This window comes from Mya arenaria, chromosome 16, assembly GCF_026914265.1.
Source record: "Mya arenaria isolate MELC-2E11 chromosome 16, ASM2691426v1".
In the NCBI taxonomy this organism is placed as follows: Eukaryota; Metazoa; Mollusca; class Bivalvia; order Myida; family Myidae; genus Mya; species Mya arenaria.
In genome coordinates this window covers 47,393,432-47,451,403 of record NC_069137.1, presented here as the reverse complement: position 1 = coordinate 47,451,403, position 57,972 = coordinate 47,393,432, and the positions used below count along the sequence as shown (strand labels likewise).

Here is a 57,972-nt window from a genome sequence, read left to right as displayed (position 1 = left end):
AATTCCTCAAACTCACATAAAACCATCAGGCCAACAAGTTTTTTAGGCCTAGCTACCGCCCCTGTTATTTCGTTACTTTATAAAACTTCCGAAAACGTACATATATAGGGATCTAAATATACGGAGAAGTTAGTTAAAACAAACAATTATCATCATCAAAATAAATTAAATTTTATTTCAAACCTTCAGTTATACATATTTTAATATTTGCCTACTTTTAAAGCTGCACTCTCACAGATTGAACGTTTTGACTTGTTTTTTTTTTGTTTTTTTAAATTGTCTTGGAACGAGCCAATTTTTGCGAACAACCATGGAAACTATTCAAATAAGACTGATGACATAAATTAAGATCGCAGATTTTTACATTTAAGTTCAAAAATTGATGTTTTATACATTTTTCTCAAAACGTAAGTAACGGTTTAAGCCATGAAACATTAATTTTCGAACGGAAATATGAATATCTACGATCTGAATTTTTGTCAGCAAAAATTGTTGTAAAAATGGTATATATGTGAAAGTGCAGCTTTAAATTTGAAAGCGCTGTAAGCGATGAAGGCCGCTGCGGTTGCTTTCGAACTTGAATTATTGATATGCGTACAGTGATGTTCAGTCTATATCCTATATATTCTTGTTGTATTTTAATAAATAGGGGTAATTATTAAAGGACACTTTTCGGGTGACCTGGTGTGAAAACACGAATCCGTCGAAATTTTGAGTGATAAACCTTTTTACCAAATAATGCAATTATGGAAAATATTAATAACTGGTAACAAAATTGTAACCTTGTATGTAATAGCTGAAAACGCAAAAGTATTAAATGATTGGTGATTGTTAAAAGATTTACTTTGATGTACTATATAGTCTCATAAAGTAGAATACCATGTTTTTTTGCACTATTTTCTCAAATAAACCTCGGAACCCTTCATAAGAACCATTGTTTTAGACAAGTGTTCATCCTTTTTGATAAATTAAAACAATTGTATTAATTGTGGTAAATCGTATTTGGGAGTAAGAGTGCATCTTTAAGGGAAATATAACGGAACATCTTACAATGTGAACAAAATGTCAAAAAGTGAAAACATGTATATTTGTCATTATATAAACTTCTTTGGCCTGATTTTGTAGTTTCCCCAAAGTCGATTTTCCCCAATTTGACAGGCACATGCGGTGAAAATAATTCCATAAAAAATCACTCTACGAATTCACAAATAGGTTTAGGATACAATGTTATACCTTAGTGGTTACAAAAATTATGAGGGTAAAAATCAGCTATTTGGAACGCGTGTCTTAAGGTATTTCAGAATTAAGATATCAAAAAAAGACTGGTACGCGTACATAAGTAGATGTCATAAATCCCACTCGAAGAGTTGAGACGATATCCGCACTTTCACCGCGTTCACGAAATGCATACTTTAAAAAACCATTTTGACACATATATTTCATTAAAAAACGTTGTTTAAAAGATACAATGGATAAATAATTATGAAATGAAATAATATTTTAACCCGTTTAAATACGCCATGTGATTAGGAACATGGGATACATATGCGTCCGGACTAGAAAACTAAGTAACCTGTACCCCAAAGGGAAGTAACCGCTGCTTTTAGTCTGGTGACAATAGTGTTGTATAACCCGATTACATCATACCGCTGAAGAGCCAATGGAAAGAGTGCGCGCAAAAACACAATCATCGTCTGCACCGGATTTGGTAAAGCAGGAGGTTATTGTTTTGTTTATTTTGTAGGAATATAGTATTTTAATAATGCCAATGTCATTTATGCAAATGATATCAAGTGTTATGTGTTTCTATGAATACTCGCTTGATTTGTGATATCGTTTAGCCTAACGTTTTATTTAATTCTTTCCTCAGTGATTCTTTCATCCATTCGACTACAAGATCAAGTTGTGTTGTACAATTCATCTGCAAGTTTCACAGTATGGCATCTAGAGCACCACTCACGGTGGTAAGAAATTTGATACAACATATTTCACGGGAAGGGACCTGTTGCCTCTGTGGCAGTATTTCGACAGGGAGTTTAATAACTGCCTGCTGATTATTGCAAATTCCATTTCTTTGACACTACGGCAAGTTACGGTGCTTACCAATAAATTTCCATCAAGCTTTTTTTTAAATTGTCACCTTGTGAAAAACACCACACAATTCAAAATTTGGTGTCCATAGAAATGAGTGTGGAAATTAACCTTTTTATTCTGGTAGCCTATGGGGCTTTTGAGATTTCTGAAGCCAAAGCCAGATTTCTGTAGCCAAGCAGTTTTTAGAAAGCACAGGGAATCTTAATGAGAGTGCTTTGTCACGGACCTATAAACCCTAAGGTCCAGTAACCTTGTTAAAGGCAAGGGATGATATGAAAACTGTACAATATCTTATTGTGTTAATTTATGCACCAGTCACAGGGCTCTCGCGAGGGGGCGACTTGGGCGAAGTGGTCGCCTAAAATTCCCAGACTTCGCCCATTTGTATCATCAAAGCGACATTGACTTCGCCGAAAAAATTAGCACATTGTAAATCTGTCAATCAGCGAGTATTTTACCACTGTCACATTAGTGAAAACACCGCAATTAGCCATTCATAAAATTAGGTAATCTCCTAATCCGATAATTGTCAAGCATAAAAGAAGTTAAAAAGTAATTGATATATGTATTGAACAAACAATGCAAGACATTTTAAACATTTTGTTTTTGAAGCAGACGGTCATAAGCCATCGCGGGCCATCGGCAAGGTGGCGCTAAGAAAATCAATAACATGAAGTATCAACAAATATTTGATTGGTTTTAGTGAAATGTTCATGATAAAATTAAATGATAGAAAATTATTTGTAAACACAAAAATATCTTCTTTTTTTGCTTTATGTAGTGTTTACTTACATTTTTTTTCTCCTGTTTATGACTTTAAAAAATCGGCGAAACAATTTTCCGAGTAAATTTCTCAACCTCCCATCATGTATTGGTAAAAATTTCATCAAGAACAGTTGAGTGATTTAAAAGTCATTTGGTTCTTAAATGTCAGCATATTGAAAATTATTTAGCCAGAGACAAGTATATAACAGCATAGCTGAATGTGACATTCGTACCCATCCCGAACGTACCAAAATAAGATTCATCCCCCTACTATATTGACAGTTCATTTATAAGGTCATTTTGATTGTTTCAAATCCTTAACTGTCTTGGTTTTTGATTCATTTTAGATGCTGTTTTGAGATAAACTATGTGACATTGACAAATACACTTTTGCTGAGCCAAGAATGATACATTATTTGTGAACATTTTATATAGTTATAAGCAATTAATTTGAATGTGAATATAAACTTAGGTGTGTGGTATGGCATAGTTTTTGTATCAGGTGTTACGAAAAGTATCACTTCTCCCTAAAGTCTCCCAACTTCTCCCTAAATTGACTGAAGGGAGAAGTCACTTCTCCCAAAAATTTCAGCCTAGTGAGAGCCCTGAGTCAATTGTAATCACGCCCCCCCCACCCCGCCCCCGCCCCGTCCAGGGAATAGAGGGGTATGACTTTCGGTCCAGCCAAGCCCGGGTAAAATCCCCACCCTGTGGGTACAAACTGATAATAAAATCCCCGCCAAATGCCCCCTCCCCCACAGGGACCCTAGGCGAGTCCCATTCCCCGCTATATTTTGCGGGAAGACAAAACCACCGCATTCCCCCGGCACTGCAGGGCCACCTGGAAGGTTAAAACAGGTTACAATTGATTAGTGCAAGTTGGGTTGTGGGGTTGGTCCTGTTTATGCACCAATCCACTATAACTACGCCCCCTCCAGTCCAGGATTGGACGTAAGAGGGGGGGCTTACTTAGGGTAAGTTCACTACAACATTGTTCACTTTGACAGTTGGGCGGTAATAATAAAAGGTTGATGGGGTTTACATATAGTGTGCGAAAACTCTAAATTTAACCAATGATTGAGGTAGGTGATTAAGTCACTTGTATTCACTTTGTACTGGGCACACCTCGGAGCATCCTGGAAATATTTGAGATGATGCACTGCCTTTTCCGTATTTGTTCTATTTTTGAAAACTTACTAGAGCGTGACTCCGTACTGTCTTATCTATACTGGTACAGTAACAAGCCACTTATAGGCTGTTTACACTTGACTACGTAGCGGAGTTAAGTTCATGTTTATTCTACTTTCCTTTTAACATTTTGTGGTCTAGAAAAAGCCACTCGCAGAATTATGCGAGCTTGAATAAAAGTCACTTGCAATTTGCAAATGTCGCTCGTATTTTGCGAGTATGCAAGTCTAAATTCGAACCCTGTTAGGGGTGTTGCTTTTTGACTTGCACCCCTCACTCAGAACTAAATTATTTAGGTTTAAAGTGTTGGTAGTCCGAGACTCCTAAAAATCGGCTTGGACTACCGGATTTTCTGTCTAGGCAGTCTGTTGGACTCCTTCATTTCAAAATCCAATTGTACACAAATCGTATTTGAAGGTAAAACGTATCCGAAAGCATGTAATAATTTTGCGACTCGTCAAATCGTTATCATTTAGACGATCTTTAAAGTAGTAAGGGACGTCATAGACTGGTATTCATGTACTTTATAATGTTTGTAATATAGTAAATAAATTGATAAATGTCTGTTTCCTGTAACATGCTGAAAAAAAGATGGGTCGGTAGGTAGGTTTTTTTTTGTTTTTTTTTAGCATTGTCAGTATGTTCACCAGGGAAGCAGTTCATCTTTACACTTTGCAAATATAACCCTGTAAAAAAGTGAATCAAATAACATTTAGACAATTTATTTTTGGCAAATGTTTTAAACAAAACTTTCAAAATGCATACATTTTAACCAGGTTTTCAACGAAAACCGGGTTATTAGAATGAGGTTGTCGTTGGGCGGGCGGACGGGCGGGCGGGCGTCAAACATTGGTTTCTGTTCAATAACTTTAGTTAGCATTGATAGATATTGATGAAACTTGGTGTGTAGGTAATTATGGGAAGAGCTTGCTTGTGATTGCTTTTGAGGGGGGTGGGGCTAAGGTCAAGGTCACTGTTACTAAAATAGAAAAATGGTTTCTGCCCAATAACTTTAGTTAGCATTTATAGATATTGACGAATCTTGGTGTGTAAGTTGTTTATGTGAAGAGCTAGCTTGGGATTGCTTTTGAGTGGAGAGGGGCTAAGGTCAAGGTCACTATTACTTAAAATAGAAAAATGGTCAAGGTCACTGTTACTTAAAATAGAAAAATGGTTTCTGCCCAATAACTTTAGTCAGCATTGACAGATATTGATGAAACTTGGTGTGTAGGTAGCTTATGTGAAGAGCTAGCTTGGGATTGCTTTTAAAGGGGGTGGGGCTAAGGTCAAGGTCGCCTGTTACTAAAAATAGAAAAATGGTTTCTGCCCAATAACTTTAGTTAGGATTGATAGATATTGATGAAAGTTGGTGTGTAGGTAGCTTATGTGAAGAGCTAGTTTGGGATTGCTATTGAGGGGGGAGGGGCTAAGGTCAAGGTCACTGTTACTTAAAATAGAAAAATGGTTTCTGCCCAATAACTTTAGTTAGCATTGACCGATATTGATGAAACTTGGTGTGTAAGTTGCTTAGGCCAAAAAAAAAAATGTCTTGTTTCTGGTCACATGCCTCAAAAAAAACAGGGTCGGTAGGTAGGTGGTTTTTTTTTTTTTTTTTTTTTTTTTTTTTTATTCAAACCTTTGGAATGAAATAGTATAGCTTTTGAAAAATGATGAAATATTGTCTGCCAATACAACATCATCAAATATGGCTTAAAGGAAACTTGACACAAGGTTTATAACCATATTTATGTATTTATTAGTTTAACAGAACAACAACAGCACTATTACATGACAAGAAGCAACAAGTCCAAGACTAGAATTTGAAATAATCTCAAGAAACAATTGTCATTCTTTGTCAGAAAACAAATATAAACATGGATGGAAGAAACCGTAATACTGGGTATTTAAACATCACAGAGACAAAATATCATTTGATTAGATTCAGTGATTTATGCAATGCATAAAACTATGTCTGTGATAACCTTTAGCTGTATATTTTTTTATGTTTAATATGAAAATTTTGAGTCAGATATTTATCTAAATATTTTTTTCACAGGTTTTATAAAAAATGATGTCTTTGTTCTGATCATATTTACACACACACACACACACACACACATATATATGAAAATAATAATAAAATGACATGTGTTTATATGAATAAATCTATAAACATTTTCACCTGTTCATTATTCATTCAAGACTTCCCCATGTCCCAACCCCATAGACCAATTTATCAAGGTATATATATATATATATGCATTCATAGCCAAAACAGTGAAAACTTAGATCATACTATGTTAAGCAAACAGATTTGACCCTGATCAGACAGCTCATTGAGATGTCTTATCAGGGTCTACTCTGTGTGCAAAGGCATGCCAAAGGGTTTCTGAGGTAAAGGGTAAAGTTTACTACTTAGTATGCACGGTTAAGTATTGAGTTCTACTGTAAACACGTCATTACTTTTTGGCACCAAATGGACGGGCATGAATTGGTTCGAGTCCCTTCTCAATGCAAGTTTCACAGGTAGGCAGCACAGTTTTGAATCGCTTTTTCAACTCTGCATCAACTTTTGCATTATCTGATGCACAAAAGCAACACAGATCAGCCTTGGCAAAATCTGATCTGTAGAATGCAAGCTCTACTGAAGTCTCACATGTAATACCAAGCCTGACATGGACTTTGTTGTGTAGAGAGCTATTGGGCACAGTAATGAATGAGCCACATGTATATTTATCCTCTGAAAGCAAAGTAATAAGCTGCATTTGCTGCCTTTCCGTGAGCTTGCTTTTAGCATATAGAACTCTAGGCTTTGTACACTCTACACACTCTACAGAGTACCTTGCATTTTGTGCTGTGAATATCGAGGCATCGACATCCGTCTTTGAGAAAGCTGTGGCTGAATTCTTTTTAAGAGCTGTAACCCCTACAACGTTACACTTACCTTTAGCTGTGGGTGCGGTATAACTTGGCCTGTCATGGTCGTTTGTATCCTGCCCCTTTACTTCGGCATATGACTTGTAATGTTCCTTACTTTCATCTCGAAAAACAGGATCTGGTAGCCATTCAAGAAGTTCCTGAGGTGTACTTACTGCTGTACAACAGGCAGGATCCCCACACTTTCGAATTTGGAAAGAGTATTGTCTTTGTCGAGTGTGTTGGTCAAGCCATGTTTGAAAGGATTCTACTGACTGGGTGTGTTTTTTCTGAAGTTTGCTCAAATCAAGATCAGGGAACATACCTGCTAGATGTCTCTTGAACAAGTCAATGTCATCATCACTTACGGGATCCTCTACTTTAAATGAGTTGCCCTTCAGTGACAGTCTTGAGAATCTATTTTGTACAACCCTTTGAATAGGCTCGACTGAAGAGACCCATTTGTCTTTGAGTTCTGGCTTTTTACCTACCAACTCTCTTATGCTGTTCATGCTGCTACAGCTTTTGAACACCCCGTCATCATCAGCTCGCTCCAGGGCACAGTTTTGCAAACCCAAGTTGAGAATGCTCATTATGCGTTCTGCTGGGTTGCACCAGCTGTTGCCTGGTGCACACCTGGCCAATATCAACATGTCCAGATCCAGCTTGCTGAAAAGACCAATGTTGGCACACTGAACACTTACCAAATTGTTCCTTTGGTCAGTGCCACCGTCTGTGTATCTCAAAAGCACCTTAGGCGTTGGACCTTGTGACAGTACTTTTGTCAACAATGCAGAATGACGAAAAGCACTAGATGTCTGGAAAACTGAATCATTGACTACTACATGCACAGTGCCAGACACAAACGACTTGTCAGTACTGTCAGGAACATCATTGACTAAATACACGGATGGTGTTAGACTACTGCAGTGCATATCATGATCAGCGGCTACATTTTCCATTGATGCAGGGGTAATGGTTTGTTTGCCTCTCACACCGGTGGAAATGGGTAATCCAGGATTGCCAACAGGCACCTTGGCCTTGTCATCTGAACAAACAAGCATGCCATACTTACCAAGCTCTATGGCTTTACTTTTCATGTACTTGTACATTGCAGCACAAAAGTGCTGGTCCTGGTGAGCTAATCTTAACTGCCTCCTTTGGATTTTGTACTGAACAGGTATTTTACTAGTGAAGTTCAGTGCTGCATGTGCATATGGATTTCGTGGCTGGAACTGTAACCTTACCAGACTTTTTGAAGGGACAAGCATTCCCTCAGGACACTTGTCGGCTGCCTCAACAATCATCTCTTCCAGATTGATCCACTGACTAAGGTGAAGGCCACTGTGCCGGCGATCATCAACTGCAGTGTATGACTCAACTACTTCATTTAGAACAGTAAAAAAATCATCAAACTTATCTGATGGTCTGCCAAAATTCATATCCCTGAGGTCTGCAATCAGTCCCGTTTCACCAAGGGCAATAAGCCGCAGCCTCTGTTCCATTTCTGGGTTACTTACCTGACTTGCATCAAGGGCCAACTCTTTATATATGAAGTCAACCACACTTGGTTTGAGAGTTGCTATATTGCTCAATTTCTGTTTGAAATATTTTTTTTGATATCTTGTGTGAAACTCTGGGAGCTTATTTTGGACTTGTGACACTACTCGAATAGGGTCTACTAAAGACTCTTCAGAAGAACGATTTTTGATTGTTTTAGCAACAAACACTACAGACACAGAACTCCCCCCGGGACAATACTTGTACAAATCAATTTCGACAGACAGGGACATTTCTGCAAAGAATCTAGCTCTCTGTTGGTTCTTTTGAAACGGTGTTGACAAGTGTGTTTTTTCATCAAAGAAAATGGGAACATTAGTATCTGGGCACTGGGCAACAGCTTGATCAAATACAAGATATTTTTCCTTAACAAATACAGATTTGGCACGATGTTCGATTGAAATATCAGACCCTACTGTTCTAGGAGGGTGGTCAGCAGACTGCCTTTCAGATTGAGAAGTCAGCTGTTTCTGAAGATATTCCTTGTATCTACAAAGACAAGTAGCTAACGCTTCTACAACAGCCTTAAACTCAAACCAGCTACTTGAAAATATTGGTCTGTTTAAGAGGCTAAACAAAGCTTCTGAATGTGAGTGTAGACCATCTTGGGTCAATGGTTGGGCTTTCAACTTCTTTCTCTTGAATTCGTTGTAACCTTGGAACTTCTCAAATGGCTCGGGCACAGGAACAACATCTTTGAAGCGTAATGACGTATCATTTATGGTCTAATGCTGGTTGGTGATATACCATAAAGCGTTGGTCAATACCTGCAATAGAGCATAGATAATGATTAACCTTTTACCTTTTTCATATCATTTATTTAAGAACTCCGCCCACTATGAACATTTACTCTGGGCATTTTTTTATAGCCAGGCATCTCAATATTACAAATAGCAAGGAGTTAGGACTGATATCTATACTAAATATTCTTTAAATAAGCCAACAGTTTTAAAGTCCTGATCAGATGGGTCCTATGGCTTTATCTGATTTGGGTCTTCTCTGTTTGCAAAGACATATTTATGAGATCAAATAATGGGTGAGCCCAAGGGTAGGTACAATGTGATCCTGAAATAAACTATTTGCTTTAAATGTATTACAAATTAACAAAGAGTTGCAGATCATGATTTGACAGACCATGCATGTATGAATATATTTAGATGTGTTGACACTTAGTAAGTACAAAATAAAATTTGATGATTTACCTGGATGATGTATGAGCCTTCATCTTTGACAGCGCTTTTGTGTAGTTTAAGGTCTCTTGACACACACATCTCTACAACGTCATTGTAAAGTTCATCTTTTCTGTTGTGACTGTACAAATAAATAAATAGGTTTGCAAATCTTATATATAAATTTCAAAATTCAAGGGATTAAACTGCAAAACTAATGCATTTTTATTGTTGTTTTTTAGTGTTGAAACACTTTTATAATATCGCCCTTTTATATATAAATCAGTTTTCTAAAGTCATTATTTCTGAGAATAAAATCAGGGACCTCATATTTAAACATTTTGCATTCACAGCTTATTGACCGATTAATATATATTAGTTCAGAATGTGCACAAGTCTGACTGGCAATATACTAGAGCTTACTTTAATTGTTGAGATATTAGGCCTTAATTTTAACCACAGATTCACAACATTTCATTTGTACTTTTTTACATATATATTTAAAAAGTTTTAATACCAGATTTTCTTAACAGGATGAACCTTCGTGCCAGCCAGAAGAATATTGAAGGCATTCAAAGTGGTGGCTATTGGTACCCCTTTGGTACTGCTCGTTTCATCTGGTGTTGCAGTTACACATTGCAGTTTCAGTGATTTGACAGGATAGAACCCCTTTAGGTCACCAATTGTTAGTTCTGGATCAATCTCGAATAATTCAGAATCTGGCCGTACATCGGTCTGTAAAAAAATAAATATATGCAGAGCTTCACATAAATCTCTTTTATATTTATCCAGCAAACCCTATCTTCTATGTGAGCAGGACTAGTATTGCCTCAAAAAGCTGGGTGTTACAAGATAGGATTTGATGGATACACAAAGAAAATATTTATCATGAAAACACAAAATATGTTTTATATCTGGAGCTCTTTTTATCTAAATGACCACAGTTCCTACTTTATTTATTAAAAGCAAACTGATCAAATAACCCAGATAAGAGATCGCCCCTTCATTCTTCTATCTGCTTTAATTATAGTATCGGGCACCTAACTAAGTGTAATGTCAATGGTTCTTCATACAGAAAATTAATTTTAATCCTTTAAAACATTAAAAACGAAGGTCCAAAAATGAAACGTTTTAATATGACGTTCGGTATTTGAGAGAGACGAAGTATTTAAATCCATTCACTCAGCATAATGATTCACGCTTCGTCGGCATTATTTTGCCTTAATTCGTCTGATTCAAATAAACCTTGTATATGTGTATAGATAGTCTTTTGAATTACGAAAATGTCGGTGCCAAAACTGTCATTCTCGGTCGAGGCATTATTTGTTTTACGATGGCCCTTTTACGATATCTAAACAACCATACAACTTACCGAACATTTAGCTTCAAGTCGGACATTTTCTCGCTCGCCATGTAAATCGATGAAAAGACTTTTTATTGTTGTTTGCGAATGGACAACTTTAATGACACTACAACCGTCGAAGTGCGAACATTTGTCTATTTTTATGGCTATCAAATGCGTAACAGACGTCGTCTGCGCAGGGCCAGCCATCTTCGACACGGCCGTATAAAAAACACATCACGAATAGCGCGGTTTACTCTTCGGCGCCGGGACCGGGAATCCCGGCTCACTTTACGCTAATTATAAAAAACGGTCTTTACGCTATAAAAAAAAAACGGTCGGGGGGTAAAAAGTAGGGTCGGTCGGGTGACCAGAAACAAGACATTTTTTTTATTTGGCCTTATGTGAAGAGCTAGCTTGGGATTGCTTTTGAGTGGGGAGGGGCTAAGGTCAAGGTCACTATTACTTAAAATAGAAAAATGGTCAAGGTCACTGTTACTTAAAATAGAAAAATGGTTTCTGCCCAATAACTTTAGTTAGCATTGACCGATATTGAAGAATTTCATTGCTTTTTTATTCATAAACGTAATCTGCGTTTGTAAAATTGGGAAAAAATTATAAAATTTTTGGAAAAATGGACAGTTTTTCGCAAGGGGAAACAGCCCTTAGAAGGCAGTATATTGCACCAAAAAAATCATTGCTTTAAATTGTCTTTGGTATAGTTATGCTTAATATGTTGATGTTTTAGAATAAAATGAGAATAAAAATCACTGCCCTTGCTTAAAGAAACACTTATACAGCATAAAACATTTTATAAAATAACTCCGAATATCGTTCCGACAAAATGGCGGTTTTGGCGAATTTTGACATGATCGTAGAAGTGATTGGTAAACGCGACATAAAGCATCAAAAATATTTTTTAGGGGTTACAAAGAAATGTTCATCATGAACATTTTACAAATACTTTTTAAAACATTTACTGATAAATTGATGTATTTGATTGTTAGCGCCAGCTTTCCAATGTCAGCAAATTGGCAGTGACCATCTGCTTCAAATCAACAATATTTAAAATAGCAGGTATTGTCTTTACAATACAATTATCAAATAATTTATAAATAATTATAATAATAAATTAATAATAAGGTTTGATTGTGTTTGACAACATTTTTCACCATCCCTTCGCATTTTCTATAGTGTTTTACAAACTTTCATCTTTGAATGAACGAGTTCTCATTTGATATTCTGATTGGCTGACATTCAATAGCTCCGCCTCTTGGTAATGTTTTACTTATTGGCTCTTCCGATTGATCGGATTAGAAAAAGGCCGTTTATGAATACACAGGTCGTCTGCTAATTACACACAATAAGCTGTCATAAATTATGACACGTAAGAGGCATATGGGAAGATGAAAGGGCAGTAAGGCATAATTTAAGCAGTCGATGGTGCACAGCATATGAAAACGTCTGGTCTCATTAAAAGAGGCGTACAACTTCACTGGCTATTATAAGGAATTTTCAAAACACCCGGGGTCAAATTCTGGGACGTTTTTGGCGATTTTCAGGACGTATAATACTTCATGTCCGCTTATTGAAACCCCTGAACATTATGCGCACAGGCAGGTACTCGTTACTATGTAGCAGGCACTCGTTACTATGTATTTTTGTTGACTAATTTTTCATTTCCTTTTTTGGCGGTGGTATTTAGCGATAATCATATCGAGACACAGTCTGTATAATGATGAAAAGCAAAAAGATTTTTTTATGCTTGTTGAATTTAATTTGAATTTAATCGCCGACAGCTGATGGCAATGAACCAGTTCCAAATAAAGAAGCCAAAATGAAATAATCCTTCCGTTAAAACTGTTTCGATGTGGAAGAGGGAGACATAATATTGACCCTCAACACAGATGACGAAAGGAACGTTTTCAAAATATTTTGCACATTCCAATACTGGCCTTCCTCAGTACATTATGTCAGTGTTACATATATGATGATATTGTTTAATGTACAATTACATGACCATTCATTAAAACAATTACACTAAATACCTTAAACCATTGTTTTTCATACAATTTATACTTTTTCTTTGCAAACACAAAGGTTTGCCTTAAACAAATACAAGCGAGTGACTGGTTTTGCAAGTTGAACTTTTTTTGCGAGGATCAAAAAAAGTTAAATTCGAACCCTGTTTAATCAATTATCAAACATCTTAAAAGTAAGAATAAATTATTTTGTTTAACAGAAAATCACGTTTTTATCGATGATACTGTTAAATAACTATTTCTTTACAAATCCGTTGTTGTTTTCCGGTATTGTAGATGTTGGAATGCGTACCGCACTTAGTCAAACACCATGCAGCATTTTCAGCAGTCTTCCGGTAATTCCACCAACCACAGTCAATGCGAAAACTTTTTCTGGCTCATAGGACATTGCGACAGACAAAGACCAAATTTTAACCTGTCGCAACAACTTGCAACATTTTTAACCTATTGCAACATTTTTCATCCGGTCCAACAACTTCTACCCATTACAATTAATTCTTACAATACTGAATGCATTGCTTAAATAGCAGTTACAGTGACAAAGACTAATAGACTATTCAAAAGTTATTTCATTTATTTCCTATACACATAATTTCAAATGTCCCGACAAAGAAACTCAATGTTCCTAAGATTTTCTTCAACACTTTGCAGTCTTCCCGAAATTGTAAAAATACTGCCTGTCCACCGGACAGGCAAGTTGGAAGTTTTTGCCTGTTCGAAAAAATATTTGCCTGTCCGCATAAATATGTCATAGTATACATAAAGAGTAAAAAAAAATGAACTGTTTTTAATGCTTTCCTGATTTAGTTCACAAAAAAAAACAACAACATATAAACACTACATTGACATGTCGTTTAGTAAAATTAAACACACTTGGTCTCGCAAAAAAATATTTAAACACCGCTGCCATTAAGGTGCTTTCTGGTTTTTCGGTCGTCCGGTAATTCCACAGACCGCCGCCATTTTGACTGCAGACGAAGTAAATTGAGTGCCAACGATTTTGATTGTACTTTGTTGCAAAACAAAAACCAATCAAAACTGTTGTAATAAAATGCCTTTACTGATGAATCGTATTTACTCGTTTATCCCCGGGAATCAACATAATGATGAAGCATATCGGAAATCCGAAATGGCCTACTTTTGACGATGTTATGTGACGTCAATATCAGTATGGGATCGAATAACTACTGCAAAGGCAAATAATCAGCGAAAGTTTTTATAGACATTTCGCTTTCAAATACCTTTTCGCTATTTAGTCGTCTCAAAATATGTCGGTCATACGGACCGTCATTTTCGGAAGATCTGCCGGACCCGTACAAAATTTGCCGTACATGTCCAGCAGACAGGCACATTTCGGGAAGACTGACTTTGATAGTCCGACAAAAACAGAAATTTCAGCCGGTCATCACCAAAAATCACCGAACATGACTGACTGTCCGACGGACATTCGCATTGACTGCAACCGCCGCCATTTTGACTGCAGACAAAGCATATTGTGTGCTAACGATTTTTATTGTACCTTGTTGCAGACCAAGAACCAATCAAACCAGTTGTAATAAAATGCCGTTACTGATGAATCATATTTACTCGTTTATCCCCGGCAATCAACACATCATGATTGCATATTGGAAATGGCCGACTTTTGGCAAGTTTTTATCCAATGGTTATCAACCTTGGTCAAACTACAGTTGAACACCGTTAATCCGAAGTTGTAGGGACCCAACAAATTACTTCTGAATAGCAGTGTTTCGGATTAACAATTTTTCGCAAATGACAGCGTTTGCGAATGATAGATGACGTGAAATACTATGTCGTGAAAATTGAAATGTCGGTTAAACTTTACCAATACGATACAATCGGTTTGAGTTATATTTCGTATATAAAAATATTTGGTAATTTATTGTTTAATAATTGGAAAATAATTCGTTATTATACTTCTGTATTAAAACAACATAAAACATTTAAAACAAAATTGACAGCACATGTATGAATCTGATGACATATTCGAATGATATTCAGACTGTGTTACGTTACCAGCAATTATATACTACATCACCGAAATGAATCGCTCATTTTCTGATTTCGATGTTTGTAACATACGCGTACTCAATGTCATTCTTTAACAAGCGCTAATTGTGCTCCATTGTCACCTCAAGCCTCAGAGTGCATTCACAGTAAGGTGTGAAAAACTATGACATGATCAGGTTCGTATTAAGAATTGATAAATAGGTGTGAAATACCAAATCGGGACAGTAAATTTTACCTTGGAACAGCGATTATTTCGAAATAGCGATTTCGGATTAAAGTCACCAAAAATTTAGTTAGACAAAGAAGGAGTAAAATCGGGACCGAAAAATAAATTCGAAATAGCGATAATTTCGGATAAACGTTGTTAGGAATAGCGGTGTTCAACTGTATTTGTCAGCATGTTATCTTGAATATATATGAATGTGGGTCATCTTGGGTCAAAAACTAGGTCTCTAGGTTAAATCTTTAGAAGAAATATTTCACGGTAATAAATTAAACAATTTTTATCAGATCTTGATGAAACATTGTCAAAATGCTTGTCTGCATTATATCTTGCATATTTTTTAATATGGGTCAACCCGGGTCAAAATCTAGGTCACTAGATGATCAAGTCTTAGGAAAAATATTTCCACGTCATAAATTCAGCATTTTTTTCATATCTTGATGAAACTTTATCAGAATATTTGTCTGTATAATATCTTGACAGTTCTTTAATATGGGTCATCCCCAGTCAAAATCTAGGTCACAAGGTCAAATTTAGGAGAAAGAATTCCGCGGTCATAAAAAATCATTAATTTTTGTCAAAATTTTATGAAACTTGGTCAGAATATTTGTCTACATGTTGTCCTAACTATTTGTGAATATGGGTCACCTCAGATCAAACACTACGTCTTTGTTTTCCCGATGTCAAAGAAAAATTCTGTGCTTACCAACCAAATCAATTTCAATCAACAACTAAATTCAGTTGCACATCCCAGTCATGAATTTTGTTATTTATCCATATTTTTCAAAAATTTAAATTTTAATTAACTTTAAAAATATTTGTGTACATGAAATCTTAGACGATAAAGTGTGTCATCTAGGGTCAAAAACTAGGTCTCTGGGACAGATCTTATTGGAAAAACGTATGTATTTATAAAATGTTCATTTCACCTCACACATAATGGAATAGTTTCTGTTGATCAGGTAATATTTGTATGAACGATATCTCCGATAAGTATAAATATGCGACTTTTTGGTTATAAATACTAGATCACTTTACCAAATCCTAGGCAAAATTGCATCTTCAAATAAAAAATCTGGCTCTAATGCAGCGTTGTTGCACTGGCGTCTTGTTTTACATCAAAATCTGTGTATTATAACCAGTCATTTACGGTACATATATTTTTGAATCATGCTGTGTTGCTCATTGTTTAAAAAGCTCTTGTTATTTTCCCATCTAGGAGGGCCTGAGCAAGTTGAGTCTAAACCACTTCCTTGACAAGGATGTGGACCTCGGGAAGTTCTACAGCCGGGAGGAGCTCACCAGGATGTCCTTTGCAGAGCAGCAGCGACTGAAAAACATCTCACAAAACTACGAGATTATGCTTTACATGGGTACATATAAACCCTTGTTAATACTGACTTTTATTGTTTTATACAGTTAAAGTGAGTCATTTTGTAATCCACTTAAATGTGAAATCAAATAACTCTAAACCATGGGTCCATAGCAAAACATTGAGTCAGAGTGTCCAAAGCCAGTGTTTTCTTCTGACCTATTTTTGTGTTGAACTTTGACCGTTCTCCGACCCATTTAAAGAAAATAGTTCTATAAATGCAGTGATTTTTTTGGTGCAATTAACTGCCTTCTAACTGTTTTCCTTGTGAAAAAATGTCCAGTTTTCCTCCAAAAATCCCAATTTTGTATATGCAGACTATATGTAATGAATAAAAAAGCAATGAATTTCTCAAAAAATCAACAAAATCAGAACAAGATTTACACTTTTAGAACCAATTCAGCAGGATGCATTAGTAGAAGGTATAAACCTGTATATTTGCCATTATATTACCATTTTGACCTGAATTTGTATTTTCCTCAAAGTCATTTTTTTCCCAATTTACAAGGCATAGGTGGTAAAAATAATTCCAAAAATATACACTGGAATGAATTGCTGTCCAGGTTTTGTACACATAATTCTTTTAAATATGCATCCTGACACCATTTACTGACTTAAGTTAGTGGATTATAGGTAAGTGGATTATTATTGTTCATAATGACATATTTCTTAATGCAAACTTTCCCAAAACATCTAGGGTCTTTTCCCCAAAATGGGCAGGAAAAGGCCTGTTTCTGACAGGACCACCACCTCCATCCCCCAACACCCACCTCTACTCCCTAACTAGAACGCAGGTTGCCAGAAAGAGACCATGCACCAAACCACCAACACAGCCAATCCTCTGGGATATGAGGTTAAGAAAAAACAACAACTGTGAATCCAGTAATCTGACCAACCATTTCTCTGGCCGACACTAATCATTTTTTGGTTTAAAAGGAAAAAATATATACATTGTTGTTAGTTTTCGAGTTTCGGTGTAGCTGGTAACACAAAGATGCAGCACTAACTTATGTATCTCTCCGCCAGGCCTGCCTGCTACAAACCAAATTTTATGAAGGAAGGGTCTACCTGACCAGTGCTAACTCATATTTCTCTCTGCCAGGCCTGCCTGCTATCAAGCCCAATTTCATGAAGGGAATGTTTTACTTGACCAGCGCTAACTTGTATTTCTCTCTGCCAGTCCTGCACACTTTCAAGCCAGATTTCATGAAGGGAAACATGTCTTACCTGACCAGCACTTACTTATATATCTGTCCGCCAGGCCTGCCTGCTATCATGCCAGATTTCATGAAGGGAATGTCTTACGTGACCAGCAATTATTACCTTCCACATTCATTCAAAGAATCTGTATTTATTTGAAAAGTAAAACACTTTTGCAAGGAGAAACAGCCTTCAGGGGCAGTTAGTTGCACCAAAAATTTAAAACAAATTCATGAAGAGAGACTTCATGAAGGGATTGCAAGTTACAGGGTCGGAACTAACTATTATTCCTCTCCAACAAGCCTGCCTGAAAGCTAGCTTTAGTACTCTCCACAGATGGGCATGCTGACAGAGCCACCCTAACTGTTTTTTTCTTCTGCTTGCCTCCCATTAGTCCTGACTTCATAAAGGTATTGACTAATCAGGCTAAGACCAACTGTGATATTTTTCCCCCAGGCCTCACTTCACAAACTGGTCGCCTAGCCGTGTGATAACCTATGCAATGGACTTTAGCAATGAAACAGCGGATAAACTTATTTTCTGCACTTTTATGTCTAAGGTTTATTTGGCAGTTCTTTGAACAGCTGACAACCATTCTCCCCTAGGACAGCCTGCCATCAAGCCAGACTTCTTCCGTTATACATTTTTCCCTTAGGCCTGCCTGCAATCAAGCCAGATTTCATGAAGGGTGGGACAAACCGTTCACGCAAAGCTAAGGAGACAATAATGCCAGAGAAGTGTGACTTTGATGCCGTGGTGGACTTTGCCAAGTCTGACTCTGACAGCGATGAAGAATGGACCCCTGATATGGAGAGGAAGAAAAGAGCCAAGGGTTGGTTATCTCTTGATACAATAAACTTTCACTAATGTGAAATTTTAATAATAAATTGTTTCTGTGTATAATTATACCCCCGACAAAAGAAGTTTGAAGGGGGTATATTGGAGTCACCCTGTGGTCAGTCGGTCGATCGGTTTGTCCGTCAGTCCGTTGCAATTTACCTTGTTCGGAGCATAACTTAAAAACTACTGGATGGAATTCGATTAAACTTCAGACAATGGTAGAGCATAATGAGAGGAAGTGCAGTGTACAAATAACCATAACTCTATTCTTGCTTATTACTGAGTTATTGCCCTTTGTTAATTTTTTTTTGTCCTGAGTATAATTTATTATGCAATATCTATAATTCCGTACGATAATTTAACATACCAGAATTGTATAATGGTGGAGAATAAACCCATTAAAAATTTAATCAAAGAACTCATGTCCTCTGTTATATGTAATGTTGTCAAATAATTTTTAAAACACTCAGCCTCTGAGCTTGCATTTTTAATGAGCAAATTGTCTCTGACACATTGTTACTTTACGAATTTCCAGAAGCAGCGGAGAAGGGGCGAGTTCCACGTTTCATGAGACCAGCGAAGAGGAAGATGGATGAGAGTGGGGATGCTAGGGAGCCTTTGGGGGAAAAGGTGGGCATGAAATGTTCAAACACAGAATCACTTTAGGTGCACAGTACATTGTTCAAAAAAAGAAGGACAAACACATCCTGTCCCTAGCTATCACTAAAAAATACACATTTGTTTTGTTTTCACAAACCCTGCACTGGTAAAATGTCTTATGGCCTGGCTCACATTCTGAATTTTAAAAAGCAGGACTTGTTAAAGGTACTGTACTCCGTATGATGAAATTAGGGAAAAAAAGAAAATTGTCGAAAACTGACATAATCTTGGTATCGATGTGTACTATTCATTGAAACTTACTAACTTACAATTATTTGTTTTTCGCAGTGTTTGCAGTGTTTTTTGTATTTTTCATTAAAAAAGATTACTTGGTATGTCTACCTAGTAGAATTCATTCCTTTATAATGAGTGATTTAGCTTATATCACCCGTTTAGAGTAAGCCTTCGTAGCTCAGTGGATACAACACTGGACTGCAATTTTGGCGACACCGGTTCAAATCGGTCTTCGACAGATTTTTTTTTAAATTTTGGTATTCTTTTTACAATTATGATATCAACAAGTAAAACATTTTATTAAATAATTGGCCTGAGATTTGTAACAGAAAAAAATTAATTTCGGTGCCAATCTGGTTTAAAGTCCCTTTAAAAGATTTGTTGCCTGAAGATTGGATCGATCATGTTTTTGCTTAACAGATTAAGCGGCAGAAAACAACAGACACTGCTTCCGATAGTGATAACATGGACAGGAAGGAGTACAATCTAAGGGAGAGAACTGCAGCCAACTGTATGAACCTGGAGCCTCCAGATGATGACCACTTTCTGTGTAAGATACACAAGACTGGACATTATTTGTTTATGATTATATAAACAGGTTTTCTCATTAATTTCAATACTTATTTGATACTTATTAGCTTGTCCAAAAACAGATAAATCTAGGTTTATGTGAACTGAATTTAATTGGGTTGATGCTCTGCAAAATGTAAGTCATTATATATAATCCTCTACCAAAAATCAATAGGAGGTATAAAGTGATATTAGAGTGCAAGGCCTTTTTACCATTCCTTGCTTTTTATGCCCCCGAAGGTGGGCATATTCAGGGGTGTAGAAATGGGCCGGGAGTCGGTAAAATAACCCGGTTACTTTAGCATCTCCACCCGGCTAATTTCCCCGCATCAACAAAAATAAAATCTATTTATTCTATCTAGTTATTTTTTGTCATGTCTGTTCTGTTTACATCCGTTTAAAACCTTGATTGTTGGTACTGTTTATTTTGCTTTCCGCGCGTTCTGACTACAATACAACAATAGCTCGATACGTGACGTCATTAGTCGCATCCCCCTCTGGGATGTTTTTCAAGTATTAGGTTTGGGTCATTCGGAACTCCTCGGCCATTTTATCGAAAACAACCTCGGATGTATGCCGGTACATCTGTTGAAGTAGTTCGTAAAATTTTGAATTATATCATTAGTTAAATGTAGTGTTTTAGAGTTGTATTTATTGATCTAAGTTTAAATTTATTGTCATTGAATTGTATTATTGCAAACATAATGAAGAATCCCAAGAGTTAAGTCACAAAGTTTAACTGCTAAATAAAATTACTACGTGATCTACTTGCAGCGGACTTAAACGTACCACTTTTTGAGTGTGTAAACCATCCATATACATCCGAGGTTGTTTTCGATAAAATGGCCGAGGAGCTCCGAATGAGGTTTGGGTTTCCCAGTGTTCCGAATACAATAACATTGGCTGGATACATGACCTTATTAGTCGCATCCCCTCTGCGGATGTTTTGAAATTAATGATTTGCGAAGCAATGGAGGGTGAAATAAATATTTTTTTCCAGACACAAAAAAGCGTAGTAAGTATGCAACATGAGCGTGTTTGGCCTTCTGTTAGTCCTATTACCATTTACGCAACAGTAAATTTTATATACGCGTGTTAACCAGGTGTAAACAAAATGAACAAGCTTGCAGTGAAATCACTGCTAAAATAATCCATTATTTTGATGAATTTTACATGTACGTTGGGTGAAATTTAGTAGCTTTAAATGTCACAAAGTGTCCAGACATTTCTTTTGGTTATTAAAATGGAATAAGTTAGCTGCAGGTGAAATATCTAGAACCACAGAAAATGAAGTTAGATGTTTAATTTTCAGAGGTTAATAGTGATTCAGTGGCTGAAAGTATATAATTGGTAGAGAAGAAATTACATATATTATTAGGAGGGAATAGCTAGCAAATGTCAAGGCATGTGGACTGGAATGTTATAATATTATCCTGAATCTGAATTTGACAGTAGTTTGGTTCATTAGTTAGCCCTCACTGGTGGGTGGTGGGGGATAGTACTCAGTTTCAGTATCATATTATAGTACATTTATGTTAAGGTTCCCTGTTACAAAATAAACATGCACCAGAAGGCTAGAATGTTTGGTTAAAAAGGCTTAAATTCATCCCACAAGGGGCATTGCCCCCTTGACCCTAACAGGGGGAGGACACCCAGACCCCCCCGCCTACTTTTAGGATATTCCCTGCTACTTGAATTAATTTCTACACCCCTGCATATTAAAATCGCACCGTCCGTCCGTGTGTCCGGCTCAATTACTCGTGTCCGGGCTGCAACTTTCCCTTGTATGGACAGATTTTAAAATAACTTGCCACATGTGTTCGGCATACCAAGACGACGTGTCGCGTGCAAGAACCGTATCCCTACCTCTTAGGTCAAGGTCACACTTAGGTGTTTATACACAATGGAATGCTGCATATAAGGACATAGAGTATAGGTTGTTGTGTCCGGGCTGTAACTTTCCCTTGTTTGGACAGATTTTTAAATAACTTGCCACATGTGTTCCGCATACCAAGATGACGTGTCCCGTGCAAGACCCGTGTCCCTACCTCAAAGGTCAAGGTCAACCTTAGTGTTTATTCACAATGGAGTGCTGCATATAAGGACATAGGGCCTAAAAAAATAAATTGTTTGGTTAGGGTTACATCCTTTTCAAAAATAGGTAGGGTAGGTAGGCTTTTTTTTTTTTTATTATTTTTTTTTTTTTATTAGGCTTTATATAAGAATGTCATTTTCATCATTGGAGAATGGTGTTAAAGTTATCTTCTATATAAGCAATTAAGGTTTTAAACTACATATTGAAAAGCAAAAAAAAAAAGAAAAAAAAATTGTAAATTGTTTTTTTTGTTTTTGTTTTTTTTAGTTTTTCATTATTTTTTTTCAAACTGACTATAAAAACGTTAGGGTCGGCGCCTATTCCGTAGGTAGGGTCGGGTAACCCGAACCAAATGTATTTTTTTTTAGGCCTAGAGTATAGGTTGTCGTGTCCGGGCTGTAACTTTCCCTTGTATGGACAGATTTTAAAATAACTTGCCACATGTGTTCCACATACCAAGATGACGTGTCGCGTGCAAGAACCGTGTCCCTACCTCAAAGGTCAAGGTCACACTTAGTGTTTATTCATAATGGAGAACTGCATATAAGGACATAGAGTATAGGTTGTCATGTCAGGGCTGTTACTTTCCCTTGTATGGACAGATTTTAAAATCACTTGCTACATGTGTTCCACATACAAGACAACCTGTCGTGTGCAAGACCCATGTCCCTACCTCTAAGGTGAAAGATACACTTAAGTGTTTATTCACAAGGGAATTCTGAATATAAGGACATAACATTGTAGGTTGTCAAGTATGGGTGGTATTTTTTATGTTCAGAGGCAATTTAAAATAACTTGCCATATGTATTTGACACGTAAAGGCAAGATCAACTTTTCATGTACTGACCTTGTTCGTAGGTCAATGTCACATTCGGGGCCTTCGTCACATACTGTGACAGCTCTTGTTTTTTATCCTTTGTTCAAAATTTATGTGATGAGAATCTCATCAAAAAAAAATTCTGAGTGACAAATTAACTGGATATTTATATTTTACTCAATTTGTAAAGCTCTGAAAATGTGACACCTTGGAAATACCTGGAAATTTGCAGCTTAATTTGAATCAAAAGCTAAAAAGTGTCAATATTTTTCCATTGGGATAAGCCATCAACCTATTTTATTCTTTAAGTCTGTGAGGAGTGTAACAAGGAATATCATGGAGACTGTCCTATCCATGGACCTCTTACCTTCGTACCTGATAAACAGGTAAGTTAAGAAGTATTTAGTTCACTGAGAAGAAATAAGAGTGATTTATAAACAAGCGTTGAAAAATGCATTTTGGTGAAAAAAGTCTAGCTCTGTAATATATTCTTATCTGAGGGCTATTCCATTCAAACATATAACCCCACAGCGGGGAGGTACTTTTAAATTATGCAACCCCCTATAGAAGCAAATTTACCCAAGTGGGGTCCAAATTAGCGAAAAAGGGCACTCGCCTATATGTTTTCATGCTCCGAAGGTGGGCATATTAAAATTGCAACGTTCATCTGTGTGTTCGGCTTAATAACCTTTGTCTGGGCTGTAACTTTTTCTTGTTAAATGATTGCCTTGCCCCTTGGGTCATGTTTTACTGGAATGCAAGCTTGACAAAAAAGTGCAGTGTTGTTGGTTTTCTACTAGGCATAACTGTAATGGATGTTTGTTTGAAGTATTGTTTAATCAAAGTTGTTATTCTGTTTAGGACACGTAACCTTTAAAACATTGAAAATAACACTGGCAGTGAACACATTCTAGAGTGAGTTTTTTCACTCTTTTCATGGAGCTCTGTGAAAATGAAAGATAAACAACTGAACAATTCATATTTAACCTCAGGCCCCAGAGCAAGCCCCAGACAGAGCAGACCAGACACTGCCTGCCGGGTTTCAGATCAGGGTCTCCAGCATCCCAGGGGCAGGGATGGGTGTGTTTGCTACCAGAGAGGTAAGTCACAAGTGTGACCTGCTAATTATACAAATATCAACATGTTTTACTTTGTTATGTGTTGATATAATTGAAATCCTTTTAATATGAAAAGATAATAAGTCACAGTTATTGAAATAAGACTTTTTGTTGAACAAGGCTGGCATTCTTAAACTAATGCTTAGCATCAAGCCTGCTATATAAATGTAGAACTGATGTAAGCCCAGGGGCAGAAGATGTTTTTTCCAGTGCAGAGCATGCTGACTTGATTCAATTTTGAACAATGAGTGTTTCTAATTTATGGACTTTAACCATATGCCCAATGCTACTTAATAGTTAATGCACACCTTTCCATAAAATATTTATTAGGCTATTTATTGCATTAAACCAGATGTCAACTAGCTTAATATCACCAATAAACGCTTACTTTAAAGCTTACCGAAGATTGCCAAGCAGTTATGGACAACGTGGACGGTTTACCGCATTTCGCGCTGATTTCGTTTAGCCTATGGATCAATTTTTAAACCAGTCTAAGGTGTGTCTATTGATGCAATAGGTCTCAGTGCTGCAAGAGGGGTTCTGTGACGAGAATGAGTGATGCATGTTGACAAGTCAGAGACACCATTTCCAGGTTGATCTCCTCATCTTGTGGCTGAGTCCCTTTTAAAGCACTGGTTTCTAAGCAAAAATAACTACATGTACATATACATAACAATTGATGAATAGGTTTAGTTGTCATTTATTTACATTTACAGGGTTCGAATTTAACTTTGAAGAGCACTCGCAAAATTTTGCGAGTGCTTTTTAAGGCAACTCGCAAAATGAAAAATCAACTCGCAATTTTGTTTTTTCCTTTATTCCCTTATGAACATGTCAAACGAATTATGTTTGAAGGACCTGTTTAACAGTGGTAACCTTTAAACATAGATAAACATAGCCATACCAGTCTTAAAGATATTGGCAACTAATTTCTGGCACCGTATGGCTTAATTGTCGGTCTTTTTTGGCGTTCCCCAGTGTGCCACCACCTGTATACCGCAGGTCGAGGATCGAACTCCTTCAGTGGAACGTCTGCAATTTTGATCTTCATGAGTGTGTCCAATGTGTCGGTGTCAAGACAGCACCTCCAATCAGATTTTATCATTTTCAAAGTAGAGAAAGCTCTCTCACAAGAAGCATTAAATAATGGTAAAACACTTGTAAGATGAATGATCTTAAGAATGTCATTGAAGTCACCCTTATCCTGGTCCATCTGGCTGACCATCTGCCACACTAGGAGAGGATGGAGATTTGCATAGCATGGGTTGCCTGCAACGTCGAACTTAAGATCAGTCCATTGACTCAACGCATCTATAATGTCACAACCAGCATTAGTAAGGATCACTTCATATCTTTGGAAAACTACTTGGACATCATCTTTGCCATACAACAACTTCTCTGTTTTCAAGAAGAGGCCAGTATTTTTGATCAAATGCATAACATGAAGTAAATATTGGTTCTACTGTTAAATTTTCTAATCTGGTATTCATACAATCTAACAATGACTGAACGATTCTGGCCCTATCTGCAGCAAGTGACTGGTCTTGAATAATGTTGATTAATGTGTGACCACGTAGCTTTCATTTCGGATTTATACAAGCTGATCCCCTTCGTTATCAATCATATTTCTCTGCACTGATGACGCTCTTTGGAGTTTTGTGACAGCACTAGAAACAGTGATATACTCCCTTTGAAACAACAAACTGACCTTGCTTACTTCATTCAGAACATCTTTCACAAATGCAATGTACAAAACCATTTTGTGTTGTCGCAATTTATTCAAATAGCCCTTAACTTTTGCTTTGTCTTGGGTCCTATTTGTATTATCTTCAGCATAGTTTTCCATTTGTGAAATTATAATGAGCCAATTTTTAAGAAGCTTAAAATGCTAACAGCTTTAAGTTTGTGATCGACCCATCGTGTTCCATTGGCCTTTTCAGGTTTCAGAAAATTTTCTCCTAATAAATCTGCTATATCTTTAGCTTCTTTGAATCTTTTGGCAGATCCCTTATAAAAATAATAAATACTCTCCAGCAGTTCGATAACATTATCCATATATGTTGACTTGAAACAGTCTTTTACAGCAAGTTCAAGTCTATGGGCCATACACCACACAGGCAAGATCCACTCTGCATTCCCCTCTTCTCTCATTAGTTGAATCACTCCTATTCTGGCCCCCATCATGACACTAGCCCTATCGGAGCAGAATCCTACGGTTTTTATACGCCCATCTTACGATGGCCGTATTATGGGAACACCCATGGCGGGCGGGCGGGCAGGCGGCTCCACAACGTTGTCCGCTCTCTTACTTGAACATTTCTCATCCAATTTCCACCAAACATCATGAAAGTGTTTGTTGGTGAAATATCTCGGTCAAGTTCAATAACCAGCCAAATCGCTTTAGGCACTCCAGAGTTATGGCCCCCTGAATTTGTCAAAATTGTCCATTTTAGCTTTGTCCGCTCTCTAACTTGAACATTTCTCATCCAATTTCCACCAAACTTCATGAAAGTGTTTGTTGGTGAAATATCTAGGTCAAGTTCGATAACCAGCCTAATCGCTTTAGGCACTCCAGAGTTATGGCCCCCTGAATTTATCAAAATTGGCCATTTTAGCTTTGTCTACTCTCAATTTTTTTCTACTGTTAATGACATATTGTGCCAAATCATTTCTTCTTGAAAAGCTTGCTTCTCAAAGGGCCAATGTGACAGTAAGTTGTCTTAGAATCCAAGAAATTATTGATGGGCGTATTTTGTGAGTGTCACTCTTGTTTGTTTATAATTTTGCAAATCATTCACAAAAAAGTCATGATCAATAGCTGCTAAAATTCCATTCGCCTTTGTATTTTCAGGCTTCTCGAGTTTAAAATATTTTAGTTTCGGATAGAAGTCTTCCAAGACTTTGATCATTATGACCTCCTTTTCAGAGTCAGACTGGTCTGTAGAGCCATCACAAATATGCTTAAATAATCTGCTTTATCCAGTAATGACACTACTTGATCATGGAAAATACCCCCAATATTTTCAATAAATTTTTGGCACTTTTATCGTTGTGATAGGTGTCCCCAAGTGAAAGCCCATTGCTCTCCTGCAGTTGCAACAGACTAGGAAAATCAGAAAATGGCCTCTCCTCAGCTGCAACATAATAGGCAGTTTTAAAAAGTTTGTTAAGTGTATCCGAGTTTTTAATTTCTATGTTTTTAAAACCTTTTTCTAGGTCTCCAGGTTGACACCTTTTTTGCTTGTCACATGCTTTTTCATATTTAACCTCTTGATTTTATCACTGTGGGAATTTCCAATACGTCATAATACTTTGATACAGTCTAAATGGAGTAAGACTTTGGGTAATATTGGTACAATAAATAGTGAAAATAAAAACCTGTTTCGTGCAAATTGTTAGAAAATTATTGTTATATTAAAAGTGTTGTTTTGTTAAATAAACTTTGCAAAACTAGCAATGGCTCTTGCATTCGAAGACATTGATGAGGGTGCATATTGTTTGCAAAGCTTGCAGGTCATGCAGTTTACCATGCCTTTATCGATCGCAAGCTCCAAATCTATATTTAATTCAAGCATCCACTTTCGAACGGGTTTTTTCACTAGCGGCATATTTACTAGCATAAGTGATTCCACTACTAGTACGGGTGGAAGGCTTGTTCTTTTTGGGGTTTCTGATGACTCATCAGATGCGGCTGGTCGCTTTTTTATGAAGAAGCTGTCCATTGACATTGTTAACTTTGACAGTTGGGCGGAAATATTAAATGTTGATAGGGTTTACATATTGTGTGCGAAGGCTCTAATTTTAGCCAATGACTGAGCTAGGTGATTACATCATTTGTACTTACTTTGTATTCGGCACGCGTCGGAGCATCCCAGCAAGATTCGATATTATGCTCGGCCTTTTCCGTATTCGTTCTATTTTTGAAATCATTATTCAAGCGCGACTCCATACTGCTTTTAAATATTGGTAGTGTAAACAGGCTATTTATAAGCTGTTTACACCAAGCTACGTAGCGGAGTTAAGTTTATGTTTATTCTACTTTCGTTTTGACATTTAGTCGTCTAGAAAAGCCACTCGCAAGCTTGAATAAAAGTCACTCGCAATTTGCAAATGTTGCTCGCATTTTGCGAGTATGCGAGCCTATATTCGAACCCTGATTTACATTTATCTATCCTTGCTTATTACTGAGTTATTGCCCTTTGTTACTTTTTTTTGTCCGGAGTATAACTTGAAAAGTACTGGATGGAATTCATTGGAACTTCATACAATGGTACAGCACAATGAGAGGAAGTGAGTGTTTAAGAACCATAACTCTATGATAGCTAATTACTGAGTTATTGCCCTTTATTTATATATTTTTGCTGTCAATTTTTTTCCAGACATTAACTTGCAAACTAACAGGTGGAGTTTATTAAAACTTCATACAATGGTAAAGCACAATGAGGGGAAGTGCAGTGCACAAGAACCATATCTTTATTTCAGCTAATTACAGAGTTACTGCCCTTTGTTACTTTTTTCTTGTCCGGAGCATAACTTGAAAACTATTGAATGGAATTTAATAAAACTTTATACAGTGATAGATCATAATTAGAGGGAGTGCATTGTACAGGAACCACAACTCTATTTCAGCTAATTACAGAATTACTGCCCTTTATTACTTTTTCTTGTCCAGAGCATAACTTTAAAACTATTGGATGGAATTTAATAAAATTTCATACAGTGATAAATCATAATAAGAGGAAGTGCAGTGTACAGGAACTTCAATTCTATTTCAGCCAATGACAGAGTTATTGCCCTTTGTTACTTTTTTCTTGTCTGGAGCATAACTTAAAACTACCGGATGGAATGTAATAAAACTTTACACAATGGTACAGCACAATGAGAAGGAGTTCAGTGTACATGAATCATTACACTATTTTAGCAAATTACAGACTTATTGCCTTTTTCTGTATTTTCTTTTCTCAAACTTTTGTCCGGACAGTAACTTGAAAACTACATGATGGAATTTCATAAAACTTCATACAATGATAAATCATAATAAGAGGCGGCATACGGGGGTATTAATCACCTTCAGTGATAGCTGTAGTTAATGTACTGTGCCAATTATTCTTTAGTATCGTTTCCAATGTTAATTATCGGGACAACATATTATTTGGTAAATATCTGAGTATGTCTCATTCGTGTATTTTCAGACTGTGTTCATTGTTGATCTAAATAAAGATATACAAAAAGACCACGTTCTTATATGAACACAGTAACACAATGCCAGTCGCACACTGCCCAATACCAGGATGCGAGTTCGTGACGGATAAAGTTGAGGCTGCAATCGTGGCTGCACTTAATACGGCTCATTCCATGGTTCACGCTCAAAACCCATCTGCCAAAATTGAGAGGGTCAAGCGACCAACAATTGCGTTAGCTGGTACCTGAGTGAGGACTGGGCTTAATTCTTAAAGCGTTGGACAGATTATGTCGCTGCTACCAAACTTAATAGTCTCACCAAAGTGGTTCAGTTATTAGAATGTTGTGATGAACCTCTCAGAAAGGACTTGACACGTACAAACGGTAACACTCTTACAAAACTTACTGCAGATCAGGTGCTCACAGACATCAAGGCACTAGCCGTTCGCGAGGAGAATACAATGGTTGCAAGAGTTAATCTACATAACATGAAACAGGATCGTGATGAGACCGGGAGAAGTTTTGGTGCACGTATACGTGGTCAAGCAGGTGTTTGCAAGTTTTATGTGAAATGTGCCAACTGTGCTTCAGACGTCAATTACACTGACGCCATTCTTCGCAATGTACTTGCAAAAGGACTTGCTGATCCAGAAATACAACTTGACTTCCTGGGTGACAGTAACCAGGATATGAGTCTGGAGGACGTGTTTAAGTTCGTGGAAGCGAAGGAGGCGGGAAAGCGCTCAGCTTCGAAACTTTTAGACTCCAATGCAGTGGCAGCTGCAAGCAGCTCATATCGAAAGGCCAAGCACGTAAATCAGCCGACACCCAAGGACAAAACAGAAACTTGCACATATTGTGGTACCAGAGGTCACGGAAAAAGCTCACCATCTAGTGTTCGGTGAAATGAGTGCCCAGCATATGTTTGTCATAGTAAAGATAAGCCTAAACTTAACAGAAACATTAACATTCTCAAAGAATTCAGCTGTATTTGATGCGTTGTACTGTTAATGATACTTTTGTTAATGCCTTTGATGATTCTTGCACGTTAAGTGAGTCTGGTGTTGAGCGTGCATTACACATTGACCATGTATATGATAAACTTACAGAAACATGGGTTAAGAAACGATCAGCCTCTCAACCATTTGTTAATGTTGTTGCTACAGTTTCTCATGATGATTACTCTGCCCTTGGTTGTGACTTGAAAAACAAATGCTTTATTTCAGACCTCTAAAAACGTCTTTGTTGAAAAATTGTTTGATGAGCGAGTCTGCCCTTAAATGACATACAAGGTTGGTAAATCATAAGACAAATCTGCCAGCGAGTATGCATACTGGTTAGCGACCCCTTTTGTTTATTTCAGTGTAAGATCGTATTTTATTTCACGAGTGTCATAGAAAAACATATACAAAATGTAGTTTTTTTATGATCACGAGTGAAATTAAATACGATCTTACACTGAAATAAACAAATTTTCTGTTTCTTTTATGCTTATTTTCGTAGTTTTATTTGTTTTTTATTTATTTCTGAATTACCCCCTTTTTTGAAAAGGGTGGGCTTTACGCCGCTACCCGTGGGGCGCCCCTCATGCATAATTATAGCTGTCAACTTTTTTACTTTCGGTTTGCTTAGAAATAGTTCTCTGCTATTCATTCTTATAGCTTAATATTCGCTCGTTTTTTATTGCAAAGCTTTATGAACAGTAAAAATGAGGTATTATTAGTGCACAAATGTTCCAAAAAATAATGAAAACACTTTTTATTTTAACCAAATTACTACGCCGCTATTTATAGAATGAAAATTTGGAAGGTCAGATGTGTTAGCAAAACAAATGTGGATACTCATTGGATTTTAACCATTCTTCTTAGTTTAACCCGTACGAAAATTCCAACTGTAATACAGCTGTAAAAGACCCGTAAATGAGGAGTAAAGTCACATTTACAGGTGTAAACCGCCTGGAAAATGAATTTGAGCAGGAAAAGCATTGATATTTACAGGCGGAATTTCTCATTGTGCAGGCGAATTTCTTATTTTACAGGTGTAAAAAAAATCCGACTGTAAATTTTAACTTCGAATACTTTCATGACTGTAATTTACATCAGAGTGGTGCTATTTGGACCTGTAAAAACAAATTACAGCTGTAAAATTGAACATAGAAATTTTATGAGCCTAATGCAGTGTAGAAAAAAAAGTTAACTTTTTTCATACACTGCTGTTAATTTAAACTTAGGTGTTTTTGTAGAGAATAAAAGATGAAAGTGGAAAATTAGTTTAAAAATACTTTTATCTTTATAGTAGCAGTGCATTAGAATATATTTTAAAAACTAATTATTTCACTGTAAAGTTAACATTTAAATTTAAAATATTCTGCAATTCAAACTCTTTTTAATATGACTTAAATTGAGAAAGAAAAATTATGTTTAATTTCAGAATTAATTTTTCTCAAATAACACTGTTGGTGATTGAATAAATCATATTGCATTCAACAAATCAATTTTGTTATATTTCTACTATATGTAATTTCTTGGTTATATTCCTAAATATAATCATGATTTAATTTGTTATATTAATAGTAGAAAATCCTAATTAATTTGTTATATTAATAGTAGAAAATCCTAATTTTATAGCAATGTACATCTACATCTTAATGAACAATAGGTAAAGTGCTGAAAAGTTTACCATTGTAACATGTTAAACAAAATTTTCTCTCCATGAGTCCAGGTATATCACACCCTGGGCTTATCAGTTCATTCAAAGGTCAGGCAATATAGCTTCCTGGAGAGTCTAAGCCAATCAGCATCAGGTTAACATTCATCTGTGTAGGAAATTCAAATGTATGGAGAAGATTCATGTAAACATGGTGGTTTCTTAAGCTTTCATATTTTGGATGGATAAACCTTTTCCCTAAGGTAAGAACACTTTCAACATGTATTTTTAATAAAATGACACAGTAAAAAGAACATAAATACAATATGGTTGTGATTAAGTATATAATGTTTCTGCAATTCTGGTAGCATTTAAACAAACATTGTCTGTGTTATGCTCTCTGAACCTCCATTAACACAATGTCTCACTGATTGCTTTGAAGCCTGGTGATTGTAATACAGGTGTGTAATTATATGAATACCTGCACCAGTTCTATAACTTATCAGTAAAAGCTGCATTTAACTTTATATATACTCTTATTAATATAATTTTCCAACTAAGCCATCTTTATTTATCATTGGTGATCATGTGGGTGTGTATGTATATGCCTTATGATTTTATTTTATTACTATAGATGACCAATGTTGTGCCCCGTGTGACAAAGATTAGGATCCCATGTGACCAGACAAGACATGATGGGAAGATTGGAAAGCTTAAGAACATGAAAGGCAGTCCCTGCTTCATGGTGGGTTGCTAAATCATCTGTTATTTCATTGAGTTTCAACTTTGAAACTTTATATTTTTTATAAACCCATGTTGGCATGAAGTAGAAATATAAATGCTTTTATAACAATAACATTTCTAATTTAATAACATTTTTAATTTATGTACTTAGCTATATATCATGGCAGTAAATGAGTAGTGATGAGGAATGATAGCATTGTTGTTGTTTGTGATTGCAGGTCAAACGCCTGGACCATAGTCATATTCTGATAGACGGAGATCTTAAAAGAAAAGCCATCTTAAAAGAGAGGTGTGCTCTGCAGCAAGGACAGTGCATTCAACTGAAAAGTGGACCAACACTTTTTTAACATTTATGCATTCTGTTTGATAATGATCTCGTCTGGCATTTTCATTATCCAATGAGTTATGCCTCAATCCGCTGTGCTAAGGGGAATAAATAGAGTTCAGAAAAACTTTTAAACCGTGTAGTGCCAATTATAAAGTGACTATAAGAAATGCCATTGATTTTGTTTGCTTATACAAATTTAGGATATTTAATTTCATTGTGTGAGCTTCTTTACCATAAGTTTTGTAATTCAATAAAGATTAATACTCTTGTTAAATGCATGCAAAAAATTGTAATGTTGTTGTTTTATTTGTGTTTTTTTTTAATTATAGACAAGAATAAATGTTTTAACTGCATTATTGTAGCCCTGTTAATTCTACACCTGTAAATCTAAAATTACGCCTGTAAATTCTACACCTGTAAATCTAAAATTACGCCTGTAAATTCTGCACCTGTAATTCTCAAATTACGCCTGTAAATTCTGCACCTGTAAATCTCAAATTACACCTGTAAAATATTGCTGAGAATTACGCCTAATTTAAATATTTCACGCAATTTTACAGGTCATTTACGCCTGTATTACAGGTCTTTTACACCTGTAAATGAACTTTGATTAAAGTGAATTCCAGCTGTAATTCTAGAATTACAGCTGTAAAATCATGAAAAATCACAGGTCCTTTACAGGTCTTTTACAGTTGGAAATTTCGTACAGGTAGACTGCATATACGCGTGTTTTTAGTTAGTTAATATAGTCATCTTACTGTCAGAGACCAGTCTGTTTCGCTTTAAGATGTTTGTTTTCCAGAAGAGTAAATGCCACGCTAGTTTGTTGACACATTTTGAAATGTGGGTGGGGTAAAAAATATCGGATCTATCTGTAAATTGTTGTGTGAATTCTCCAGGAAGCTCATTTTACGTACTACAACGGTTAACAGTTCAAAATACATTTGAGTGATGCTATAAAAATTTATTTATGTTCGAACAGTTGTTTTTGTCTGTAATTTGTTTGGAATGAAAGCAAATGTTCGAACATTCAGCTTCAAAGATCAGTAAAATGTTTGTTAAACTGGATAACCGGTAATAAACGGTAAGTTGTTAATTTCCAATTATATATTTATTTAAATTTATAAAATATTTCTTTATTTTTTTTTAACCTTTTTTGACATAATTTACTGAAGTCCAGTGTTCTGTTTTGACCAAGGCAAGTACATGTTACAACAAAGGAATTTAAAAGTAGTTCTGAAAATTGATATTTTCACTCCTTATTTTGCAGTGAAAATATCAAATTGATATTTTCACTGTTGTTATTTCACTGTTAAAACCCCATATTTCATCGTAAAGCATGAAAGAAAATATGTTAACTATTACATACTGTTTATGTATGTTTAAAATGATACAACACCTACTCGGTAAGCCACCTCTTCAGAAAATTTAAAAAGCTAACGCGATTCCTTCTTAAAACATGACCTACAGTATGAATGCTTATTTATAGACTTCCGAAGAGGGACAACGCATGTCCGTATAAGAATGCAATGATTAATTCAAATTTGAGTTGCTCCCTTAGACAAAAAATTCGGCGATTACTTCAACGTTTTCAGGTTTTACCATTTGCTTTTTCGAAAAATGAACGTAAAATACAGCAATTTATGGTATTTGTGTAGTTTAACACCGGTTTTATACTTTATAATGACAAATCAATAATGTCGTCTGATAGTGCAAGGTATAAGGGAAATTAAAAAATCCTAAAGGGCCTCATGCAAACGAGCGCGCGCGTGATGACGTCATCCCCGCGTGCAAATTACAAGGTCAGAAATGTAAACAATGTTTATTTGGGTCTAATTCCACATACTAGCTACATTTGAACGCATAAAACAGCTGATATCTGTCAAAAAAGATGCCGCAATGAAACGCCAGACTAATTTGAGTAAAATAATTTGTTTTGGCTGGTTTTAACTGGGTGGGCGAAAAAGTGGTACGGGCGAATAAAAGGTCGCTAACCAGTACCCTAGACATATTTGCCATTTCATCGCCGCCAAAACCTGGTCGGCTCAATCTACTCTAGTCGTTGACAAGCTTTCCATCCCTCAACCCCACATCTGTCAGCTTAATATACTGCCAAAAATAACCCTTGAAGGACAAATAATTGTTTGAAAATATGCTATGTAACAATTTGAGTTATTTTGATAGCTTCAATGCTATAATAATAATAATAATAATAATAATATCTTTATTTTAAGAAGGTGACATATTAAGATCATGTACAAAACTACAGAATCTTATTTTCGATATGGCCCTCTGAAACAGAATGAAAATATGGCAAATAATCATAAGACAAACATGAAGACGATGCTAACAACGATGACGATGATGATGATGATTATAAGTATGCTGTTGATGCTGACGATAATGATGCATATGATGACATGATGATGATGTTGAATCAATATTAGACAGATACTCTCAGTTAAATATAATTATGAATAAAACATCACAATTTGTATAATCACAAGTTTCCTATGAGGTACTGTTTGACCTTTATTTTATACGTATTAAAGTTTTTTGATTCTCGTATTTCCAAAGGTATATTATTCCAAACAATTCTGCTGTAATATGTAAACGATGCTTTCATATAATTAGTACGAGGTCTAGTTTGCAAAACAATATCTTTGTGTGCCATTGATCTTAGCATATATACATTATTGTCTGAAACTGTTACTAATTCTGACATATATGATGGAGCCATGCTATTCAACGTCTTGTAAACTAATACTGCTGCGTGGTATTTACATCTATCCGAGAAGTTTAGCCATTTTAGTTCTTTAAATAGATTTGTTGATGAATCTCGTTTAGATTTACCAAGTATGATTTTTGCAATTCGTTTTTGTAAGTTATTTATTTTATTCACATATGAATTGGTTCCCTTGCCCCAGACCAAGCAGCCGTAATCAAAATTTGGCAGAATATATGCATTGTAAAACATTCGTTTTGTATCAGGTGTGAGGAAATATATTATATTTTTTAGAAGTGCAATTTTCTTATTCAGATTTTTACAAACATAATCGATTTGCACATGCCAGTTTAGTGTATTATCTATATACAACCCTAATAACTTTTGCACAACAACATTAACTATTTGAACATCATTAATACAAAGTTCAAGATTCCCAGTGTTTTTTAATGTATTTGCAGACCCTATTAACATGCATTTAGTCTTGGAAGGATGCAATGACATATTATTTAGTTGACACCACTTATTAACATAATTTAAATGATGTTGTAATTTATTTTGAATATCCGTCAACTGATATCCAGATTCATAAAGTGTTGAGTCATCTGCATATAGATCTATATTTAATGTTGGATGCATAACTGCAATATCATTTATGTATAAAATAAAAAGCAAGGGTCCCAGTATGGAACCCTGGGGTACCCCAGATGTAACAGTGAGTTTTTGCGATTTAATTTTGCCAATCTTTACAATTTGGTTTCTATTTTCAAGATATGATTTAAACAAATTCAATGCTATTTCAGAAAAATGATACAGTTTCAATTTATAAAGAAGAATTTCATGATCAACTAAATCGAAAGCTTTTCTCAAATCCAAAAATATCGCACCAACTAGTTTACCACTGTCAACATCTTTAAGCCAAGTATCTATAAGTCTTAATTAGAGCAGTGTTACATGAATGGTGTTTTCTAAATCCAGATTGTGTTTTGTGTATGACATCGGTTTTCTCAAAGTACAACTGTACCTGTGTCGCTATATGCCTTTCAAAGATTTTTGATATAGTTGGGAGTATTGAAATGGGGCGGTAATTATTGGGGTCCTCTTTGTTGCCCGACTTGAAAATTGGTATTACTCGTGCTTCTTTCAGTTTATCAGGGAAAACTCCATGCGCTATACTACTGTTGATAATTGATGCTATACAAGGTGTAATAGTATCACCACATTGCTTCAAAATTTTGGGGCCTACTCCATCTATGCCTGTGGCCTTTCCAACATTTAATTTATCAATAATAGTATGGACTTCATAAGGGGTAATATGTTTAATCTCAAACCAATTTGTACCTAGTTTTGTATCTAGAATATGTTTTAAGTTTCTAAAATTTGTATTCAAAAACTTTGTTTTATTTATAATGTTTGAAATGCTTACAAAATGACTGTTTAATTCGTTTACAATATTTGACGGATCTTCAACCGGAAATTCATTAAATGTCATTTTATGAGGTAATGCTGTCACAGTTGATTGATTCAAATGTGAAATATCTTTTAGATTTTTCCATAAATATGTCGGATTTTTATTGTCTTTTATTGCATTGTTGAAAAAATTCTTTTTACTTTTCTTTATCATAGAAGTTACTTTATTTCTAAGTATTTTATACTGGTCTATGTTGCCAGTTTTTCGGCATTTATCCCTGTGATTTATTATAGATATAATTTCCTCAGTAAACCAATCAGGCTGATTCTCGCGTTTCACACGTTTATCTTTGACTGGGGCATGTTTAGATAAAATGCCATTTAGAATTTCATAAAATCTTTTCAGTGCATCATTGGAATTTGACAATGAGTCTATTTCATCCAGTCCTGAAAACATCAATTCTGCCTGAAAAGCTTCTTTTTCAAATTTCTTAAAAGATCTATATTGTATAACTGTATGGCTATTAGGGGCCAATTTTGGTAATTTGTCTGTAATAGAATGTGTGAAACAAACGGGAAAGTGGTCACTTAGTGATAAGTGAGACACACACCATTCAGTTACATGATTACTCATATTCGTATATAAATGATCTATTATAGTAGAGTTATTTTTTGAAATTCTTGTTGGTGATTTGATTAATTGTTCCAAGCCATACTTCGTGGTAAGATCTGCCCATTTAGTGTTGTTATATTTGCCACTTTCCGGCGAATAATTGATATTAAAATCTCCAATTAAATGAAACCCAATATTAGAACTATCAGCTATTTCTAACTGCTTATCATATAAGTCAATCCATTTTTGTTGGGAGTTCGGAGGTCGATAAATGAAATTGATTAAGAACGATTTGCAATATAGACCATTAATTTCAAGCCAAATCGATTCAATGTCATTTACCTCGAGATCTAGACGTCTACGGTACTGTATATTATTGTTCACGTAAACAAGAATACCCCCTCCCTTTTTATGTTCTCGGTCTTTCCTTTCAAACGTGTAATTCTTAACTTGCAGCATATTGTCATTGATATCTGCGTGTAAAAAAGTTTCACATAAACCTAATATATTTGGCGAATACGATTGACAAAGGTGGTATTTAATTTCCTCAAGTTTCGGAAGCAAATGACATACGTTTAAGTGTGCACACCGAACACCCTTCTTATCAAACATGAACACAGTGTCACCTTGAGAAGAGGCTGCTGGAGTATATGTGTTTCCATTTGTTTCCATATTTGTATTAATACACTGCGAATTATGACTACCGCCCAACACACTCGTGCAATTTAGTTGACAGCATTTTGGGCTTATTATGGTGCTTACGTTGTTATCGGTATCGGTAATAATTTTATCAGATTTAATATCGGTTCCTAGCGAGTTGACGTGACCGTATAACGCAACATTATTTTCGATACAATTTGTGCTAGATCTATTCTCATTTTGCCAGACGTCGTATGTTAGCTCAGAATGTATACTTTCGATGTTTTTACACGTTTCAATTTGGTCAACACACATAACTTGCCTAAATAAAAATGGAAGAACATATTACCTCATTACATTCCTGGCATATATTAGCTAAATGATGATATCTATTGCAAGAACGAGTTAAATCAATAGAGTGTCTGTCATGCTTATCCTATTGGGAATATCTTCCATTTTTTACCATTCTGAAATGAAAGTTATTCCTAGATTGTCTGGGAAACGTGCCCCACGTCTGCGTTGGAGGTGTGTTAAAGTGTCTCTGTGTTCTGTGTGTCTTCTGGTTACCGTCTCTATCACGAATAATATGAACTCGACTGTTTACAGTCGCAACTAGTGTTCTCGATCCCTGCTCAGTGAGATGAATTCCGTCGCGGGTAAAGTATGGTATCACTGTATCTCCGTTTCCGTAGACGAACGCCTGGTAGCAGTCGATGAGATCGGCTCCTGTTTCCCGGCTTACTTGTCGCACCCTGCTGTTAAACTCCGAAACGTCAGCGTCTCTGCGTGGACAGACGGTACAGAGGTGGACTTTACAACGCTGCTCCTGTAGTTTCTGTGTGACGTTCAAAATTTCGCGGTAAGACGCGTCGGGCTGTTTTCCGTCACTGACGTCATTTCCGCCAACGTATATGATGACGTCGTTATAGTGACGTGTGTCAATTTCATTCAGCCTCTGAGCCACGTCCCTAATTTTCGCGCCGCTGATCTTGACGAGTTCTACGTTTGTAGATAAACCAGGGGGCTGTATCCCTTTCACAATTGAGCTACCTATTAATAGAGTCTTTGTCCTTTCCGGTATTTTAGTAATTGAACTCTGAGCTGGTCGCTCTGTTGGAACTGTGTTAGGTGAAGTTGGTTTTCCGGCAGTAGAGAGATTTTTGACCGGCATAGTTTTAATCAAGTCTGTTATTTGTTGCAGTCTTTTAGTTAGGCTGTCGAAGTTTTTGACTACATTTTGTCTAATGTCATTTGCTGTGGTATTTACATCATCAATTTGTAACACGTTGTGCTTGTTTTCACAAATAATCTGCTTTTTCACACTTTGGATCTCATCCCGGATCTGGCCAAAATTTATATCCGTCATTTGTATATGGCTTTCAAGGCTATGGTGCAGATTTTTGACGGACTCGGCAATTGATTGGAGTAGGCCGATGTACTTGTCATAATTGGCCTCACAGTGATCGGGGCCATTTTCATTAGAGCTGCCTTCATCATTTTGTGAATCTAAACTGGAGTGATCGGACAGTAATATAACATTACTGGCTGCAGTTGCCGATGGGAGTGAATCACGCACTTGTATAGACAGGTCTTCTGTAGGGGTTTCGGGGACACTGATCGCTTTATACTGATGAAGGAGGGATTTCAATTGTGAGTTAACATCTTCTATAGACGAGTTGCTAACTTCTAAGCAGCTTTCTATTCCTTGAATCAGGTTTGGGAAGTCGGCATCTATGAACTGAGCCACCTGCTTACCGTTCACAAGGCAACTTGACTTCGTGTGGTACATATTTAAGGTATAGATATGAGACTTACCACTGCAATGCAATATATCAATGCAGTGGTCGAAATAAGCACAAGCCAGCAAACCCTGCACTGGTAAAATGTCTTCCGGGCTTGCTCAAATTCTGAATATAATATAGCAGGGCTTGTTTAAAAATATGATTCCATGCAATAGTATTAGAATTCGGGCTTGTTCATCCAAAAGTCTAATTTCGATGACTGTCAATGCAGTGGTCGAAATTAGCACAAGCCCGCAAGCCCTGCACTGGTAAAATGTCTTTCGGACTTGCTCAAATTCTGAATTTTATAGAGCAGGGCTTGTTCAAAAAATAGATGCCAAGCAATTGTATAATAATTCAGGCTTGCTGATCCAAAAGTGTAATTTCGATGACTGTCAATGATGTCTGCAAACAAATGTCTTGCTTCATTAGTATGTTATTAAATATGGTCCTTGAAATTGAAAAAAGGTCTTTGAAATCTCCTTGATTTTTTCCCTGTCTGGTTTTATGAACCCTGTTATTGATGCAATCCTTAGCAAAAATTTCAGGGTTTATTCCACACCCTGATGTTCTATGTCAGTGACCTCACATTGAAGATTCCAGCCCAGCCAATGTCTGTATGTCACACAGCAGATTCCAGCCCAGCCTATGTTTGTATGTCATACTGAAGATTCCAACCCAGCCTATATTTGTATGTCACATACTGCAGATTCCAGTCTAGCCTATGTTTGTATGTCACACAGCAGATTCCAGCCCAGCCTATGTTTGTATGTCACATACTGCAGATTCCAGTCTAGCCTATGTTTGTATGTCACACAGCAGATTCCAACCCAGCCTATATTTGTATGTCACATACTGCAGATTCCAGTCTAGCCTATATTTGTATGTCACACAGCAGATTCCAGCCCAGCCTATGTTTGTATGTCACATACTGCAGATTCCAGTCTAGCCTATGTTTGTATGTCACACAGCAGATTCCAGCCCAACCTATGTTTGTATGTCATACTGAAGATTCCAACCCAACCTATATTTGTATGTCACATACTGCAGATTCCAGTCTAGCCTATGTTTGTATGTCACACAGCAGATTCCAGCCCAGCCTATGTTTGTATGTCATACTGAAGATTCCAACCCAACCTATATTTGTATGTCACATACTGCAGATTCCAGCCTAGCCTATGTTTGTATGTTGTACTGAAGATTCCAACCCAGCCTATATTTGTATGTCACATACTGCAGATTCCAACCCAGCCTATATTTGTAAGTCACATACTGCAGATTCAAGCCAGGACTTTGTATGTCAATGTATGTCAATTGTGGATTCCTGCCAGGACTGTGATAATGTATTGTATGTCTAACTGAAGTTTCCAACCAGGTTTACAAAGTGTATCAAATTGCAGGTTCCAGCAAGGACTATGTTTGGGCCATATGGTGGTGTGAAGGTTCTCGATGCTGAAAAGGCTCACAGCTCGGGCTACTGCTGGCAGGTAAATAAGATAAAGTGTGAACGTGTTTAAACTATCATTACACTGATGGAAAAGTAACATTTATTAGCTCAAACAGATGGTTTGTGTCACTGTATTTAGTCATTTCCCTAAAGCTTCGTATATTTTATTCTTGGTTTTTGTTGACCCTGCATTTATTGAAACATAACTTTGACCATGGGAGAGACTTGTAATGTGACTTTCTGAATGAAAAGAAAAGGCAATCGACAGTGATGGAAATAAGGAATTCAGTATCATAATTAATCAGTCCTTAATACAAACTTTCTAAATATGTCAGTGATCATTGATAATTTCCTGTAATGAACATATGGTTGTCAAAACCATCAAAGTCACAGCCTTCCTGGCTTTTTTCTGTCGATAGATTTAGTTCACACATTGGTCATCACCAAAAGACCCCTTTTTTGAGTAAGAATGTCATGGTCAAACAACACAACTTATTTTGGAAATTCATGTTGAAACTTGTTAAAAAAAAGACTGTTTAGAGTTTTTATTCTTATTCAGATCTACAAGGAAGGGATACCAAGCCATTTCGTAGATGCAAAGGACAAGGCTACCTCAAACTGGATGAGATATGTGAATTGTGCTAACACAGAGGACCAACAGAATCTTGTAGCATTCCAGTACCAGGGTGGAATATATTACAGGTCCTTCAAGACCATAATACCAGGTAGAGTTTTCTAATGGGTTTTGAACATTGTAGCAAGACCATTACTGTAGGTAGTGGTCTACAAGGTAGTGTACTCAAAATTCCTTCAAAACAACTACATCAGGTTGAGTTTGCCTTGGTGTTGCCAGTAGCATTTCAATACCAGGTCAGCATTAATTAGAGCTCCATCAGACTTATTAATAATGCCAGACCATTTTGCCAGGTAAAGTTATCTAAGGTGTGATCAGCTTCCAGTATCTACTTTGTTTTTTTAAGGTCATTAATACCAGGTAAAGTTTTACTACATTCCAGTTACAGTGAGGCATCTTCTACAGAAAACAAGTATGATTCTGCTATATGTCAGAACTATGAAGCCGTTCAAGCTTATTTGATAGCAAACACTTATGTTTGTTAGAATTTATTTATGGTAAGTACACACAGTGTATGATTTTTTCACATATACCTGTCCTGCTTCAGGTATTGAGCTGTTAGTGTGGTACGGAGATGAGTATGCCAGAGAGCTGGGCCTAGTCAGAGACAAGAACCTCCTTTTCAGGCCAAAACAGACACCGAACGGGGGTAAAATTCGTAGAATTATGTCTCCCCCTCTCTGGGGGAGACATATTGTTTTTGCCCTGTCCGTCAGTCCGGTAGTCCGTCCGTACGTCACACTTGGTAGGGAGGTTGGTCGTGAGGTGTAGAGGATCCCTATTGTTTTTGGGGTCACTAGGTCAAGGTCGCGGCGACCCCCAATATAAAAAACATTTCTGCTCAAAATCTTGAGAACGGTTTGACCTAGGTTCACCAAACTTGGTAGGGAGGTTGGTCATGAGGTGTAGAAGATCCCTATTGTTTTTGGGGTCACTAGGTCAAAGGTCAAGGTCGCGGCGACCCCCAATGTAAAAAACATTTCCGCTCAATATCTTGAGAATGGTTTGACCTAGGTTCACCAAACTTGGTAGGGAGGTTGATCATGAGGTTTAGAAAACTCCTATATTTTGGGGGGTCACAAGGTCAAAGGTCAACGTCGCTGTGACCTCTAATGTAAAAAAATATTTCCGTGCAATATCAGGAGAATGCTTTGATCTAGGTTCACCAAACTTTGAAGTGAGGTTGGTCATGATGTCTAGATGATCCCAATTGTTTTGGGGGTAACAAGGTCAATAGTCAAGGTCGTGGTGACCTTCCATGTAAAAATCATTTGCGTGTAATATCTTTATGTCTCCCCCATTCATGGGGAGACATATTGTTTTTGCCCTGTCCGTCAGTCAGTCCATCAGTCTGTCAGTCAGTCAGTCAGTACGTCACACTTCGTTTCCGCCCAATAACTATAGAACTCTTAGACCCAGGAACTTCATACTTGGTATGCTAGTTGGTCATGACTAGTAGATGACCCCTATTGAATTTGGGGTCACTAGGTCAAAGATCAGGGTCAACGTGACCTTGAGGTGAAGAAACGGTTTCCACTCAATAACTAAAGATCCTTTGGGTCCAGGAACTTCATACTTGGTATGCTAGTTGTTCATGACTATTAGATGACTCCTATTGATTTTGAGATCAAAAGGTCAAAGGTCAAGGTTACCTTCAGGTAAAAACTGTTATGTTGGCAGTGACCTTAAGCTTAAAAATGGTTTCTGCTCAATAACTAAAGAAAGCTTGTACCCAGGAACTTCATAGTTGTTCATGACTAGTAGATGACTCCTATTGATTTTGAGATCAGTAGGTCAATGGTCAAGGTCACCGTGACCTTGAGGTGAAGAAACTGTTTCCGCTCAATAACTAGAGAACGCTTGCAACCAGGAATTTCATACTTGGTATGCTAGTTGGTCATGACTAGAAGATGACCCATATTGATTTTGAGATCACTAGGTCAAAGGTCAAGGTTGCCATGACCTTGAAGTGAAGAAAAAGTTTCCGCTCAATAACTAAAGATCCTTTGGTTTCAGGAACTTCATACTTGGTAAGCTAGTTGTTCATGACTAGAAGATGACCGCTATTGATTTTCAGATCAAAAGGTCAAAGGTCAAGGTTACCTTCAGGTAAAAAATAATACGTTGGCGGTGACCTTAAGCTTAAAAATGGTTTCTGCTCAATAACTTAAGAACGCTTGTACCCAGGAACTTCATTCTTGGTACGCTAGTCGGTCATGACTAGTAGATGACCCCTATTGATTTTGAGATCAGTAGGTCAAAGGTCAAGGTTGCCATGACCTTGAGTTGAAGAAATGGTTACCGCTCAGTAACTAAAGAACACTTGCACCCAAGAACTTAATACTTGGTATGCAAGTTGGTTATGTAGATGATCCCTATTGATGTTGTGATCAGTAGGTAAAAGGTCATGGTCACGATGACTGTGAGCTGAAAAATGGTTTCCGATCAATAATTGAATAACGCTTGCGCCCAGGAACTTCATACAATGCAAACTTCGTTTACATTTTCCATGATTAATCAACAACACTTTCTTCTCTTCACTATTTAATATAATCGAATAAACCAAACTTCACTGTTGGTTTGTCTCCAGTCCAAAGTTACAAATTTCATGTCCATCATTTATTTTTTCTCAGCTACGACCACACAATAGGGGAGACAAGCGCTTTTTCAAAAAAGCAATCTCTAGTTTGAATCTTTTTGTATGTTGTACATGCAAAGTCTTGTATTTTCTGAGATAAATGTTTAAATGTAGCTTAATTTATAGAATCACTGTTCCTGATCTTATCAAATATTGAATTTTGCAGTCTGGTAAAAGTGTTTTATTTTATGAATTTTGAAAATTATGTTACTGTTGAGTCAAAGATCATTTATCTATTTTCAGTGTGTTACCCCTGTGTATTTTGCAAGGTAGCCTTTTCTACTGCTGTTTCCTGTGTGAGACATCTAAGGATATCTCATGGTTGTGATAAACTCAGTCAAGATGATCTACAGCAGTTGGACCAGTGGCTGAGACAAAATGACAGAGAACAGTATCAGCAAAATTATAGAAATAGGTCGAAAAAAGAGATAACACTAATTTCACTGAAGGAAACCTCTTCCAAAGAAACTTTGGAAAACAGGGACAATACTAAGTTTGCTTACAATGAGCAATTAGGTTTATCTAATTCAGGAAAGATGTTTTATAACAAACTGAATGTCAACGGTAAGCTTAAATGTACAAGTATTTCTAGTTTTAAAGAGAAAAAAATAACATATAAGAAGAGGCCTTACAAGTGTGAGACATCTGGAACAGCATTTACACAGGCTCCCAATTTACAGGCACACATGAGAATACATACAGGAGAGAAGCCATACAAGTGTAAGACGTGTGGAGCAGCATTTACACAGGCTCCCAATTTACAGGGGCACATGAGAATACATACAGGAGAGAAGCCATTCAAGTGTGAGACATGTGGAGCAGCATTTACACAGGCTCCCAATTTACAGGCACACATGAGAATACATACAGGAGAGAAGCCATTCAAGTGTGAGACATGTGGAGCAGCATTTACACAGGCTCACCATTTACAGGCACACATGAGAATACATACAGGAGAGAAGCCATACAAGTGTGAGACATGTGGAGCAGCATTTACACAGAAAGGTGATTTACAGAAACACATGAGAATACACACAGGAGAGAAGCCATTCAAGTGTGAAACATGTGGAGCAGCATTTACACGGGCTCACCATTTACAGGCACACATGAGAATACACACAGGAGAGAAGCCATACAAGTGTGAGAAGTGTGGAGCAACATTTACACAGGCTGCCAGTTTACAGGGACACATGAGAATACACACAGGAGAGAAGCCATACAAGTGTGAGACATGTGGAGCAACATTTACACAGGCTGCCAGTTTACAGGGACACATGAGAATACACACAGGAGAGAAGCCATACAAGTGTGAGAAGTGTGGAGCAGCATTTGCAGTCAGTAGTTCATTCTGTAAACACAGGAGATTACACACATGATAACCTGTTGACTGTGCAAGCAACTATTCCTATTAAAGTATACTTTAAGGCAAAAAATACCTACGTTTCCGGTTACTCGACTGTCTCTTTTCCCATATTCGACCCTTACATTTGTTTAGGTGAAAGTTTAAAAAGTAATGCATCGTACGTTTTTTTCGTTGTTTCTATGTAACTAGTTCCGAATCCTTTGTGATCCGGAGAATAAACACCCAATACCTGATCTACATTACCGAGACGCTTTGTTATAAAAAACAAAATGGCGGCGCCCATACTTCAGAATAAGTGAACATTTTGCGGCTTAAAATTCTTGAGATCTTTTCTCAACCTATTGAAAATAATAGCGTAGTATTGCCAACATTTCTTCCTGTCCCTATCCCTGCTCCGCTAAAAGCCAAGGGGAATTGGGGACATGCTATGGGCTTATTAGTCTCAGGAAATGTTTCGATAGATTGTAAAAATTGCGGTCATTTAACAATGCTGTTTATCTGACTGATTTATGACACGCTTAGACAGAAGATAGTTGACCCGATGCAACACATTATTGCATGATTCTAAAATTTGAAATCAAAACTAAAAAAATCAGATGCCCTATTTTTTCAGTATGAAACCGGACATACACATTTTTAGTCCTTAAGTTTATAACATATTATGACTAGGGGTTGCGGTTTTTGTTTGTTTCTTTTTTTTAAATACATTAAAGTAAATTCATTATTTTATGCATTTTGTCATTATTTTCACCTTACTTATGGCTCGTAAGCACTTATACTGACATATATTAAATTATGTACTTGAATATCTGCCTGTAATGCTTTACTGTTTTTGATTTGTTTTGATTTTAATCGTTTTACTTCGAGCATGTATTGTACATGAACATTTACATTTATGTCGACACGGACGTTTAAACTAAAAATATGTGATGTTGATTACACTGCATGTGGTTTGTGTTTACAGTTAAATGTTACTTAATTTAAAGGATTGTTCTCAAGAACCGAACAGTTGGTTCTATATTTGTAAGTTATTTCAAATAAAGGTTTAATTTCAAATAAAGGTCTCAATTGTAGTGTTGTTGGTGACAGCTGCATGTTGTCAGGGCGCAGCTAAGCTCTCTATTCATGTGCATTCATAATTGTGTTAGGGATTTTTGCGGCATGCTCCCTCGGACAAGTTTGAAAAAGATGGTGCATTCTGGGTGTTCTGAGATGCGTTATTTAGTACCGGGAAATTGCCAGTTTTAGGATCACGTAGTCAAGTACGCTTACTGCAACTTTGGCTGTTATATTTATGTCAGAATCGTGTGGATTCAGCCGCGTACTCGTGTATAGGCAGCTACGCGTAAGTTACATCCAATGGTCAATTTGTAGGTCATGTCCGGTTAAGCAGTAACATGACAAATCAAAAGATTGAAGTTATTTTGTAAAGAATATAAGTCAAATATTCTACCCAATCTGTATGCAACTTGGTTAATCAATCAAAGTCCTGTTAATCTTCTCCTGTTGCATACATGTACTAATACACGGCCTCGAAATGCCAGCTCCACCACTTAACGGTGGTACAAAGAAATGAGATGTCGACACTTCTGTGGTGAAGCTGCTATCTATGTTCACACGAACACGTGAGTACGGTTTCTCCGATTTTCAAAATATGTTCGTTAAATAAAATATAAAACAAAACTCACGTGTGTTCGTGTGAACATAGGTACCAGCTCCACCATGGAAGTGTCAAATCTCAATGCTTAAAAAGAGCTCGTTCGCTAAGCTCACTCCGCCCATTCTTAATCATTAAGATTTAACTTCATGGCAAAGTTTTGCTAATTTGTGTTTAACCTTCGCAGCCATTACAACATTTCCAAACTCAACATGATCTCCTTTAATGATGTAAATTGCATCTTATTACTTGATTTTTTTTATGTTCATTTTTGTTACCTCTGTATATATCGAAAGTAAACCGCTCAAACCTAATTTAATTGTTATTTGTAAAATAATTAAGAAATAAATTGAAGGTTAAATACATTTGAAAAAGATGTGAAAAACAACAACAGACAACTGAATTCACATATACAATATCATACATGCATTGTTTGCAAGTGAACTGATTTATTTCTGCTGTTCACAAATATATGTGGGCCAATGACGAATGACTTGTTCCCCATTTACTGTAGCTTCATATTATGCGGAGCATATTCATCGCTGAATACAATATTTTTTTTCGGTCTAAGTGATTAGGCATTTGGCGCACCTCGGCCATATTCCAGCGAAAACCCCGGTTGCCTTAAATGAGCGGTTTACTTTATCAGAAATCTTGACATTTAAGTATGCTGCAAGATGATCGCGTATATAGTAATTTCAATTTAGTTCAATTTTTTGACTTGACTCAATGGAAATTGGGCGAGGAGTTACAGTACTAAATGAATCCAAACTCAAATATGTATACGACAGGTCAAAAGGAAATTTACATTGGATCTACTACCTCTTCCTCTTTTTTTTAAAGTTCTTATATACAGCCAAAGAAGCACAATTCAGTACCTTAATGGGCGTTTTCTCTTGCAAAATTAGATCGAAACAGGTTTATTGAAAATAGCTTAACATTAGTATAAATGAACAGATATTAATAAATGAACTGATATAAAGATGTCACCCAAGTAACTATATTATGCAATCGTACCGAGGTAATAATATTCTAAAAATCTATGATTAAAAATTCATCTGCCGGTGCACTTATATTTCTGTAAACCCAAACATTGATTTTTCCATGCTAAATATTATGAAATATTCACACCTGACTATATTGAGGGCGGAGCAAGTTAGTTAATACAGTCATGGACCTATAAACCATGGATTGGGAACTCTCATCTGTGTTAATGCGATAATCTCAAACTCACCTCACGCGTGCAGCGGGATTTCATTCTGAGATCTTACCGTGTGGTCATTTTCGAGACGTCCGACATCGGCCGAATATATACATGTAGGAAAACATTAATTAAAATTGACTTAAATGCGCGGTACTTTTATTTGAGTTGATACTAGTCCAATTGAATCTGATTAAAATCACAGTTACTAATTATAATTAAATCTATAACAAACAAGGCATTATTAGCAGAGTTGGCGGAAATAACCGTTAATCATCGATCGGAGATTAGGCGGAATTTTCCGATATTTGCCGAGCGCGCGCTAAGGATTGTGGGCAAATTATTATTTTTTATCGTTTCACCGATACAGTGCAAATACCTAAGAAGTAAGAGTGACGGATCCGTGGTCCATTGGTTGCACAAATGACCGTCAATCCAGGGATCGCAGGTTCGATTCACAAGCAAACAACTAAAACAATATAAATCGTCTTCCGGTAGGTATGCTTATTTGGGGGTCAAAATGGCCAGTGTGTGTATACCACGTGATAATTAAAATAACGTCATTTATAAATGCTACGTCGGAATGTAACATTTTGATTCGAATGAAGACTTAAAACACAGATAACTTATTTTTCACCATTTTAACTGGCACAAAGGGCAGTCTATATCGGTTAAAACCCCCGTCTTTGTTCTACCACCGTAGTTTGATTAGGTGATTAGTTTCCTGAAACACTTCGACAAACTGTTTCCAAAATAATGTTTTGACAGTGCTCAGAGATCAGGCGGCGGTTTTGTGTGAAGTTCTGTCTAAGTGTTTTAAGAAACGAAATAGTAAAATACCGAATGCGGGTCTATGTTAACGGCGTAGACCCTATTTAATTTCAAATGGTGAATAAATAAACAGATGTCTGTTTAATGTTTTCATTTGAAGAAAATATTGCCGTCTGCGATTGCGTTTATGGTGTAATTTATCACGTGGTATACACACTCTTGGTGCACGTTAAAGAAAACAAGGGTATGCCTAACCATATGTCTGCTTTCCCGTGACGGTAAATCGCCAAATTAACATATTTTCGCTCGTGCCTCCGCATTCTGAACTCCTCGGCCATTTTTTTTTTCAAAAACAACCTCGGATGTATGCAGGTACATCAGTTGAAGTAGTTCGTAAAATTTTGAATTATATCATTAATCTAATGTAGTGATTTAGAGTTGTATTTAATGATCAAAGTTTAAATTGATTGTCATTGAATTGTATTATTGCAAACATAATTGAGAAATTCAATCCCAAGAGTTAAGTCACAAAGTTTAACTGCTAAATAAAATTACTACGCGATCTACTTGCAGCGGACTTAAACGTACCACTTTTTGAGTATGTAAACCTTCCAAATACATCCGAGGTTGTTTTCGATAAAATGGCCGAGGAGCTCCGGTTGGTGCCTCCGCTATTGGATTGCTGGGGGTTTCTAACGATAACAAACACGAATTGCCTGAGTGGTCAATACGTCAGCCATTCAAACATATTATGTGTTTCCGGTACGAATTGAAAAATCCAACCAAGGACACGCTCGTAAGCCTGTAACGAGGCTTGCCGAGGGTCGGATCTTTCGAACCGGACCGGAAAAAAACATATTTGATATTTATCTTGCATACCTAAAATAATGAATTTGTGGAAAACTTGACGTAGAAAACACACTTTAGTACTTCTCCAAAAAGCGCCTGCGACGTTGTGTACTGACGTCATAAAGCGCAGTAGTTTTAAATATTTATCGACGTCAAATAGTTCCTTTAAAATCGCGCTTTTGCGATTATTTATTTTCAATTTTAATGAAAAGTATTGTATACTTATATTTTTGATTGCGCTTTTTGAAATAGCATAATATACTTTTCATAAATCATACAATTAAAGAAAAAAAGAAGTGGCGGTTGTTGCGCATGACTCATTTTACATGGGGGTTGTTAAGATGAGCTCTTCCAGCATCGGTCACATGACCGGAAACACGTCCGGTACGCAAGAAGTAAGCATGTCGACCAATTAGAATGAAATTTAAAATCGATTATTTTGAAACTTTCGTTGGTTTGAAAAAGATTGGATCATTAAATGACTTTTATAATAGTTTATGATAAAGCAAGTCATATATCTAGTAGGCTAAAGATTGATTAAAGCTGCACCCACACACTCGACAGTTTTATATTTTGACTCAAAATCAGATGATTTTGTCATCCATGCATTCAATTCAGTCATAACACAATAACTCACAAAGAATAGACCTGAATCTTCTCGTAAAACAGCCTAAGGCTAAACATTCATATTGCTTTTGGTGTTAGTTACGCATTTTGCCTTTGAACATCCCTATTGAATTTGGGCCTAAAAAGGTTGGGTTAGGGTTACATCCATTTCAAAAATAGGTAGGGTCGGTAGGCTTTTTTATTACTGGACTTTATATAAGAATGCCATTTCCATCATTGGATAATCACGTTAAAGTAATAGTCTGTATAAATTATTCAAGGTTTTAATCTACATATTAAAAAGCAATAGAAAACGGTAGGGTCGGCGCTCTACTCGCAGGTAGGGTCGGGTTACCCGAACCAAGAGTATTTTTATGCCTTTATATGTGATCATTGCGAACTTATCTTAAATAACACATACGGAAAATGGATAATTCTGAGATAAAACAAAAACAATAAACAATCATTATGTGAAAGTGTTTATATGGACAATTCGAGCTAATCTTACATTAAATGTTTCCAAACACATAAGGAAAATGGATAATTCTGAGATAAAAACAACAATACAATCATTATGTGAAAATGTAGCTTTAAGTTAAGTGTCTGTACGGATTTCTGTGTGTTGAATTTCGTTGTATATATACAAACGGTGAACCATGCCGTCTGAAAAGTTCTTCGTTTAAGTACGTGGCATCCGATAGTAATTAAATTGTTGATGACAAATATGTACATGTAAATTAAATGTTAGACCAAAGCCACAGGCATGTATTAATTACATAGCCACTATAACCCCATTTTCTTCAATTGAAAATAAACGTTACTATCCGTACTGATAAATGTCTTCATCCCGTCAGCAAGTTTTGGTCAACTGTATCAAATATCAAGTATGATACACTGTGGTGAAAACATGATTTTTGGGAAAGATAAACTGCATTAATTTAGTTTAACAATGATGATAGCTATCAAGCAGGTGCTGTTTTTCACTACCGGGTATATTTACGTTCGTAGATGACACTCCTAATGTCATGATTACGAACAATTTCAAGTCCGAGTTCAAACTACAATTCCTCAGTGCATTAGTTTTTTCTTCTAGTTAATGTTAAATGATGAAAATGCTGAATATTGTTTCTTTTTAGTGATGTTCAATTATTTACATATAATAATGTATTACTTATGGTAAAAAGACGATTTTTTTAATAATTAATATTCAGCTTTTTTAACAGAACATATATATCCAGACTGTTTTCAAATCACTTATTTAACTTGTGTGCTTTGAAGGAAACATTGTATTGTAAAATTGTCAATATATATATATATATATATATATATATATATATATATATATATATATATATATATATATATATATATATATATATACACACATTTCAAAAAAATCAAAAATTGTCATGTTATTTATTAAAAAGATGACATCAAATAAATTCAGGCAAACGCACTGTGGACTAGTACTCGGTGCATACCAGCAATCACCGCCCCTATCATAGGACTTTTCTTTTTCATAAAATATATTCATATAAAACAAACATGAGGGTGGGGTGTAGCGCACCACCAAACATGCATCAAGAAAACACAATCACAAAACTAACTGAAACATATATGTATATATACAGGTACAAAATATGTCTTAGAAACTATGAAAGTCACATATTTACACCGATGTCCCGAAATGTCACTGGAAAGTTCCCAATGATTTTTATATTCAGCAATTGAAAAATGTTCTTATGTTTTACTAATAATTTAACAGTATTATGAAGGGGGAGAGTATATATATTCACATAAAGGATGAGTGTAATTATGATTGTTTGAAATGATATGAATCTGGGTAAAAAAAAGTTTTGCCAAAGCCGGATTTAACTACACCAATGTAGGTAAAAAGGTGACATATATTTTAGTTGTAGAAATGCATTGTTTCAGTTGAAAACACCCGATAACTAGCCATGGTCAGAGCATATTTAGCATTTAAACGATTCTGGGTATAAAAAGATGGTTGGAGGAGACCCGTCTCCGTGGCCTAGTGGTAAAGACGCCCGCCTACGGAGCGGGAGGTAGTGGGTTCGATCCCTGGCCGCGTCATACCGAAAGACGTTAAAAGTTGGTACAAGTAGCTCCCTTGCCTGGCGCTCGGCATTTAATGGGTAGTGCTTGAAAAGTGGTGTCGCTGCTTTACAGAACGCGTTAAAGAACCAAGAGGTATCTTCGCAAAGAGATAGGGTATCGCACCCGGATCTCTTGTAGTTCACTCTGTGTCTTCAAGTCTTCCGATGTCTGGATTTGACTGCGAATTGCTGTCACTTTTATTTCATGACGCTTATGGCATCTAAACACAATTTAAGTCGTGATGGCGTCACGGCGGTCAGGTCAAGCCATAATGCAGCTAATTGACCCCCCACCCACCTTGATGGACACATTTCCAACGTTTGTAAAAGAACATTGTTACGGATGTCCATTTGATTGGTTTAGTCAAACAGACAGTATAATCAGTGTATTAAGTTGAGAGTCGGCCATAAGCAAGTTCTAAAAGTTCGTTGCGTCCTGGTAGACTCAAATTTGGGTCCGTGGTATCATGTGAAAGAAAATATCGTTTTATTATAACGTTTCGTCATAAAATGAGTCTCAATTTCAAAGCTTTAGACTTTACTGTCAATTAATTTAACCTTAGATCAATAAATACAACTCGAAAACATTACATTTAATCTGAGAGTAGGATTATATTGTCCGAGATATAATTAATGATAAACTTAAAAAAAATACGAATTACTTTTACTGATGTACCGGCTTCCATCCGAGGTTGTTTTCGATAAAACGGCCAAGGAGTTCCGAATGTGCAGTACTATCCTACAACCGATTAGATAATCCCCACAAATATATAGAGAATCACATGTTTATGTCATTCTGTTATGTAAAAGAGTGCAGAACTTGTTTACTTGCATTGATAAAATCAGCGTACGTGAGAAAGTAAAACGAAATTTGTTTTTAACAAAATTATAATCTAAAAGTCAAGTACCGCTTGTTACAAAACATGAACAGAACTGTTTTAAAGTATCAATTAGTTCTCTTTTCATGTTTGCCCTTATTGACAAACAAATGCAAATGAATGTGAATCATGCCCAAAGCTCTTTATAACGCACGACAATAGGTAATAATAAATATCAAATAACCACTCATGCTTCAGCCAGCCATACCCTTAAATACATTATCTCCATAATGTACGATTTACCCGTATCATGTATCATAAATCGTGCCTGCCAGTGCGCTATTAAACTTCACCAAATACTCATTCGTAAGTACTCGACCGCCTCCGTGTTTACTCGGTTTCTTCCGATAAATACAATAGTGCCGATGACTGTCGGGGTAACCTAGTCCCAAATACGTACATCTTTGCGCATCTACGTCATTCACAGATGTGCTATTTCTCGTCGCCTGCATTATAATACTGGTAATTTATATTCATGGGTGGAAGTGACACGGAAAATCGGGTGGTTCGCCTGGGTATATAAATGTTCGTCCTACTTCGAAAGTTATCAGATTGGCCGGACAGTGCGTCTATGACCAATCAGTCTTATGGTTGACCGCAGTAAAATTAAAGGAGAAATAAACGTAATAAAAGTCAAAAAAATAATAATTTAATTTTCGAGGACAGAGTAATTTTCAAAAATTTCATTTCAAAAGTAAGCTATTGAACATCAACAATCCAAGATGGACAGATTTTCGTCAAATGTATGGTTGTTGGTTACGATTCTCTCAATCGGAAGTCTACCAGAGGTGAAAGGCCACGGGATGCTCTGGGATCCACCCCAGAGGTCCACAGCTTGGCGGCGTGGGTATCCACTTCCAGTTGAAGACCGGAACTACAACGACAATGAACTATTCTGTGGTGGCAGAACTGTAAGTATCTATACCTTAGTATATTAAAATTGCATTTGCAAGTGAAAAATGAGTGACTATCACTAGTTAGGGGACAACCTTTTATCATTCGCCCGTATCTCTACTGATTGATTAACCTGGGCTGATATTCGATATTAATCTGAATTGGACATAAGAATGGTATAGCTAATCTGATTTTCTAGTAATTGATAACCAATACGTGAATAGACTCAATATTGAATGCCATAAGATTGACTTAAGTTAGATATTTAATACCACCACGGTATTATTTTCAAACAAAGAATTGCTAATCACGATAGGTTCACATTCAATGAAAGTTTGGCAGACTCGTCGTGATTAATAAAAACCGTTAATATTCTCGTTTAGAGTTTCGTATACGTTGTTTCTTGTTGTCTGACAGCGTCATCCGATATCTTAGCAGAATATTGTGCATATTTGCCTTAAAAGTTAAATGCGTCCACGAAAGATTTTGATTAATTAATAGCATTTTCAATGATTTTACATTTAATACACGTTTTGGCTAACATTGATTAAACCAATAGTTAAGATGTTTTATTCAAACTACTGTCCATGCTTGTTTTTATTTTGTCTATTAAACAGTGTGTGTTTACCACGTGGTAAATTGCGTCGTGGGGGGGGGGGGGTATAGAAAGATTATACTAGGCCTTTAAATTACATGAAGTGGCAGCTGATTAAAGTTTGTTTTTTTTTCAGAAAAGAGGGCCAATTTATTTGCGAACGTAGCGTGATTTTGCAAATAATGTCGTTGAAATTATGTCTATGTCCTGTGAGAGTGCAGCTTTCAAGAACAACTGTATAACCTGAATAGTTCTCTATTTTCTAGGTTCAATGGGAACAAAATAAAGGGAAATGTGGAGTATGTGGTGACAATTACGCTGATGACATCAAAGACAACGAAAGCATAAACGGAAAATACGTCATCAACCGGAGCATAACCGGATATTACGTCAGAGGTCAGACGATTGAGGTCACGGTGAAGCTGACAGCCAATCACAAGGGATGGTGGGAGTTTAAGTAAGCATAAATATTGTACAAAAAACCCGTCCGGACATATTTTTGCTCAACTATGAACGCATAATCAATTATATAGCATTTCTTATTAACTTATAGCACTTCTCGTTTGTATTCTTTTATCTCAATGTTACCCGCTAGAAAATTATAACCCGCTAGCGCACTGTTACCCGCTAGCGCGCTATTACCCGCAAGCTCACTGTTACACGCTAGCGCACTGTTACCCGCTAGCACACTCTTACCCACTAGCGCACTGTTACCCGCTAGCACACTCTTACCCGCTAGCTCACTGTTACCCGCTAGCACACTCTTACCCACTAGCGCACTGTCACCCGCTAGCACACTCTTACCCACTAGCGCACTGTTACCCGCTAGCAAACTCTTACACACTAGCGCACTGTTACCCGCTAGCACACTCTTACCCACTAGCGCACTGTTACCCGCTAGCACACTCTTACCCGCTAGCTCACTGTTACCCGCTAGCACACTCTTACCCGCTAGCACACTTTTACCCGCTAGCGCAATATTACCCACAAGTTCACTGTTACCCGCTAGCGCAATGTAACCTGCAAGCTCACAATAACCCGCTGGCTCACTGTTACCCTCACTGTTACCCGCTAGCGTGGTATTACCCGCTGGCTCACTGATACCGTCTAGCGCATTGTTACCCGCTTACGGAAATGTACGATGCGATACCTGGTTTAGTTTAAACTTTATTAAATTTACAATGTTAGAAAATGTTTGATTAATTCACACGCTAAAGTCGGTATAAAATAACTAAACTTTAAACCATGTAAGAATCAAACTGCAAAGAAAGGAATTGTTTGATAATGATATAATTTTGGTGAATTTTGTACTTTTTTGAGTACCTTAAAACGGAGAAAACAAACAATTATATTATTATTATAAAAAGGATATCCTCCATCCATTTCAGATTATGTCCCCTAGAAAACTACAACACTGTCGTAACACAGGAGTGCTTGGACGAGCACATTCTGACCTTCACCGACGTTGGAGAGACTCGGCTCTACCTGGCAGATAATGGATTCACCGAGTCGAAGAGTTACAAGGTGAAACTTGATCTGCCTGATGACGTCACGTGTGATAACTGTGTGCTTCAATGGAAATACTATACTGGTAAGGGAGATGACTTTGAAATCTGAATTTAGCCATCATATTGTTATTTTCAATGAAATTAAGTCGAAGTACGTTCCACTTAGTACGGATAAGCATGGAATTTGGTACATTTCCTAATAAATTTTCATAACGCATATACTTGAGTGGCAAGTTCCACAATATTACATTTAACATTCTAAGAAGTAGCTGTCCTTGATTATGCTCTGTTTGATGAAAAGCGGTTGGTATATATACATGTGCTACAAACCATTTATTATAGTTTAATATCCAGTTTCTCTTACAATTTACTTCAATATGACAGGGAACAGTTGGGGATGTGGCAGTGGTCCTGACGGCGAGGAAGAGTGTTGTACCGGATGCGGGGGTGGACAGGAGACTTTCCAAAACTGCGCGGATATAAAAATTTCCGGTTCCGGTTCTCAGAGCACTTC

General features: G+C 36.6%; 2 protein-coding genes across 2 annotated transcripts in view; both read left to right on the top strand.

Annotated features, from left to right (window-relative positions):
• Positions 1–1,684: 1,684 nt before the first annotated feature.
• LOC128221811 (histone-lysine N-methyltransferase PRDM9-like) lies at positions 1,685–47,187 on the top strand. Its single transcript, XM_052930413.1, has 12 exons — positions 1,685–1,720; positions 1,871–1,964; positions 16,547–16,700; positions 18,555–18,731; positions 19,275–19,369; positions 20,054–20,183; positions 23,425–23,501; positions 24,108–24,215; positions 41,701–41,787; positions 42,307–42,472; positions 42,929–43,030; positions 45,263–47,187. The coding sequence occupies exons 2-12, from the start codon at positions 1,938–1,940 to the stop codon at positions 46,393–46,395; spliced, it is 2,256 nt and encodes a 751-aa protein (XP_052786373.1). The 5' UTR covers positions 1,685–1,720; positions 1,871–1,937; the 3' UTR covers positions 46,396–47,187.
• A 7,710-nt stretch (positions 47,188–54,897) lies between these two features.
• The window catches only part of LOC128221814 (uncharacterized), a 4,227-nt gene continuing 1,152 nt past the window's right edge, over positions 54,898–57,972 (top strand). The window contains exons 1-4 of the mRNA XM_052930416.1: positions 54,898–55,372; positions 56,217–56,407; positions 57,339–57,541; positions 57,843–57,972. The exon at positions 57,843–57,972 is cut by the window's right edge and continues 1,152 nt beyond it. Coding sequence (XP_052786376.1) covers positions 55,184–55,372; positions 56,217–56,407; positions 57,339–57,541; positions 57,843–57,972 — 713 coding nt within the window. The 5' untranslated portion in view covers positions 54,898–55,183. The remainder of the gene's footprint in view (positions 55,373–56,216; positions 56,408–57,338; positions 57,542–57,842) is intronic.

Coding starts and splice junctions, on each gene's coding strand:
- LOC128221811 (XM_052930413.1), top strand. CDS start 1,938: ATGGCATCTAGAGCACCACTCACGGTG. Junction 19,370..20,053: donor GGGAGCCTTTGGGGGAAAAG/GTGGGCATGAAA, acceptor TTTGCTTAACAG/ATTAAGCGGCAGAAAACAAC. Junction 23,502..24,107: donor CCTTCGTACCTGATAAACAG/GTAAGTTAAGAA, acceptor ATTTAACCTCAG/GCCCCAGAGCAAGCCCCAGA.